General features: G+C 39.1%; 1 protein-coding gene across 1 annotated transcript; it reads right to left on the bottom strand.

Annotated features, from left to right (window-relative positions):
- Positions 1-4,011: 4,011 nt before the first annotated feature.
- On the bottom strand, positions 4,012-56,188 carry LOC131988101 (thrombospondin type-1 domain-containing protein 4-like). Its single transcript, XM_059353128.1, has 18 exons — positions 55,865-56,188; positions 55,224-55,278; positions 54,564-54,633; positions 52,937-53,262; positions 51,058-51,490; positions 49,810-49,912; positions 46,551-46,687; positions 17,121-17,325; positions 14,354-14,529; positions 14,051-14,147; positions 12,719-12,916; positions 12,060-12,189; positions 11,375-11,579; positions 9,536-9,709; positions 8,247-8,420; positions 7,906-8,085; positions 6,508-6,652; positions 4,012-5,770 (listed from the first exon to the last, which is right to left on the bottom strand). The coding sequence occupies exons 2-18, from the start codon at positions 55,250-55,252 to the stop codon at positions 5,628-5,630; spliced, it is 2,925 nt and encodes a 974-aa protein (XP_059209111.1). The 5' UTR covers positions 55,253-55,278; positions 55,865-56,188; the 3' UTR covers positions 4,012-5,627.
- Between the last annotated feature and the right edge of the window lie 2,328 nt (positions 56,189-58,516).

The following is a 58,516-nucleotide window of genomic DNA, read 5'->3' on the forward strand; positions in this document are numbered from 1 at the left end:
TATTCATGTATCATATGTGCCTCAAATCTTGTGTGCTGTGATGTAATTATCTTCTTATTCACACTATGTTCATTATTTCAAAATTTGCACCTTGACTGAAAGATTTTTATTTTAGGCCAGATAGTAAATAGAGCCATATTAGCTTTTGCTGTTGGACCTACAAACCCTAAAATGTCATTACACTAAAATAACCTGACTCTTGCTAAACTGTTAATGTCTCTGTCAATCTGCATGATTAAAAAAAAAAAGAAAAGAATGCCAACAGCAATGTTAAAGTTGTGTTTGGTAAACTTGTAGGCCTTGATTTCATATTTGTGCTTTCAGAGATGTGTTACTTTACTTTTTGTTTCTTTATGATTATGAAGATATAAATTACACCTATGGGCTATAGTCAGATTCAAATACACACACACACACTTACTTAATACAATAAAGCTATAGATTGATCTTGGTACAGTCAAGGCTGACTCATATGCTTTGTTTGTTATATAATTAAAGGCAAGAGACTTCGAATTGTAATGCCAACACAGAACTGAAAGCATCAGATAACCTCTGTGTTTGGTGTAGGAAATCTGCGGTGGAATTAAAGATAGGCTAAGGATGTGTGAATCCACTATGTACTGCCACATTGGTGCAGTTTAGTTTCTTTTGGCAACCAAATTCTCCATTGTAAACTGTAATCACAACATCTTCAGCTCAGCAAGTCAGAACATTCAACCTAATTCCCTACACCGCAGCTGCTATATATCTTTGTGGATATCAGATTTATTTTCAATGTGATTAATCATAATTGGTTTTGCCCATGAGTAAGGCTCCCTGAAAGCACTAAGATTTCAGAAAATAGTTGAAAGATGGTATGGTGAAATAAATGCTCTGTAGCCTTGAGCATGATATGGTACTGTTGATAACCCATTACAACAATCCTATCCTAGACCCAAACTCCCTATCGTCTGTTTCCCTGTTCTCTCAGACCTGTCTACTGGCTGGATAATCTGATGCATTTTTGAAGAAGAACAACTGTCCACCATTGTGCAAGGCAAGGGCAGAGTGATGCAAGAGTGAGAGCAGGAGCAGAGGTACCGCATTGACACTGGGCTACTTGTCAGACAGGTAGGACCTTTTTCATTCTGGGAGTTCATTTAATTTAGCAGAGACATGCTTTTCTTCGTCCATCCATCCGTTAATAACCCCAGGGCGGTTCCAGGCCAGCATCAAGTGTCCTCTCAGCATGTCATGAGTCCATCGACTCTCAGCTGTTTATGTCTGATCCCTGAATAAAAGCTCCCAGATGGACTCTGTGGAGGTGCCCAAAAACTCACCCTGCCTTTCCTAAAGTGTAGAAGTAGCTCTATATTCACCTCTGTAAACTGGTCTCACCAAGGACAACGTCATACTTTTCTTATGTAATATTCTGACCAGTAGTAACTTTCTCTTCTAGCTGACTATTCTAATCTCCCGCACTAATGCTCTGACTGATTCTTTTAATTCTGCAGGAGTCTTTCTTCCACTGGGCTTTTGGAGTAACCGAGCCTGACTGTTATGGAGCCATTGATGTGGACTCTGGGAAATCCATCCTTTTTGTTCCCAAACTGCCCGAGAGCTATGCTACTTGGATGGGAGAGTGAGTCACACTAATCTTCAAAGAGCGGTGTTCATGGCCAACAATCGTCACCAGCTGCTCCATAGCTGTGAGCGATATCTTGAAGAAAGGGTTGACAAATATTCAAGCCAGTATAGCTATAGATGGGTGTTTGCATTGAGTTTATCTTAAAAATGCAATAAAGGACTTAATGTTTATGTCATCAACCAGACCACCCCAGAGGGATCTTTTTGGAATAAACAAGAGTGACACCTTGTGAAAATGATAAGACATTATGTTTCATTACTCATCCCTAATGCTTCCAACAATTTTCAAACCCAGGGGATCAGAAATTTTAATCAACTTAACGGCCCGTTTCATTTTCATCAGAAACTGACTTTTTAAGATCTTTCTTAGATAGACGGAGCAACTGCAAGGGTGTCATCTAACTAAATGGGAAAGGAACAGAAAAAAAGTTCAAACCATTAAACTCTCAGTCTTCAAGATGTCAGGATCCTCTGAAACCGTTTAAATGCTATCGATTTTAACTTCATCCAGAAGCTTAGAGGACAGCAGATAAAGAGAGAAAGCCTTTGACCAATAAGCTGTATCTTTAATATATATTTTCTGTCACACAGTTTTTCAGTTACATGCCTTTCTGGAGGGGTGCAATCAGAACAGAAAACCAGCAAGTGCTTCATGTCTCTCTTATTGACTTTTTCAAGTGTTTATATACACCATGCTCCTCCCATATTAGTGATAAAAAGAGGATAGGAAGCCTAGAAACACTGTAAAGGAACTGAACTGAAATGGGCCGGCCTTGCTGTGCCCCTGGTTGCATTTCTTTGCATTATATGGACTTTAAACATAACTACCAGTATGTATAGGGTTTGAAATGTTATTACTCTGGTGCCATCATGTGGTAGTACAAAAAATGACACTGTAGTAGACAAGCATTGTATAAACAACTATAATTTAAAAGCAATTTAAATGTCTATTCAATAGTTTAGTAAATATTTGGTCCAGTTGTAGTAGAAGTAGCATAAGGAAGCTCCCTATATTTTTTCTCTGGAGATCAGTTGAAGCCTGGACAGAAAGAATAAGAAATGGAGAGGTAAATGGAACATTCTTATCAACTATCGATGTGTATACACCCATGTCCCTGCTGTTATTGTGTAAGACTAATCATGAAACGTAGGGCTGTCACCTTCCACAGCTTTGAAAAATGTTTGATGGTGTGAAGATTTAAGAACGAGTCCTGAATTCATTCTTAAAAAGCATGGGGTCAGGAAGACAGTGAAAGCTCTTCAGGTACTTGGTGTTTTATGTAACCTCTGCTGTTCCTTTCTTTGCAGCCTGCCCCAACACTACTGCAACACCAAAGGAGGGATACATCACTCCATGTACCTGAATCTGTTGAACATAAAGCATTCAGCTGTCAGCTAGAAGCATCTTTATGCATAAAGAATTTTGAGACATTGCAAATCATGCTTTGGCCTTTTGTATTAAAGGCCATGTGTTATTAGTACTGCCTGGGAATTAGTGGACAGTGGAGGCAGGCTATCTTTCAGAGGCTAAGTAGGCTCAGTTTTAAAGCTATTGGTACCAACTGTATTATATCTTGTCAGCAAGGGAGTGAAAAAACGCTCCAAATTCAGCATTGGAAAAACTGACAAGGTGTCCATTGAACTTAAGATATCTGAAAATAGGTTCTATGGGTAGCCACGAGTCTCCCCTTTAGATACATGCCAATTTCATGCCAATTCCATGCAGTTTAAGGCAAAACATTTTATATTTGCCTCTTGTATTTTAATATTTCTGCATTCTGGGGTTCCTAAACAGTGAAATTGCATAAATTGGATATCACTGAAAAGCTGAGACTCTTGTGGATTCAATGAGCCCAATTTTACTTTATATGTGATGATGTCACCCCCCACAGTAGCATTTCCTTGTATTGAGGGCATTGTTTGAAACATGACCTCACTGTGTAAAATTACCTGTTGTGACCTCTAGAATAAGCACAGCCTCATGAAACTTTACAACCACAAACTAGACACCTAAAGCATTCAGACAATGTATTGCTTTGCCAGCAATAAGGGTAGCAATTTTCAGAAGTGCTTACCATCCAATAGCCAAAAATTGCAGAAATCTCAAAAGTTTATGACACAAAATCACAGTATGAATTTTCCCTCAAGGTCTTGGTGTCTCGATGTGATATTTTAATACATTTGTAATAAATGACTGCATGTAGTCTGCCATCCCAGCTATCTTTTACACATATGTCAGCGTCCTTATTTTACAACTCTGTTACTATTTTTCTAACAGCTCAAAGGCGGAAACCAATCTGTCCCCCCTTCCACTTCATTTTAGACAGTGAGGAGCAATAATGCGCACTAACCCTCCTGGAACAGGTTGTGCTGAATTGGCTTGAATCAACTTCAATCAAGGAATGACACAAGGAAAGTATGTTGTAACATGTACAAATAATTAGTAATTTTGTTTATTTCTGAAAACACCCCTCATGAAAATCAACTGTTGAACAATAGAATTTTAAAATAAGGCAAATACAGATGTTTTATTAGTTGCAGTCATGTTAAATACTGAGGAATTGTGGTATTTTAGTTCCACTCTTCTTGATTGCTTTTAGGAAAATCGAGAATCATGGCAGCACATTTAGGATGTTTTTATTTGTTTATTCCCCCTTAGAGTTTGAATTAATTGCATACTTAAGTCATCCTGAACTTGAACACTGACACATGTACAGTACTTATGGATCAGAGGTAAGTTTATAGTTTGTGGAGGGAAATTATTGCATTAAATACATAAACAGTTGAGAGGTACTGTGTGCAGGTTGAGTATGAAAAAAAAAGTGATATGGCAAGAAAGGCTGGTTCATAAACAGATTTACTATCAATGTAAACCTCATATTTGCTGTAACAGATCTTCGTAACAATCAAATATTAATGTTATTTCTTGGCTAATTTAATGTATTTATTACTGGTGATTTATCTGGAATTGTATAATTGTGGAATGATCATCTCCCACAGTAAAAAAAAAATGTATCTTTGCAGTTTGTTTGGCCTCTCCAAAATGGTTAGGGTTTTTCTACCATCTGTTTCTACCATCCAGCAGGCTGTGGAATGCCTACACTCAGTTCAGAGGCTGTGATTGGTGAAGAGGCAGTGAAGGTTTTATCCCCACAGCCAAAAAGGGGCCACCGGTGGCTGATAAACCAGTAACCTCCCTGGGGAGCCACTCAAATAAATAAAGAGGGCCTTTTTCTCTTCAGTTGCTGGGAAGACTGTCTGAGAACCCTTAAAAAAGACCTTTATCATTCACTCTGTCATACATATACATATATACATACATTTTACATAGGCTGCATTTCACCTCATGGCTGTGTAGACAGGAAGAAAAGGTGGTTTTGCCATTACTTAGGCAATCAGTTGCATACAGGATACACCATCAGCACCAGTGGGGGTTTGATGAAATTACATATCTTTGGTCAACAAAGTGGGTGTTAAATAGTTGATTATAGGTGCATCGACTTCACATGACATCATGCCATAAATCTGAGCATTGAAGTGAAAAGAACCATATTAGAACATATATTTTCTATATATAGTCCAACTTAAACAGTTCACAGGAGTTCTCCGCTTCATATCATGTAATCCACGACAGCCATTATTGGTAAAAGACAGCTGCTCACCTTGAAACAGAAACAGATGGATTCTTTATATTAAACGTAGAGGTTGAAACCCATGAAGTGTTTTGCAGGTTCCTCAGTTTGCTACTGATCTCTGTCGCCCCTTCAGGGCTCTGTTCATCCAGTGAGTGGATTCCTGTCCTCCACTATTCTTAGGTATTCCTTTCTCCCCCACAGCTGACTCCAAATGAACAGAAATGTTCCTTCTTCAGTCCTTGGCAGTCAAAACAAGCGTCCATTTAAGCCAAGGTCTAGCTGGTCCACTCCCCTGGCTGGTCCAGGAACAGAGTGCCTGCAGCGGGTATTGAGTCTGGCCCAACATGGAGCTGAGGGTAGAGAGTGCTAGCTGCGACCCCGATGAATCGGCTGTCTGTTGGCCACTCGTGAACACGAAGCACAGCACGACGTCTTGTAGTAATCGTACACGCAAAGGCGAGCCTGGACCACCACGTTGCAGTTAAAGTATTTGTCTCTGCAATTCTCATCTGAAACAAAAAAGTTGATCTTATATTTCTATATAGCCCATATTTAACTAAGAACATGATGACAGACCCTGGGTAAAATGTCGAAGGGGGGGTGGGAGAACATTTATAGCTTCCTGGTGCTGTTCATCTTCTACTGTTGACTAAAATATGGGATTCAACGCCTTGCTCAAGGTGCAAGTAATCAGAAAGAACAGATTTACTCTTCCACTACTTATGTCGAGAGTTCCCCAGCTACAGTAACAATAAGGCTCCTATGCAGTGGCGGTTCTAGACTAATTTTTCTGTGGGGGCCAAGGAGGGGCCAGTGTTTAATCAGAGGGGCACATAAAAAAAACGGTAAAGATGATATTTAAGCATTCAAAACCCTTATTTTAGCGTATTTAAAAATCTCTTAATTTACAAATTAATTGATTCAAACAATGAGACTTACCAACAATAACATTAATTACAATTAAACTATTACACAATGTACACATTCTGGGTTCCTTTTGTGTACAATAACAAAAAATAGATAAGAATTGTTCTTATCTATCTAAGTCGTTCTTTGTTATAAATTGATTATTATGTATTATTAATTTGACACAGGGGCCACAGCAGGGGCCAAGGGCTTCTTCACAGGGGCAGGGGCCCCTGTAGGCCCCTGTGTAGAACCGCCACTGCTCCTATGCTCCTAAGGATGCTAAAATCATCAGGAAAAGTCAGTAGTATTCCAGATAACATGTGAGGAGATGACTGACCTATGGTAGGTATGCAGGGCTCTGGGTTGCAGTCCTCCTTCTGTGCTGGTTTCAGCTGCTCGTCGCAGCCCTCGCTGGGCAGCATGTCGTCAGACAGACAGCGCACCTCCCGCACACGGAAACCTCCCTCACATGTTTTTGAGCACTGGAGAGACAGACAGGGGTCAGTGACAGCAGTCAGTCCAACATTAATAAAACTCCACCTTAAAGTTGATCTACAGTACTGCTGACACAGCGGCGACTTTTCAAAAGTTCTTAATGTTGCGATCCGAACCTTTTATGGTCTGGAAACTTATTTGAAGGCCAGGAAAGTTATTTCACTTTTATTTTCATTAGCTTCTTACCATGAGTGATGAGATCCTACATTAAAGCTGTACTGTCTGCCAAAGTTAGTTTTGGTTATTTCACAGGAGATTGCTTTTTTCTTAGTACTCTTCCCAGTGGTTTGAAATGGGCAGAGCTCAGTTGGAAAAACGTCATGTACTTTAGTGCACCAATCAGAGTTTAGAAACATTTGAATTAAAACCTGATGACAGTTGGTGGGTTGTTTGATCACTGTCAGCAAAACTGATCAACTTACACAGTCCTGATGAGGGAGGTTATTACTGTTTTGCACTATGAATTAAAAGGGCACTTCAATATTTTTCAACCTGGACCCAGTTTTCCCATATTTTAGTATTTGAGTGACTCATGGGAACAAAATTTTTTTAGATTGTATTGAATGAGAGCCAAGCATTGTCAATGTACGTCCATTTAAGGTGCCTGTTTCTGCCACTGATAAGCTCAGATTTATTATTTTAAGTTTCTGATTATAACATTATGAAAAGATGGAGAAATTTTGTTCTGAATACTCACAAGAGGTGACTTGTTGTGGGTGCGTATTTCGGCATTGTGTCAAATAAATCTTTGTGCAGCTTTTATTGACAGCTTTTGTTGGATAAAGCACAGGCTGAAGTTGTGGTTAGTTTTGCTACAAATTGATCCTCACACCACGGTCCCTACTCTGCACCTGTAGTGAACATTTTGACTAGGATAACTTTTGCCCGCCAATTTCATTTATGCATAGTAAATATTAGACCAAAGTGAATGAAGGATCAATATTTCAAAACCATATTCCAGATAGAGTAGCACTCGTCACCAGAGTGGGATCAAGATGAAAATAATGCACGAGTTGAGATTTCAAAGAAAAAAATGACTTCAATGAGACCCTGAAAATAAGCACACTATTCTTGACCTACCGTAAAAATGAGCGAAACAGTGACTGACACTTTTGTCTTTAAACTCAATGTATATTACAACAACAATGTGGGCTACCCAGGCTATCAGCCTTGGTCATTAATCAGCAGGGCATCTACAGCTTTACCAGTAAGAGGGGAGAGGGTTTCATGTGTTACTCACAGCACTCCAGTCAGTGAAGTACCACTTTGCTCCGCAGGCCTTGAGGTTGCAGCTCTGCTGGCTGAGGGGCCGATCCAGGGAGGAGCACTCATACGGTGGCATGACGTTGAAACCTTCCTCTGACTTCACCAGACACACAACTGACCTCTGCTGGCTGCCTGGGCCACACTCTGCAGAGCACTGGTTCACATACAACAATAGCATATGGATTCACTTACACATAGTAGAAAATGAGACAGGAAAAAAACATGTCAGTGTAAAATCACTGTAAAATCCCATATAATTAGCTACTCCAGACAACTTCCCCTTGAACCCAGCGTGACCTAGTGGCGTCCTCATACCTGGCTCCAGGGGCCTGTGAACCACTCGATGCGATTCTCGCAGAGGCCGTTGTTGCAGACCTGAGAGTCGGGGGGCCGCTCACTGCCACACCCCTCCAGAGGAAGGCTGCTGATGTGATTGGTCAGGCAGAGGACTCCTCGAGTTCGTACACCCATCCCACATTCAGCTGAGCACTGAGGATTACACACTCGTTTTACAATTCAAGCCATTCACCGATAAGCAGCTGACTGGCAAAAATGATTAATCCATTCATAAAGTTATTATCGGTGGAAAACAAAGTGGGTCACCAGGGGGCGCGCGGACACTTTGATATATGTTTTTTAATAATTTTTTTTTAATATATGTGTTTTATAACAAAAGACACTGAATGTAATGAATAAATAGGCATAACAAAAGAGAAACATTCTAAAAGAATTACTGGTGACGCTTTATAATAAGGTCCTTAATAACCATTAATTAACAAGTAATAAGGCATTGTTCTCGCTTTAGATCCGGTAGCTGCAAAAAGCATAGTTAACTTATAGTTAACTTATAATAGATGAGCAATAAAGTATATTTTAATATCAATAAGCAAACAAAATAAGATTAATAAAGGCATGGCAAAGACATAATGGGTGGGTCATGGGTGTTTGTAATGCCATTATTAACACTTATACAAGCTTATAATCACACAATAATGTTAATAAGCATCTTGTAAGGACTTACAAGGGCATTATTACTTGTTAATTAATGGTTATTACAAGGACCTTAATATAAAGCGTTACCGAAATATGTTTACTGTTAATATTACTGTTGATTATTACGACAAACATGACAAGGAATGTTTATAACAGAAGAAAGACTGATTATTAATTATAGAAAAAAATAAGGAAAATACATTTTGAAGCTGTATGTTTGATTTGTGATATGTGCAATCATAATAACACATAAAAAAAAAGAATACTGGACGATAAACTGCCACATGTTAAAAAAAAGATAACTATAAAAAACTAAACTAATTTGGAGTTGACTTTGAACTAAAGTGGATTAGATTTTTTATTTCCCTTCTTTGTGTCCCATTGTATTGTTATAATGCAGTGCCGTTAAGTCGCTCATCCAATCTGCACTACTGTAAAAACAAAAAGATGTGCACACTCCATAGACTTTGTCAGAATCTACATTAAAAGATCTATGTATTATATGGATTTCAAACAGCTGTTGGATGCATAAGACAGATCTATACAATGGCTACCACTGTTACTGAAAATGAATGAAAGTCACTATGTCTCCCATTCACTTGAACACCTACCCGATTGCCCCACTCGGTGTGAAACCAGCTCTTGGCACAGGATCCCATGTCACAGTTCTCTACATTGACGGGCCGCAGATTCATGTTGCACTCCTCATCAGGAACAAAGTCGCCCACGTTGCTGACACAGCGGATCTCTCGTGACCTCTGACCCAGCCCACACGGCACCGAACACTATGGAGACACAGGGCACATGGTTAACACTGCACTGTGGAGTTAAGCACTGCTGGAGGGACTGGATTATGTTCAGCACCTGTGTGCACTAAATTATATTAATTCAAATTAACAGTGTTTTGGAGAATTACTGGTAACGCTTTATAATAAGGTCCTTAATAACCATTAATTAACAAGTAATAAGGCATTGTTTTCGCTTTAGATCCGGTAGTTGCAAAAAGCATAGTTAACTTATATTTAACTTATAATAGATGAGCAATAAAGTATATTTTAATATCAATAAGCAAACAAAATAAGATTAATAAAGGCATGGCAAAGACATAATGGGTGGGTCATGGGTGTTTGTAGTGCCATTATTAACACTTATATAAGCTTATAAACACACAATAATGTTAATAAGCATCTTGTAAGGACTTACAAGGGCCTTATTACTTGTTAATGAATGGTTATTACAAGGACCTTAATATAAAGCGTTACCAAGTGTTGTTTCAGGGGGTTTATATGCTAGAATATTTCTTGACCACGAGGTATCCAAGAGTCTTGTCATCGCGGTGAAGGTTTCGAGGAAACATGCTGAGTCCAGAGGTCACTGTGCCATGCCAAGAAATAGTTAGGCATATAACGCTCCTTAAATTAACACTCGTAACTGAAACACTCCAAAGTTGCACTTTTTACATTGTCTCCACCTTCGCATTGATATCCCAACATGTTGAGCTTTTCTTTGACATAAAACAAAAAAACTGTTAAAAAAGTGATGCCATGGATAAAATATAATACGCAGAATCGTCTTGTATTTCTTAAAGTTGCATGTCCTTAAAGATGATGTTGTACGCTAACTGGAAAGGCAGGTGGATATTAAGCTTCAAGTTTAATGTTATTCATTGACATATGCATAACAATTAAAGGAGGAGGAGTCATTGGCATTAAACATTTTCAATTAAAGATCTCTGGCTACCTCCAACAATGCTAATTAAATAGTTTTAAAAAAGAGTACAATATTATATAAAATAATATATGTTTGTGGTAGACAGCAATTGCAATATAAATGAACTAGTACAATCAGGAATAAGAATGTAATAAGAAGTATACGAAATATATATATATATATATCCATTATGGCATGCCGTTCAGGAAATTAATCTTTGAATATATTGAATGAAGCTTGAATATATGGAATGAAACTTGGAATATAATTATATATATTGAAGAATTTATTCAATATATTAAAATATTCATTCCATATATTCAAGCTTCATTCAATATATTCAAAGATTAATTTCCTGAACGGCATGCCATAATACATACACACACACATCATTCCATATATTCATACTCTCTTTTTATACATACACACACACATATATATATATATATATATATATATATATATATATATATATATATGTGTGTATGTATTATGGCATGCCGTTATATATATATATATATATATATATATATATATATATATATATATGTGTATGTATTATGGCATGCCGTTATATATATATATATATATATATATATATATATATATATATATATATATATGTGTGTGTGTGTGTGTATGTATAAAAAGAGAGAGAGAGATGTAAGCAGATGTCAAACATTAGTATATTGTACATTTTATAATGTAATGCTGTCACAAGATTGACATCTGCCACTCACAGGGGTCCACTCAGAGCGTATCTCCCACTCGCTGCAGATCTTCATCTGGCAGGTAGTAGCGATTTCAGGCCGCTCAAGGTGTCGACAGCGGCTCGTGTGGACGTTGAGGGTGCGGTTGGCGTAAATCTGGCGACACAGGATCTGCCTGTGCTGCATGCCCAGGCCACAGGTTTTACTGCATTCTGACCACTCTCCAATATCCCAGCTGCTCAGGAGAAAATCACAAGAGCTTTGTCTTAAAATGACATCAATGTATATGTTGTAAAAAAAAAAAAATAAATAAAAAAAAAAAAAATATATATATATATATATATAAAAGTTTTAAAAGGCAAATCCTGTAGTTGTACTTCATGTTTTAGAAGAACTATTTTGAATCATATCTGATTGAGGAAGCTTTATTTTCCGTGTATAAATCAAAATGTATATAAACAAAAAACAGTTGTAAACACACACTGCAGACTGCCCACTGCTGTGTGAGAACTTAACCAGGTACTAAGACAACATCTTCTCAGGTCAATCTTCAGCCAATCACAGAGCTTTTTATTTTCTTTACAATTTTCAAAATGTGCAGTTATCATTACATTACAGTAGTGTGTGTGCTGCTCTTTGATTGGAGAGCCTTTTTAACGCAGCAGTATTTAGCAGTGTGCACAGCATGTCATAACAGAACAGTGTGGTCTCTCACAAAGCTGGGCAGGGCTGCAGGTTGCAGGCCTCTTCCTGTGGAGTTGGTCTGCTGCTGCTGTCACACAAAGCCTCTGATACCTGGCCATGGTTCAGCCGGGAGACACAGTGAAAGATGGAGTATTTGAAACCTAAAATACATACAAAGCAGATATTCAAATAAAAAATGTATTCTAAATCTGCAGGAGAATGAATATATTCCATATAAAAAAATATTGCATGTGTAAGTGAAGTCATCATCTGCGTTTCTTATATATACAGTACAGGCCAAAAGTTTGGACACACACCTTCTCATTCAATGCATTTTCTTTATTTTCATGACTATTTACATTGTAAATTCTCACTGAAGGCATCAAAACTACGAATGAACACATATGGAATTATGTACTTAACAAAAAAGTGTGAAATAACTGAAAACATGTCTTGTATTTTAGATTCCTCAAAGTAACCACCCTTTGCTTACTAGAATATAAGACATGTTTTCAGTTATTTCACACTTTTTTGTTAAGTACATAATTCCACATGTGTTCATTAATAGTTTTGATGAATCTACAATGTAAATAGTCATGAAAATAAAGGAAACGCATTGAATGAGAAGGTGTGTCCAAACTGTTGGCCTGTACTGTATATCTCTACTAAATAATGAATAGCTTGATTGACCTTTGCCACAGGAGGCACTACACTCTGTAGCACCAGCCAGTTTCCAGTTGTACTCTCTCTCACGTCTGGGTGGCTGTACGGCTGGAACCTGGTTGTCAGGGAGGCGAGGCGGGTCCCAGCCCCCACCTACTGGATTGACGTTTTCTTGGTGAGTGTTGCTGTGATGGTCGTATCCACCCTGTCCATTCACAGTGTTCCCTAGGACACAGACACATGGTATGATACACTAAGACTTGGTTGGTTGGCTAGGTTTGTGGATAGATGGATATATGTGGAACTGTAACTAATGCTATTTTAATTTATTTATTGATTGATTGATTGATGGACTGATTGATGTACATGTCTTTTCTTTAAATAAACAAACCAACAAAAGAATAGTTCATAAGAAAACATTAAAATTACATGTTAAAAAGGAGTGGGAAGAAGTGTAAATGTATCTAATCTCAACCCCTCTCTATTCATCTTTAGCTAATGAATTAGAATAGGCTTCCTTATTTAATCCTAGTTTATGAATACACACATATATATTAATATGAAATATGTATATATAAATATACAAATATGCATAACTCATAACCAAATATATCCTGAAAAATATTATTCCATTTATCAACTATTTATCTTATCATATATTCTAATTTATATATAGTTTCTTTAGTCTTCTACTGAACAAGTACTACTCCTATAAATAACTATATTTGTAATAATAATTTAAATATGTATTCTCCAGCACCCACTTACCTCTTACTATATATAACTATATATTTACATGTATATACATACACATGTACTTACATTCATATCAAACAAAAAATAAATAAATAAATAAACTCGGTATAGTTGTATAGTATATGTATGTGTATAGCTGTATAGTTGGAATAATTTTGTGTTCAGACACAATCCTCTTTTAATTGTGTTTTCATTTTCATTGTGATATGTTTGGAAGAGATTGATTAATAAAGTTTTGAGAAGATATACACTTTATCTGTCAAGAATAAATCACAATCATTTAATGGAAATAGGCCAAAAATGTTATTCCAAATTTATGGGCGACCATGTATTTATAATCATACCAATAATCAGTTATTTCTTTGTGAGCTCTTTGTGACCAAAAATATACACATCAGAAGCTTTAAACTGTCTGATGATCAGCGAAACAGTCAAATCAATGAGTTATCTGTCAGTCTGCATAATTTAATCTTCTTGGTTCATTTGTAAAAGGTAATTGTGAACAGGAACCAGACCAGAACTAAAATACAAGACTGCATTTTTTTTTTTCATGGGTTGGGACCAAAAGGAACAAACTACAGGAGGTAAAGCACCCTCTTTTACCGTCTGGTCTGTGGTTTGGTTGCTGAGGGCCGACTGGTTTCTCAGAGGGGAGAATGTACTCGTAGTGAATACCCGGGTTCGGCTGCTGGAAGATCATCTGAGACAAAGAAGATGAGAGACAATTATAAAATCATACTCTTCATCTTCAAATATATGAAAAGCTGTACTTCTTAAATGATATATGCACTGAAAATTGATCATACTATGACAAACCTTAATATCTCAGGTGAAACTTAGAAATAAAATAAAAAAGCGTGATCATTATTCTAAATATCTGGAGGTCCAAGTTGATTTGATATTTACATAAACGTCCAGGATCTCATTGGTGGGCCCTTCAGCGAGGAAGGACTCCCCAGCTGTGCTTCTGATTTCGTTGGGTCGGCGGTAGGTGAACATGGTCCCCCCACCCTCGTACTTCCCTGGTCGGTCAATAGCCCAGTTTCCATTGATGATGGATCGCCCCGATCGGCTTCGGAGAGCTGGAAGAGACAGACAGAACAACCACACAATCATCACTTACAGTCCTGAGCTCAAACTAAAAGGAAAATACTGCCACAACCGCTTCCACATAATTATTGTTTAATGTAAAACCATTTAGGTATAACAAGAACCGTAAAAAAAATAAAAATAAAGGCTCCGACACCGACTTTCTCCACCCAAAAAGGTAATTATAGCTAACAGAATAAATGCTCTCACGTGCACTTTCAAGGAAATGTCCTTTATGAACGTGACAATCTGTTTGTGCTGGCAAATCTTCCATGCAAATCCTGTAACAAAATCTCCCAAAATGTTTTCCACTGATTTCATGGATTAAGTGGAATAGGCCATTAGAAAAGCATTAGAGGTGTAACATTAGACAGGCTTATAAAAGAGTGTTTGGACAACTAAAAGCACATTAGAGATGCACAGTGTAGAGCTGAGGCCTGCTGAGGGAAAATCAGGATACAGTGGCTGGCTCCTGCTGGACTCCTTCCCTTGTCTCATATTCTTGTTTGCATTTTAAAACCTACATATCCATTTTGGGTAAAATGCTGCTGGCTGGAATGTTGTACCCTCCTCAAGAGCAAAGAAAAGGATTTGAAGATGACTTGTTTCTTTTACACAAGGACGTTTCACGGTTTCTTTAATCATTGGAATGAAGGAACATAACTGTGTGTATATACAAATGGTCAGCTCAAATTTAAGAAAGCACGACACACTTGGCATCCAAGTAGTTGGGATTTGAAAGGTAGGCACTAAATCCATCCTTAGAGTGTTTTTTACAGAGTGGTGAAATTCCTCACCTTAATTAAAAAGGATGGTGAGGCTTGAGGGGTAAGATCCTCAAATGAAAGCGTGTTTATGCACTTTACTCGAGGGAAGCAGGCCGTGGAAGGGGGGACCGGGGCCGTTTCCCTCTTCCTCCGAACCTCCCGCTGAGCTGGGTCATGGCTCTCATTAAACAATGTTCGACATTCCAACAGTCACTTCTGAAAATAACCCACTAGTGTTTCCCCACTGTTGCACCTCTATAAAGATGCCAATTACCTGTGTAGTGCGTTTCACTCAGAGGTTTCAATAAAAAGCTACAGCACAGTGGTGGGTGGTAATATAGAATATAAGCTACTGCTGCCTACACAGCTGGAACAAGTAGAATTGTCAAATGTCAACTTCTTGCATACATTTATCATTTAATTATTATTTCTACCATGACCGTCCATGCACTGTTTTTTCTCAATTATGTCATACTTTAAATCTGTAAAAAAAAAAAAAATTCATGCTGTAGACAGAGATTCCTGTTCTTTTAACATGTGTTTTGAGCTGGAATGAAGGCAGAGCTCTGTAACAGACTGCAATGGATAAAACTGTAAATCTGGATAGAAACTGAAACACTCTATTCGCCAAGAGGGAGTAAAACTAGCTGGAACAAAACATCCCCCACAAACACTGACAAGAGTCATATATTATAAAAAGGTAAGATTTTAACACGGTTACATTTTGCTATGAAACTATCTGTGTTGGATTTCCCCCCCAAATGTAGTTCACTCAGCAAGTATACATGGAAAAGATTATTATGAAAATCTAAAATATGTAATGCATTGATATTTGCAATCTCTTTTGTTGTGTTTATGTGTTTTAGGACACGTTTATACATAGCAGGGTATTTAGAGAACCCCCCCCCCCCCCGTTTTCAAAAATAACATTGTGCACACAACATTGTGTTCAAAAAAGTTGTCATTTACATCAACCTGCATAAATACGCTGTAGAGCACCATTATAACTATGCCAAACCTATTATATAGCCAATCAGAATCCTCAGAATCAACAAAAACGAATAACACGAGCGACTTCCTGTCCCTTTCAAAACAACTAATATGGCGCGAGGTTCGTTCGTGTGGACGGACAGCGGCGCAAAGAATGAGCGTGAGAACTTAATACCCTGTTTCTCCCGGTTGACACAACAACACATAACCTGAGTTTTCCAAATTCTCCACTTTGCCCGGAGTTCTTAGAAATAATCGTTGTCTGTGATAAAAAAAAAAGTGTAAATGAGAGGCCAAACCACATGGAAATATCTGCGTTTTCCCTTCGTGTAAACGGGGCATTAGTCCGGAACCTCAAGGTTTACTTTTGATTTCCAAGAGGTGTTATCAATGACCAATCAAGCCCAACTAGCCTCTGGATACACCCCCAACAAATTGGAGTGTGACACATCCAATTGGGGGTGGTGCTTGGTCAGTTTTCAAGCAGGAAAAACATATTCAAATTACCCAATTTCAATAGGGAAATAGGCCGCCAGTAACATAATTTTGATTAATGTTTGATCAGCGATGCCTAGTTTGACAGTTTGAATCTGAGTTTTGTGACTTGTGCTGGATACCAGTCATCTGAAATAACATGACAAATGAAATGTTTGTTACTGCAGTGAGGTGGGGCTTTTGAAATGCTATATGAACGGCAGCAGTACAAACAGCATGTGGGGACAGAGCTTTCAGGTGATTAATGTGGCAGATCACTAGCATCTTAAGTGCACAAGTATAATGTGTTCAATATATGTTGCAGTTTTTTGTGATGAGTGTTTTTTCCCCACCTAGGTAGTTTCTGCTCTTCACCATTTCTGTGATGTTGATCTTAGTGGCTCCCTCTGGGATCTCCACTATCTTGTGGTAGCCGATCTTGGTTAAACTGTGTTTAAACACTCCAGAGACCAGCTTGCAAGTTGTGTTGTCGCCTCCACACACACCGCACTTGTCCATCACCTTTCCTGATCCGAGATAGTCATCGCAGCCGAGACTCTGTGAGGCAGAGGAGGAAAATCAGTTTAAATGAAGAGGTGTGGAGTGACAAGCATTACAGAGTGAAACAGCTGACCGTAATGAAGTTAAATAGTAAATATCGGTTTAAGATAAAAAGAATGTATGCATATACGTACATAAGCTATTCCTGGTCAAATAAAAAAAGAGCTAACAAGAAAAGTAGAGTGCAAATCTCCACCAAGTGTTTTTCCTTTTCTCGCCCAAACAAAGAAGGGTTGAATCTCACTCATTTGTACCTCCCAGCTTCCTTACAGTCAATATACAGGCAAAATATACACTGTAATAAATTATTCTGTAGTCATTTCATTTTACTTAATATATTTGATAAAATGAGATTAAATATATTAAATATTAAATATTAAACCTTAATATAAAAATGTTTGAGATAGAATCTACTTATTTTGATCACATTAAATATAATCTTTAATTCTAAATCAATGAATCCAACACAATAGAATTAGTCAGTTTTTAATTGATAGGCACTTCCTGTTAAGTTGTTATTAACTCAACTTGTAACATAGTTAGATTTAATAAATAATATTGCGTGCAATCTGTTGCCTCAATTTTATTAAGTAGCTATTGTTTATCTTTTTTACAGTGTAGGGATTTACTTATCTTGTATTGTGCCTAACTTTCATGGATCATAAAGTATTATGAAAGGAATTAATCAGATGCTCCAGTTCAGAATGAGACCAATGAGCCTAGCCGAGTCCCAGAAATGTCTTTTGCTACTGTATACAGCTAAATGACATTGTAGAATTGTAGTAGAATATATAAATAAAAGATTTTACTTACAGAGCTATGCCACGTTGCAGCTGCAAATTAAACTCCATAAACTCACAGCATAACTACAATAATAGAATAACTAATTAGAAGGCCCGTCTTGTTACTTGTTAGGCTACTTGTTACTTCAGAAGGCATTACTTTGGGGTTACTGCCTTTGAAATAATCCCATAATTTCTTTCCTGAATCTTAACGGTGTGAGTTTTCTGTGTCTCTTTGGTGGTAATACATTACAGGAAACCTGGGCACAGTAAAAATAGAACAGTTAACATCAGCAGTCCATAAATTCCCCCAAACCAGCAGTAAAAGCAACTCACTGTGCAAACAGGTGCTGGAGCAGCCAAAACTGGCCCCAGTGAGCTACCTTACACTCAAACGCAGTGGGCTGCGGCGGTTATTGCAGTGCCAGGGTAAGTCCCAAAGAGACCACCAATAAGGAAACCAACAGAGTGGGCATCATGTGGAGGGGCGGCCTTAAACACACAAAGGCTTTCTTGGATTGGACAGCAGCCAATCTCTAGTCAGTTTGCAGCTTTCACATGGCTTCCATGTGTATTCCCTGATTAAAGCTGACAGAATTTCTTGCTCTGTCTTATCATGCAAGCAAATTCCCCTCGAAGCTGCTTTTGGGTCCCACTATTTGTACAAAAACATGTTAAATATGGCAACATCCTCAACAATGTAGACCAGCGGCAGGCTGCTGAGCTTTACAAGTAGTCATTAGGTACCAACCCTAACTCTAAAGATGAATGACATAAACTAATTTACCGGAAATGTATAACAAGTCATAAAGAATTGTGGTCATCTCCATGGGTTTAGCTGAAGTATAGCAGCTGTCAGTCGGCTGCAGGTCAATGGAAAGACGGATAGAGGGATGGACAGAGAGCAAGGAGAGGAAAAGGAGATGGAGAAAGGTAAAGTAAAGGGATGAAAAGCAGGATAGAGGGAGGTATAGCAGGCGAGATGGAGGGGAAAATGGTGGCCATGGGTGGACTGTGGCAGCTGGGGTGAACTCAAAAGGAGAGTCTGGCACTCCCTCACCCGTAGCAGCTCACTATGTTCTGGGCCAAAACACCGACTGGGCCAAAACAAACATGAAATGCCTCCTTCCACACAGGAAATAAGTGATGAGAGAAAAGAACAGCAAACTAAGAGAGCTGGAAAAAAATGAAATAAAACTGCCAAAACGCCTCTGCGGTCAGTGTGGAATGATGTTGCAGTACAGCATGGGGCTGAATAAAGCCGGACTAAAAATCATTAAACATAACGCGATAACGTTCAGGAGAAAAACTGCTGCGCTTCAAAATCTTACTTCACAGATCGGTGAATATAAAGCAAATCAACAGGTCAGAAATCAAATGATACATTATGCATGGTAAAAAAAAACACATATTTTGGGACATTTCGACAAGATTCACTAAGTCCACAGTGGAAAACAAATAAAAATGCAGTCAGGGAGGACTGTCAGTGACATGACTACCAATGAATATCTCCTCTGCATCTCCATTTTCACCATAAATCCCTTCAAACTAAAACAACACCATTATAGCAGCTAGGCGGCTTTGACTGAAAAAGGGAAAAATGTTCCTCTCATAAAACAGATGCTGACACGCGGAGAGGTTATCTGTGGCCATTTGGATCGGAAAATGTCTGAATCAAAACACATCAATGTAGGAGTGGAGAATAAACAGTGACATTTATTGAGCCCAAATCTGAATTTTCAATATAATATCATATGACTGTGGATTTAAAAACACACTGGGTTCTGGGACAATGGAAGAGCAAAGAGGTTTTACGCCTACAACACAGAAAGCATTAGAGCACTAGAGTGTTCCACTTCAAGTCAAGCTCAACACACATTACACTAATGTCACTACATTATCCCCCAAAGTGCCACATGTGTCCTCTAGGCTTTCTCTGACAAATGTGACCTTAACCGTGTACCCGTCAAAATGACGTGTCAATGGTGAACGCAGGTTGGCAAAAGCCTTGACAACTCTTCCAAGAAATCTCATGGTTGATTAATGAGGCGGCAGGTTTGAAGTCTCGGTTTCTTCCCTCTTAAAGCCTTTTTCACCTTCTCTCTGTGGGTGGCTTGTGCCATCTGTTGAGGAAAATCGCCATGTTTTCAGTGGAATTATAACAGGATTTTTAAAAAGGCGCTAAAGCCCACCTTCATCTGGAAATGGTTACATGTGTCAGGACGGTATAAGTCGACTCACAGTCAACTCGCGAACACTGAAAACAACATAATCTTAAAGTAAATCCTGATGGTATTGTCCCATTTGATGCAGCTGGGTTAAACTCATCATATTGCAGAGTTTATGTAACAAAGTGAACTCACACAGCCAAAGGCGCATGTCACTGGAGATTTCTTCTTCTCACAGAAAACACAAGATATTCAGAATTAAACACAGACATCCTGAGAGGTGACTTTCAGTTTCTTTCTTACTGAACGACAATGTTTACCCCCACGGGCCCTCAGATCAATGATGGCAGAATTTCCACTCTTACTTTGTAGCTTTAATGTTCTAAAACTGAAAATAAACAGGGGCAGAGACTGTAAAGCTCGGGGTCACAGTGGTCAGCATTATAGTTATTAGTCACCAAGTGAACCGTGACTTGTAGGATAAATGTTAACACATACATTGCTGGGACCTAAAATGAATAAAAAACAAGTCATTTCTGGGGTCATGTGAATTTGGAGACCTTAAAATAGAAGGAAGGGGCTTTCACTCTTATTCTGCTTAACCTCTTAAACCCAAGGCTCTTTTTCACTTCCTGTATTTTAACACTCATGGCATTCAGGACAGTTTAAGTTACTCTTATTTTGGAAAAATAAAAATAGTATATTAACGCAGTATTAAATTATTTGTGAGCAACATTAATACTGATAGGAGAGTCTTATTTCAGACAACCTGACAAATTGAAATGCAATTCTCACTCTCCTTTTAGCTCTGGTTTTGTCTCCACCAACTCCAGAGGGAAATATCTGTTTCTTTAGCTGAAAAAAAGTTCCATCATGCTCCACTGGTTAGTTGCTAACTTTACCAATCTGCCATTTTGTTTTGGCCAGCTTTGGGTTTATGAGAGCTTTTTCACTGAAGCTCAGAAAAGAGTAGACATAAGACTGAAAAAACACAAATATGGTGAGGTGAAATGTCAAGAGGACAAAGCTAGTTCCAAAATAAGAGTAAATCGTTGGTTTTCTTTTCACTTTCATTACGCAGGGGAAGAGGCCAAGTTTAAATGTCGTGTTTTCAAACAGTAAGCTGTGTTTATTGCATAGTATGCCTTTAACATTGTGAGTGACATCGTCCTTCTAGTTCTCTGTGTTCTTTATTATGAGCAACAGCTTTCACATTAAAATTAATAATTTGGTCATTTGTTACTGTAAAGATATTTATTAATGCAGTTTTAAAAGAGTTAAACTGACGGGCACAACCCAATACCAACCTAATACTTCATATTTTCATATTGTAGCCCAGAAACAAGTAATGATTTTCACAGGCCACTTGAATTATCTGTTAGAGCGTACTGGCAAGAAATAATTTGCTGTTTCACTTGCAGAGGCGCCTCTTCTCCGAAATAAAGATTTATAGGCAGCGAATTACTGTCTGAACTATTATCAGAGAGCTGGGGCAAATATCAGACATTTGTATCATTCCTACACACAAAACATGCATAAAGTCGAAATATACGGTTGCACAAGCACTAAATCCCTTCCCGACAGCTCTGGCATAATGTTACAGTTGCCTTGCAATAATAGTGCTTTTATCCATGTAGGAGGCATGGTTTGTGGCTCCAAACTAGGAATTCAAATCCGAATAAATCACTTATGTTCATGATGATATCATGCTTAATTAACATCAGGGGTAGAAGCATACATACATGCAGGCTTTTAACTTCTCTTCTGTAGTAAATTAAGTTAGAGATCTGGTGGAAAACAGGCGCTACTTGGAGCAGGAATGTCGAGCAGAAGAGTGTGTTTGTGTACCTCAGATGAACTCTGTTAGTTTTGCAGTGGTTCAAATGTTTCGTGAGGTTTTGTCACGGTTATTAGTGTCCTCACAGGGTGAAGTGGGATATCATGTCATCAGGCATCACAGCTCTTTGTCACACTGGCCTGAAGCATCATTTGAGATATTTTATGCGGTTTATTCTGTGACCAAGATACTTCTATTTAGACTGGTTATTCATAAAGCCCTTTTAGCATTATTTTGTCTGCTCAAATTACATTAATGCTGCTTGGTACCAGACTTATAAACAGCAGCAGTCTGGTGTTTTCTGAAACAACTGTAGCCATATGAGACCAGAGTTACAGGATGAGATCGAATATTAATTTTAAAATTACAAAGCAGAGTGTTTGGAAAGTGAAGGAACCAGTTTCTGTGTCTAACAGGTGAACAAATGAGACTGTTTTGGGCCATATACAAAAACTATACCCACTAGAACAGAAGCTGTGAACATTAAATACTCTCACTCTAAGTCTCAACGTGTATCCCACTGTCACCTTTCTGTCCCTGTCCTCTGAAACTGTCTGTGTGATGCATTTTATTAAGTATTGGAATTCAGTATAACTCAAATGTGCCTGGTTATATAACCCTGATTCCAAAAAAGTTGGGACGCATTATAAAATCTGATTAAGAATGACTGCATATATTTACAAAAAACAAAAGTTTTCCAGTTTGAGCATTGTCTCTCTTTTCTTTGCACTGTATTCAATTGAATGTAGATCTCAAACATCATTGCAATCAGATTTTATTCGATTTCACGGTGTCCCAACTGGGGGGTTGTAAAGTAAATCTAACAGATATCTCAGATGTTAACTTTATACATCTCCCGTTTAGCAAATTAACTACTTTTCAACACCTCAAGAGAGCATACAAACATTTATGCACATTTTCTAAAGTTTTATTAAATTTTGGTGTTTTCATCAAGTTTTATTTATGCAAATCTTCAAAATGCGCATAGAAATTCATTGATGGAAACGCGACTAGTGTCATGTTGTTTATAGAAGTTTTGACCGATACCGCTCAACGCAAAAAAAGTTTATGCGACTTGCTGCCTCTTTCCCATGTTAAGAACAATGTGTCAGGCTTCAGTCCTCCTCACCAGAGCTTCCCTCCAAACTTGCTGCATGATATATAGTTTCGGCATGAATCTGCCCACCTGAGATGTGCACATGCTTAATAGCCTCATCGCAGGACATATGATCTGATGCAACAACTTTTTTGATTGAATAGGAAAACTCGCAATCTTTATAAGGTTACCAGCCAACCCTTCTCCTTTAAGAGTCTTGGGGGTTTCGTTTATATGACATAGTCGGGCAGGGTTTGGTATGGGAAGTGAGACTCTCCTGTGTTTGCGTATGCAGAAAATACTAATGGGCAGGTGCCACAGACACAGTAAAGGATATGCTTTTCCATGGGCAGTGAAGCTATAGCAGTCAGCAGAAAGCTTTAGTTCCAGTATTATTGCTGTAAAAAGGTGCTGTGTTTTGTGTTCACTGCACAGAAGAAATAAAACACTTGTTTAATGCAACATTATCACAACATTTTCCAACCCATCTTTCCTGTAGAGTTGCCGAACCGTAATAGCTAGTTACCAGTTCAAGCCAGGCTAAAGCTAATCTGATACCAGAGGTCTCCCAACTACAATAATCTACAAGAGAAGTGTGTCCGACATAACTTACTTTGATTTAAGGGTTCTTGGATGAATAGAGTTTGTTGCTGATTGACATGCAGGCTCTGCAAGTACAGCGAACCACCAATTACGATGATTCCTGATCAATTAATTTAACAACCAAACCCTGCTAGTCGTCAACCAACTAACCTGAAAATGAGCCCCCTAATTTTAGATTAATATGGAAAGTTATTATCATGAGATCACTGACTTTATCCTGGATTAAGTTTTATAGAAAAATTATAGTGTCACAAGAGTCAACCAGTGTATTGAACTACTTCATTTCCCCCTCCAAAGTCACATCAGAAGAGTAGTCACAGCCCTCATCCGCTTTTGATTTTGTTGCGTGGAAACTAATTGTATAGCAATAAATTTCAAGAAAGGATGGTTCACATTATAAAGCAACAAGCTCCGGAGTAAAAGGCAATGGAATGGGGGACGTAATGAATACAAGGATTTTTTCTTAGTCTGGAGATGGTGCAGTGGTTAAGCCCCCCCAAGTCTGAATCCCCATGAATCCATGTTGGCTGAGGTTCAGATCCCACCAGAACCTTTTAACCTGTGTCTTAGCAGTTTTTCTCCCAGCTTTCATACAGAGAGCAAAAGCAAAATAAAAAAAACATTGAGATATGTACTGCTGTCTCCTTCAAAACATGTTTCCACTACCTTCAAATCTACCGTATCAATTAGACTTCTGTGAAGAAAGAGGACTAATGAGTTCCATTAAAAGATTGAAGGCTTTTATCTCATTCTTGTCAACAGACAGTGTACTTCCTGTCTGGCAAAGCTAGTAGAATATTAGCAAAGCTTCTCATGGTAAACCTCTGGGAATAAAGGAATGCGATGATCTGTACTCCTACTGTAAAAATGGTAGTGCAGTATTTTAAAACATATTTATGAGCGTGGGGTTAAAGGAGCCTGTTTGGTGAACACGTTGGGAATTTCTACAGCTCTTCACACATAGAAGAGTTGTAATGTTGTTTGGCAAACAGCCAATGAAGTTATCATGACTTAGTCAGCTGTGACACGCCAGCTCATCTGGAAATGCAATTAAGTCCTAACTTGGCTTCCAGGTTGAGAATGCAGAGGCAACATCATCTGAATGACAAAGAATTTATAGTGGAAGTGACCTCAAGACACGATGCAGAGTCTGGAAATGACATTACTGAGATCTTACAGACATCTCGTAGACATAAAAAAATAATTAGATTATGATGAAATAAGGTTTTAAAATTTTACATTTACATTTGGATGAAATAAGATTATGGTATGATAATACATCCCCTTTATTTCATACGAGGTGCACATTGCAGTTGTCACAGCGAGCAACATCTGCCTCCCACATGCTGGGATAGTGTGGATCTTTAACTGGATTTAATGAGCGGGTGAAGGCAACACTGCTTTTACTTCAGTCAGCACTTCAAACACATCTGTATCTGTGGAAACCACACTGTCATCAGGTTCACAGTCTGACATTCTCACTAATAAGCTGACTGAACCACCAACTATTCCCAGTTTACTGCTGCATTCTGTATCATACTCTGAATCTTAATAAAATACATGTATGGTATGACCTTAGAAAATGTATTTCTTCTTCATTGGGTTATTAAGGACTTGACCGTTCACTAAGCCCTCCCCCAAACAGTGACTGCCCAATCATAGCTTAACAACCATAACTAGTCTGTCTGTCTAATCTAACTATGAAGAAAGGAATCTGTTTGTGTGTCTTTCGCATATCTTGAGAACCATTTATTACACTTGGCAAGTCTTTTACTCAGGACCCAAGGTAGTGCTAAGTCTAAAGAGCAGTTTCCTGGGGCAAGGAAAGGAACCTCAAATGTTTTATTGTTTCTTTGGGGCCAGGCAATTGCCCCGCTCCAAAAAGGCACACGTTACGAATGACCAAGACTTAAACAGGTGTCTGTATGTGAATGCAATATATGCAGGCAATGGTACAATGTTTAGGTAGTGTTGACCAATGATGTTTGAGTGGGCTTTGGTTGCATGCAACATGTGAAGCCTAACAGAACTGCCAAAATATAATCATGAAACCCATTGGTTATTGTCTGATGACAATTTAGCTTTTATATAACTTAAAATTTGTTCGTCACTCAACTTTAACTCCATTCTCGAGTCACAAGTTGCTAATCCAATTGTAAACAATGACCAGCGCACAGAAGAGGAATTCTTGGCCAGGATATTAGTTTTCCATTATCTCGATATCTATTAGCTGCACCACAACCTCAGAAATATTGGCCCTTTAACAGTGAGTTTATTTACTTTTCCTTTAGCTGCAATACTTTGCTTAGTACCTACAGTGGTAACAGAGCGATACTTTCAAGAGCAATGAGCGCCTTAATTATTTACGTGACCACAGGTTACCTTTAAAAATCCATTATTAACTAGCACTCATGAATGTTTTCAGAGTTCAGAGTAATGTTAGCAACTCAGTCCTGTTCTTTATTGGATTATAACATGGTCAACATTTGAGATAAACAGTTGAAATAAAAATAAGTCTGCTCTTATATGTTTCTTTATCTTATTTACAAGATCAGGACTATCTATCTGTACACTTTTTAAACAAGATCAATGCTTTCTTATCAACTGCAGAGATTTTTTGCCTTGGCTTCAGTCTTGTACTACAATATCATGGACATATCCATCAAGTGCATATTTAAGACCCCTAAAACAAGTTCACTGGAAACAGGAGTAATCAAGCTCAGATTCTTGCCCCATTATGAATGTACAACATGGAAGATGTGACTTCATCAATAGCTCAGAAGTTGCAGATTTATTCAATTTGTTTCTTTCCATCAGATTTCACTTCTGGCTCTGGTATAAGGGGAACACTAACTAGAAGACTAACCGTGGTTTGTAACCACAAACAGAAACACAAGTTCTGGTGCTCTGGATGGTAATCACTCTGCTTTCCACTCTCCACAACATAGCATTTCATGAAACCAATAGCAACATGTGTCAAACCAAAATGGGAACACAGACAAGCTGGGTTTATTTACTGTAACTCAGGAAGAGACAAAACAAGTGGCGGTTGTGGTTCCTATAGTTTTACAAATTGCGTTACATCTGTTTGTTTGTGCCTTTTTAAATTGGTAATAAGCAAGTTTCGCAAATTTACTTTAGTGTAGTATAAATCCTTTTTGCAAGTCTAAGGGCCTCAAAATTTACATCAGGTTATCATATCTGCAGGATATCTAACAAGCTGCGAGCATCTGTCGCAATGTGGTGGAGAGAGATGTCGGCATGAGTGGCGAGACCTTTGATCCCAAGAGGCCTCGTCTACACCACAAGTGCCCTCACAGCCTGGGGCGAAGGGCAGAGCATCTTCCTTAAAGGCTCCCATGCTTGTAAAACACTCAGAAATAGCACTGAGCACGGTGAATATACAGCCGTAAAAATGTACAGGGTCTCTCCTGACATCACTCCTCTGGTTTGGACGCACTGTTTTGGGAACAGAATGACCAAATGGTCTCAGCTGGTCATTAACACTGTGAGTTAAGGGGTTTGATTCCCACTGGGAACACTCACAAAAAGACACAGAGGACGGGGTGAAAAGAGGACTTTCAACATTTTCTGTAGTTAAACCAAGTTTCAATTTATGTCACTAAGTGTGGTTCTGATAAAATTTTGTGATATGTGCTTGACATACAATCCCAATGCTCTGTGATGGATCCCCCCAGGCCCTTTTCAATCCATTTGTGCCCCCAAATGGAAATTTCCAAAGTGTTTATATTGTTTTTTTAAAGAAATTTTCAAAATCGGTGAAAGAGTGATTTTTGCCTATCATACCATATCTATTCTTTGGGCACATGGGACACCTTATACTTCACAAATTGTATTAATTTAACTGGAATTTGTAAACAAATATGATTTTGAACTGGCGATGCACTACAGCAATGACAATTTACTTCTGTTTAGTGTCTCAAACACCCTAGCTGTAAAACATGGTTAAATACTATGGGTTTATAGTCACTGGTTGACTGGTGTTGACAGTACCTTGCCAGCACTTCTATCTCAAATGAGTCAATATTGATTTCTGGCATTTGTTTGGTTTGATTGACCCAAAACATAAATTGCTTATGTCAGTCTGAGAATGAATTTCTAGTAGGGCTGCAACTGAAAATGATTTTTATTATTGATTCATCTGCCAGTTAAAAGTTAAAAATGTCTACACTGGTTAATCAAAGTCCAAGAGGTTATGTCTCTAAATATCTTGTTCTTGTCAGTTCAAAACTCAAAGAAATACTGTTTAATATACTTTAAACAGAAAAAAGCAGAACATTTGAGAACGTTGAAAACAGCATTTTCTGCCATTTTCCCAAGAAAAACAACTCTAACAATTCAACAAAATCATCAAAATAGTTGATGAATATTTTTCTGTTGATCGACTGATCATTGTAACTTTACTTTCTGGCAAATAAAATGAATATATTATTGCTTCCTGAATAGGTTCTATAACATAAAACCTATAATATTTCCTTTTACGTATCGTAAAAAGAAAATATTTTGGCTCACTTCTGTATTCTGTCATCTTCAGCAAATATGCAAACTTTTACTCTAATACTTTTCTAAACATTGGGTTTTAATTATACAGGAAAAGATATATTATACAGGCAAACTTTTTTCCAAGTATTATTATAATTATTATAATTATATTTAATTAATAGTTTTACACATACAGCAATGCAGCTGCCTGGATTTCTTCAAAAACATGCCCACTCTTATTCGAGCTGCTTTTTTTTCCGACATCCATGCAGATGCTCACACAAAATATCACCAAAGTAACTGAACTCGACAGACTCCAACATTTACATGAAATTGATTGCTATATAGTTTAGGTTTCATATATATATATATATATATATATATATATATATATGTATGCATGGCGCAGGCATCCTCATCAAGACCTTGGCACTTCATAAGTTTGCATTAAAGACCTCAGGCACCTCATGCCGGCCTCATCAATCATCAGCAAACACAGGTGAGCTAAAACCAGCTGAGCTGCGCCACAGGCAGCGACAGGCTAATTCAGGCTTGCAGTCTATCCCTAATAGAGTTCCAAGTATACATCTTTATAGTCCCAGGACAGGCCTGACTCACCGAGTCTTCCACAAGGAGGGAAATCTAATCCCACAAGTAGCCCGTGAATGTGCTGTGGAAAAATAAACCGCTCACAGAGCAAGCAGAGCCACAGTAAAAACAGCCATACTGTAAATACTTCCACTCAGTAGATGGACCACAGGATCACGGGGCCGCACTGACACTCCAAGTAATGGAGTGACACTGTCCAGTGCTAAAAACTGGAGTTAAATAAGTACCAGGCTTACTTACTTCTACATCAGTGAATTTAGATGTCTTAATCAAATCTACTTTTATCACCTAGTCCAAAAATTGCAAAATAATTTCTCTTTGTGACATGCATGCAGCAGCAAATCAACCACTTCCACAACATCACTGCAAGGAGTCTAAAATAAACTTACACTGAGAAATGCATCCTGCAGTGCAACTCTTAAAGCATCATTGGGAATCCCCACTGTCTCCCAGGTTCCTCCAGGACCCAACAGAGGTGAAGCGGGTCCTACCTGTGACCGTGGCTTCCCCTGCACACGCATGTGGAGGCAGACGAGCAGCAGAAGAGCCAGTCCTGACAGCATTCTCTCATGTGGCCACAGAAAATGTTCGACCAGTCACTCAGGCTTCTACGCGAATCCAGTGGCTGCTCCCGTCAGGCTCTTCCTTGCCTTTGTAGCTCTGAGAATGCCAAAAAAAACCCTCTCACTACAGAGCTGATCTCTACGAGCTCCCCTTGTAAACTGAGCTGGGGGAGGTGCAGCTGGGGGAGGTAAGGGGGGGGGGGACTTTTTTAGAGGAGGGAGAGTGTGAGGTAGAAAATGAATAGGAGGGAGAGAGAGGCGGGAGGAAAAGGAGGCAGAGAGGAGAGTGTGGCAGCTACCGCTGACAGTAAATTGGAACCCGCAGAGGAAGCATTGGGGAATATTTTCATTGTGACAGAAAAAGTAAGAGAGGAAGGAAATTCTTGTGTAAGCAAAACCACTATGGTTTAAATTGTGTGGAAATAATTGGCAGGTGGGCATGCCATCTTCTAGGGATGCCAACCAATAGGAAATACAGAACTACACACTTAAGTAGGACATCGCCTTCATGCTCGTTCTTAATACTTCAACACACTGATAACAAGAAGATTCCACGTCCTAATGAGCATCCTGGCTTGGATATAACCCCTGATTTTCTGCTCACTCTCAAGATACAGACACAAAAGCTTAAAGACAATAACATCCTTTTGCCCTCTTTGAGCCCCACAACCACCGAAAGCTCCATCGCGAGCCACGTTGCAACACTAGAAGCACAACTGCTGCAGCCAAAAAGACCCGACTCATCATATGGTTTTCCTATTGCACCACTATTGTTTCCACGACATTAAACCCTAATTGAGCAGGACTTAGTGAGGTAAGGAGTACACTATTCATCCTTCTATCTGATCAAATGATACCAGCAGAGCGAGCGCATCAGGGACATTGTGGCTGGACCTGTTTCTACACAAAGGGACTTCTGGAATGAGCATGAGATAATTGAAAACTTTCCTGTTTTGAAGTGGCACACGGAGACCAAAACAGGCTGCCGCAGAGTCTATTGTACACACTGAAAGGCTGTGTCTCAGATGCCTGAGCACCAGGGCACACATGGTGGGAAGACCAGGAGAGTAGAGGGAGGGACAAGATGACACAATAGAAAAAATATAAAGAAGTGATAAAAAAGATAAATTACTTTAATACGTGAGACTTTTGGGATGGGTATAAATATGATGATACCAGCACCGTGAAATACCAATGGAATGCATAATTTGACAGCTTCTGCTTGATAGTTGTTCATTGGATACTATGTAGTAATGTGTTGTAGTTAAGTAAATCTGTGTTTTTTAATAAAAAATAAAAAAACACAACACATTTATTTTGTAAGATCTTAAATTAGTAGTAATACTTGATATTACTCAATAATATTCATATACAATCAGAGTTTTATGTAGTTTTGCCAATTTACAGAATCAACATTGCTGGAGAAAGATAGTTAATTGTCGAGTCTCTTTCCAACAAATGTCGACACTTTGGGTTCAACAATCAACTATCCATCATGCTAAACCTTTATTTATAGCTAAAGCGAACTAAATTTGCTGTTGACAACTGCTATGCTGATACAATTAAAATTACAGTTCCTGTGATTAATAAATTGTACAGTTTCGGATTGCATTACTTGTTCAATAAAAGATAATTAACCCTTCATCAGGCGAAGAACTATATTTGGTAACTTCAGTGGATATACAAGATTTAAAGTGGTGAATCTGTGAGAAAAGTAGCTTTTTTCCCCACTTCTTTCTCATAAATCTGTGACTTTTTTCCACGCAGATTTGCTACTTTAAATCTCTTAAATCTGCAACTTTTTTTCATGTAGATCTGCCACTTTAATCTAGTAAATTTGCAACTTTTTTCTCAAAAATGTTTAGTTTTTATTTTGGATATCCGCTGAAGTTACCAAATACGGTTCTTCGCCTGATAAAGGGTTAAGGTAATAAGCATACTGTTTTTACCTGTGCATGCAAAATTAGTAAAAGTATGGAAAGATATGTGAAAATGCTCCCGGTACAGTCCTTTAGGAGGATGCAAATGTGCAATGTTGTAAACACCAGCTCACAGTAATATATCGCCATTAAAATGAACTGCTATGCGGCTTGGGACTGTAGATTTATGTGTGCACTCACACGAATAACACATAAGCTGAACAGATTGCCAAATATTAGCTTAGGAATGATATGCATGTTGGCACTATACTTAATAAATCACACCCTGCCACCTTTCCTAATACTCAGTAAAGCTGTTTCACAGAGCAACTAGAGGCACTGAGTTCAAGGAAGTGTAGTAAGAAATAAAAATCTCCACACCTGCAACTGAGTCACAGATCCTATCTGGCCGAGTTCATCCTTTTCTCAAAACAGAACAGTAGTAAAGTGAAATTGTGAATGGCTTATTTAATCAGCTTTGTTTTCATAGTTAAATCCCTCATCCTCCACCCGAGCGTGTAAAGTATGCACAGTAAGCTGTCAAAACAGCACAGCTGCAGACGTGTAAGAGGGGGACGGCTCTTTTCAGGAGTCCGTCGGTCGTGATGAACCAACGCACATCGTCTCCTGCTCCCCGATCTGCTTCTCATCTGGACAGATCTCATTATGGAGACATAGCGCCCAGAGGTCGGGCGGGGCCAGACTGACTCTCCGCTACACCCTGGGGTCTTTGTTTCTTTCAACAACTGGGTCAGCCCTGAAGCAACCTCGGCACCAGGCGCCTGATTCCTCCAGTCTCCAACCCACACACATCAGAGTCATGCTCTACAGCAGGTGGGCTCAAAATTACTGTACACTGTCAGGGTCCGGCTGACACACGCTCATACAATTGCTGGATTCTGCTCCTGTTCTTATTCTCTGTCATGTTTCCAGCCTGTTTTGGCGTTCCTCCATTCAGAGGACGTTTAAATCAAAAGCTCATTAGCAGAACCATGCCTGCAAACATTTTCAGCAGGTGTGGCCTCAGTGGGAAACCCTGTACCTGGCAGCTGCAGTGCCTCTGTCATTCATTTGGCTTACATCATGCTTCATACATGCTCTCAGTGAAGGATGAGGAAAGAAAACACACGGCCCAACAGCAGCGCTCATATATTTTCACGTCAGCAGCCATATGCAAAATCTCTAACAAATCTCTATGGCGTTTAATCGTATTTAAACATCTCCATTCATTTTAACCACATCTTCTAAACAGTAAACTAGAACAGAAACAGAAAAGTCAGAAAGGTGGAAGCCAAAACACATGAATTTTGTGCATCTGGGATACATATTAGTCAGCAAAACCAAGCATGTAGGTCCCACGATTGTTTCCTTTGAGCAATGTATTTGACTGAAAAATGCAGTACAGTGGAGGGAGGGTGGGTTAATGAATAAAGCAGGCTGAGAGGGGATTTGGGCTGGGAGCGGCAAGGTGTGGCTGAGGGAAGCCGCTATTTCCATTTGTCCCCTGCTTCTATCAAGCCCCATAAGCCCCAGTTAGGCAGAGACATGAGCTGATGCAGAATTGTGATGAGGAAATGTTTGTATCTTTTATACTTTATATCTTATACATAATATAACTAATATAACATAAATGTGCTGGTTTCTCCTCAGAGTAAACAAATATTCCCCGAAACTGTTGAGGGGCAATGTATAAAAAAAATAACCATAAATCAACATAACTGTGCAATGTAAATTAAATAATTGCTCTTCGCAGCCAATGCCAAACTTGTTGACCATCTATAGATCTTGTATAGACTCAGTCTGTACAGTTATAGGACTTTCATACATCTTTTCAACCAAATTAGCTCTGGTTCCATTGAGTCACATTTATGTGTGAAAAATATATGCTGGTGGAAAAGTTGCTTGTTGGTCAGGTTGCTGACAGTGAAGGTCCGGGTAGACTTGTAACACCTGGACTTATAGGGCTGATAGGTGAATGTTAACCCTTAATAGGGCACTCATTGAAATACTTGCAAATTCCAAATTTCAACCCTAGAGAATATTGGAGGATATTACATACTGCCAGAATGTGTAAAAAAAAACATACAGACCCGGGGGAGGGGGGTTATATTTTGAGAAATAAATTTACGAGATTAAAGTGGCAAATCTACGAGAAAAAATATGCAGTTTTATGAGATTTCAAGTGGTGAATCTGCGAGAAAAAAGCTCTTTTTCTCGTAATTCTGTGACTTTTTTCCGCACAGATTTGCCACTTTAAATCTCTTAAATCAGCGATTTTTTTTCTTGTAGATTTGTCACTTTAATCAAGTACATTTGAAATTTTTTTCACTAAATATTTTTAATTTTGGATATTCGCTGAAGTTACCAAATACGGTTCTTTGCCCGATAAAGGGTTAAAGGTGAAATTTTCAAAAACCCAAGCACACAATTTCAAAATATGTGGTATTGTCTTTGACATTGTCCTTCCTCTTCAAATATGTTTCCAGCATAATGGGGCAAAGGCTTAAAAAGTCAGCAAAACACTCGCAGACACAGACCTGTTCCCTACTCAATCATCTTGACCTCAACAAGAAGCTTTTGTGAAGCACAAACGTGTGACTGACTGACAAGACAATGGACTAACAGACCAGATAAACTCATTTGTTTCGGTGTTTAATGTCTTTATACACCTGCTCGAGGCCATTTGTTAATAAAGCTGTTAGACGCCATCAGATAAGCCTTATTTACAACAGGGTTTGACCCTGAGAGACAGGGAACCTCTCACACTCTGTTACGCACTCTTAGTAACAGATTTATACATTTACAAGCACACTCACAAACACTTGCTGACATAGAAAGGGAAAGGTATAAATAGGCATTTAAAATGAATTAAGACTGTGCACACATACACAGATGTAGTGTCACATAATATTCAAACCCAAACACATACCGTGAGTGCAACACCCAGTGACACACTCACACTTACACTTCTTATCTATCTCAAATGACCCTAAATCCCCGGCACCCAGCGAGCCGTTGACCACACATTGAGCGCTCCGGATCTCTGACATTCCAAACAAACCCGTGAGCCACACAATGTGCTAAACTGTCTCTTCAATTGACAGCCACCCAGATAGCAGCCAATCACTGTCAACAGCCGTCTGTCTGAGGAAGACCAGAGTGAACGTCTAGTGCTAAAAATACAACCTTGTATCCGTATAGTATACCCCCATAAATCAGTCTCAGAGACCGGACACTGGGACTCCCTGCTCTCTGCCCTTGAAACACGCTCCACTGCAGAGCTCAGCCAACCACTATGCATCAACTTGTCCCCAAATCACCATCATCCATCCATTTTATCAGCAATCTATCTATGTAGCTGACATCTGCCCACCTGTTTAGTCCCTACACATATTGAACACATCATCATGACATCAGGTGTCAGCATGCTGCGAGGAGATGCATACTGATCGTGGCTGGGCTGAAGAGTGGCACACTGTTAGAATGGAAATGCATCACAGAAAAATAGCTCAGTGGATATAGCAGAACAAAATAAGCTCATGAAAAGAAATCTTCAACACCAGAGTCAACTTTTGCTACATTTGTGCATAAGCATCCTTCATCTGCGCATAATTTAGTGTAGGAATTTTGAGAAAAAAATGTATTGTGTATATTTTTTTATATTGTTTCTATCACGGTATTAGAAAAAAAAAGCAACGGAACTGTGTCAGGGGAATATTTATATATTTCTAATATTTACAGCAGTATTTACAAACCCTTACATTCTGATCCTTGTCATGGGAGCAACCATAGGGTATCCAATACACAAAAATATGCTTTAATAATTTCATTCAGAATATTTATTGGATTACTGTAAAACATTCTATATAGCAATTTACATCATCAGATTTTGGGCATGTTGCCCAGCCCTAGAAAAGTGTATGAATCTGTTTGTGCAAATGCTTTCTTTATTTCTGCTGACACCAAAAAAGTGCTAGCCCAGCTGTTGTTGTGCTGAACTGCAGAACACAACCAGGAAATGGAAGTTCAACTCAGAGCTGAACACTGGCTGTCTTTTACTCTTCCTGCAGTGCCCTCTAGTCCCTTGTGGTACCATGAAAGTATAACCCAGCCAATGTACCAGAAAAGCCTGAAAGTAATGACTGTCCCTCAAACAAACATACACTGAAACTAGTTCACATTTTTGTATATCAGCGAACAGGACTAACAGAGAATAAAGGCAGGACAGAGGAGAAATGGACTCGGAGGAAATTAACAGAGCAAACGAAAAAGACAGGATATAAACAAGGAACAAGGAACCAGCAGTGTGTTGGAAACACATCAAATGGAGATCCCATCAAGTGCAGACACTTTGCTTTTTCACAGCTTGAATGAGGCCCCACTCACAAGGTTAAACACTCCCCTGTCTCCTGAAGAAAGACTTTATGAGCTGTAGCAGAGCCCAGCGGAGGTGTGGTGGTGCAGAACAAGTGTCTGACCCTCGAACCCAGAGCGCTCGAGGCTACTGGAGCTGCACAGGTCACAAAGAGACAGTGAGGGCCGACGTGGGCCAGTGAAAGCCAGTAGGGGGACCGCAGGGTCCATCAAGATCCAGGAAGTTTGGGCCAAACTAAGACATCAATCTGTCATCGCCTTCACATGTTAACTTCTCAAACATTTGTCTTAACTGTCCTCCGACTGGAATTCTCATATTCAAGCCCTCTTGACAGCGACAAGTGCTCTAACAAGTGTCATTTAGCAGGATCCTGTATCTCTGCTAGCTGTAGGACTGCAGCTCTATAGCTGAACCTGACCTTTGACCCACTGTGGAGGGGAGCTAGAAGAAACAGTTGCTGTATCCCAAAGTCAAGGATCCTTCCTTGGTAGGATCCTTCCTTCGCAGTCGGGTCCTCCAGAGGCAAGGCCAGAGTCCTCCCTATCACGGGTATAATGCAAGTATATGACTTTGGCATCAGCACTGTTCCACATATTTGTGGAAATGGAAGAAGAAGATGCTTTAAAGTTGAATCTCCATACAATTAAGCAAGTAAAAGCCACAAAGTGGATTAAGCCTGGATATTTCACTGATCCTGGCTGAATTTGGCCGCTACTCAGTTTCATAAAAGCAGCAGCGCATAACTCACCATGGAGATGTGTTCTGTGATGTGTTTTTTTAATTTTACAGTACAGTACAATAACAGTTATTTATAAACAACAACAGCAGACTGTTGGTCGCTGTTAATATCAGAATAAACAAATGTATAACTTTCTGAATGGCATAGCTAGGTATACTTTGCACATAGAACATCATCCTGTATATATGAATTAATCTGAAGCCGGTAATAACTTTAGCCGACTAAGACGGCATCAGTTAACTTAATTGGCAATGTATCAAGATGATGTTTATTATCTATTAGCTAAATATAGTGGCATTTGTTTGTGCATAAGTTTTTGCTTGACTTTGAACACAAGTTTTGTAAGTTATGTATTTTAAATACTCAGATTTTTATATAATTTGATTCATATTGCGCCGCTGGCATCACCGCTTCTTTGCTCGCCATTTTAAAATCTCCCAGTAGACAGTTGTGCGCAAGGCTTTATGGGTGCGCGGGGTTCACAGAGGATACACACAAGCATCCTTGGAATTTCGGCAAAAGAAGACTCCACCTCCGGAGGATCCTAGACACTGGGGCAGTCCTTGAGACAGTGGATGTCAATGACGTAGGTTCCTTCAAATTCAGCCGTTCAAGGATCCTTCCTTGACTTTGGGATACAGCAAGTATCTTTATTCAAGAACTAAATCAAGCATCACAAATATAGATTTTTGTTAATTTATATTTCCTTTTCTTAACATACAGACAAATAAATCATACACCACCTCTTGGCTGGCAGTTGTAAGACTTTCTTTTTGTTCTATTGTGTAACATATGTGCACAACCTGTAGAAATGTAATTTGAAAATTCCAAATGATTGCAGTCATGCTAGCAGCCTTTGCAGTGCAGCAGTGTATTAAGCTCAATGTTAATGGTATCATACCCACAATGACAATGCTCGCAAAGCAGTTTTCTACATGTATAATGTTTATCATCTTAATCTCCGTATAGCATGTTGGCAATATAACTAACATCTGCTACACAAAGTACAGCTGAGGCTGTCTTACATATCAAATTGACAAACCCAGGGACCTATATCACAAGTACTAATTGTACAGACAGCAATCTCAGAACCCATACGCTATCGGTCTGAAGACCGATATATATTATAGAATATATAGAATATTTCTGGTTTCTGGTCAGTACTACAAGTGCTTGAAATGGAAACAAGAATGCTTTTGATCCCAAAATATAATCTTGTTGCCTACAGAGTCTGCATTGACATGAAGATATCTGTTCAGATAGAGTAAAAAGACAGAATCTTTCCCCAGCAAATACCTGTCATAACTGTTACTGCATATGTCCAGTGACTGACGACAGGCTCTGCTGACATGAATCCATAACCATCTGCAGTGGGTAATGGTGGGGAACACCTTGTGAGCATGCAGCTGGGGCTTGTCGTGACAGAGATGGGATTGAGGTATCTCCACCAGTCTTCACCAAGCAGGCTGTATATCAGAGCACTCATCCCCCTTTTAACAAGTCTGTCTGTCCACCACAGCAGGCAATGCATAAAACAGATGCAGCTGTTGAGTGAGGAGTGGCCTCGGATGTTGTTTGATGAGTTTGGGCCTGAGCCACGCTCTGCTGGGAAACATGCCAGTCAGAGGGGAAGGCTGTGGCTGAGACCACGACACTGCACTGGTTCGGACTCATCTTTATTGAGAATAATAAGTTAAAGTATATGCTGAAATCTGTCAGCTCAATGCTGCACAGTAAGCATTAACACTACTAGAACACTGCAAGAAAGCCAACTTGTATTTTTTGGCCTTAAACAGTGATTTGAGGTGGTAAAACTTGGAAATATAAATTATTGACATTTAGGGCAATAATATAAGTTAGCACAACAAAGGAAGCCAGTTGTCTGCTCAAAAACAAGTTTGTGAGTTGTTGTTACTTATATCTTTAAGTTGGGGTTCGCAACAAGTACAATAGTTCTGCTAACTCTTATTTATTTGTTGTGAAATGCGGGAAAGCGGTGCTAACTCAAAATTGTGGTCGCAACATTAGCTGACATTTCATAGCAGCGTTACAATCGTGCCAATTCAGCACATTGCCGAAGTTAGCAGAAGCAAGGATTAAAAGTTATTACAATGTAAAATTATAAGTTAGTACAACTTACAGTTGAGCTGACAAAAATCTGAATTCAGAGTTGAGCAAACTCAAAATATTCAAAAACTTAAATTGTTCAGTTAAATTGTCCAACTTAAAATTTTATCGAAGTTTGTTGCCTTGAAATTTTGAGTTCACCCAACTTTTCTTTTGCAGTGTGCTGCACAGTAAGCATTAACACTACTAGAACCTGAATTCAAACAAGTCATGCCATATATTTGAACTTGAGCTTTCACCTTTCTTTTATCATTGTCTCCCACCTTACTGTGAAGAACAGGAGGAAATAGTGCAAACCCATTTCTGATTCTAGACTAGTGCAAGCTTCATAGATTTTTACCCTGAGCTGGGCCCTCTACCGCCAGCAGAGAAGTGTGTGGTCAGTGATCGGCCTTTAAAAATACACACACCCTTCTCAAATACCCTTCCTTGGTATAAAGAGAGAGAGAAGTCGCAGCTGAATGGAATTCCCACCATAAAGGGATCTTTCTTTCTCCGTTCATCTGAAATAAGTAACCACATTCACAGGGGGTTTCAGTGCCTCAGAGCTGGCTTTTTTTGACATGTTCATATACATGTGATTCATGACAAGCGTTTCCACTTATAAAAGACAAATGCTGGGCCTAAAAAAGTTATCAAAGGATATCAAATGTATGAGACATAACTCTCAAAAATCATGGTCGCTCAATAGTCCTATAAATTAACTAAAATGACGTAATACTTTCCTCCTCGGGGATTTAATGCAGTAAAAATATCATAAATCATAACATTTAGAGTTCAGGCTCAAAATCACGTCATATTGCAGTAAGCATTGGCACTGTGGTTTGAGGCAGAATAGTTAGTTATGTATTGTGTCAGATGAATGGGATTTGACATTTGCCTGGCCAGATAATACTGTGCTGGATGTTCTGATATTAAAAGGATCACTCCCTAACTTTGTTTGTAGAGATAAATAAACTACTGTACAGAAAACAAAAATCTAACTTCATCCAGCATAAAGGGGCTGAAGCTTTAAAGATGTAATGAATTTTGTCCAACACTCAGTTTATAGCCGAGACAATCTTTCTCAAAAAAATTGTTTTGTTTTCCATACAAAATGGACAGTTTAAGACAATATAATGTCTGTCCAAGACCATTTATTATATTCCTGGTTTTGGACAGACATTGGGTTGGGTATGCTGAAACACCCAATCAAGAGTGCAGTGCTACTCAGCAGTTTTGAAGCAGTTTCTTGGAGCCATCTGAGGCAGGACAAATGATGAAGGAAAGCAAAGTCCCAGCAGCACAGACAAAGAGCGCTGGGTGTCCTGAACAGTGAGCAACTGTTTGGCTTGCCTACACTCAGGATGTCGACAGTCTGTGAATATAAGCACAGGAACTAAAAAGTAATTAAATACATTGGCAGGTCATTGAAGTCTGTGTGGGAACTCTGTATATCAGCATGGACAAAAGAAATCTTTGACTATACTTTCTAGACATTTTGATGGGCAAAAGCACTGAAACCTTTGCTTTGAGTTTGTCAGACTACAAGCAGTCATGTCACTAAACCCTTGCTCCATCCCATCTCAGCAGACAATTAAGGCTAGGTGCCAATGCATGTGATAAAAGCTGCAGCACTGCTACATAAAACTACAGGGTACCTTAAAAGAGATTGATTTGCCTCATTAGTTAGACAGACATGCGTCTCTCTAACAGGCCAATTTGAGGGTGTCACTGCATCAGATTGAGAAATCTGAGACGGACACCTGCAGTGGCACCAGGAGCCAAATGTCAAATGGACAGAGCTGGGTTGTTATTCATGCAGCATGAATGGTGACAGGGAGAAGTATCAGGGACCACACAAACTGTGGGCTGTGTGGCAGGAGACAGTGTTTCCTGTGTAATCAGCAGCAGTGCGTCACCTCAACAAGCAGGTTTGGTTTGTATGGAAACTTAAAATAACAACATAATTGAGCCATATTTCCCTCTAAAAAAGAGAACAGTCCAAATGTTTTGAATTACTTTTTCATTATCATGATTAAGTATCTAAAAAACGATATATTGCCACAACCTGCAGCAGAGAACCGCAATGGGACCGATATGGAAGCCAAAACTAAAATTACCTCCAGACAGTCCAGACAAAGTAAAATAACGCACAAAGGAAACAGTGAGCTGCTGTATTGTGTGAGTATGATATAGCTTCAACCTTAGCTCATGACATTGCTCCTTTTCCCTTAAATTGATACACGCCTTTTTCTAAAATCACTGATGAAAAAGAGTCACACATGTGTTGGTACAGTATGCATCTGCATGAAGGTGTAGAAACACGGTCAAACCATTACATAAATATTCATGCAATACATGCTCAATCTGCAATGGTTTTACAATAATACCCTTACAAACAAATGCTCACTCACACAAACAAACACATAATCATATATACATACTCAGTGCATGTAGCTCCTCACCTTTAAATAAACACAGCTCTAAAGAGAGACTTCTGACAGAAAACAGGTTATAGGCCTTGTAGAACCTGATAATGTAATAAATTCCCGATAATGTAATAAAAAATCTGCACTTGAGTCCATTGAAAACGTAATAAAACCTGATAATGTAATAACCTCCCATTAATGTTATACTTTATTACATTATTGGTAAAAGTGTATTACATTATTGGAAAATGCATTTTATTACATTATCGGGAAGTTATTACATTATCAGGTTTTACTACATTTTCAATGGACTCAAGTGCAGATTTTTATTACATTATCGGGAATGTATTACGTTATCAGGTTCTACAGGCCTGGTTAAAAATAAACTACAAGCAAATACTATAATCTCCACTCTTGCACAGTAATATCCCATAAATTGAAGGCTTAAAATATACAATACGTGATCCTGACAGTCGAAATTTCAAATTAAGGACCCTAAGGGGTTTGGTGCCTTGCTCAGCAGGAAGGAAAACTGGCAAATCTGCAGAAAAGTCTGTACAGTCTTTAAATCCCTTTGAGACAAATCTGTGAGTTGTGATTCTGGGCTATATAAATAAAATATGTGTCCTAATATATTTTGCAAGAGTATTTTCAATCCCTGTGCAACAGTAGGTGTTGATGATGAATGCTTTTAATGCTCTATTTGAATAAGAAAATATACACCTATATGTAAAAAAGCAAACTTTCAACATATTTTTCTGCTAGAAAAATGCACAGTTGAGCAGCTTATTCTTTACAATGTCATTAATGTGTTTTGGGTTTCCAGTAATATGTAATTCAGTATCACTATGGTATGCGAGGACAGGCTCTGACGTGCTGGATCCCCTCTGTTTGAATAATTAGATAGAAATGATTGTGTTTTTAGTTTGCTGGGTTAGGATTTATATACCCAAGTGCTTATTTAGTTTATTGCACTTTAGTTTTACATCACTTTAGTTTTAACCTCATTGCTCTTACTGGTCTGGAAAATACCCAACAAAAATAGTTTGAGGCAAAAGAACACATACAGTTTTTGTAGAGAGAGACCAGTGAGAACTGGACTTTTAAAAACCAGAGCAGTACTGTGGAGTATTGCTATAACAACCATACAAACAGGAATCAAACTTCAACAGCCTGGTTTCCACTACAACTGCTCACCATAGAGAAATTACTGAAAACAGCAGGCTTATGTTATGGATTTGTAAAACATGTTATAAAATACAATCTGGTATATGTTTGAAGAGTGACCCAAAATTCACGTATGCACCTCGACTCTCAGCAGACAATCCAGCATATGAGCTCACGCACGATGCATTAAGCACATCTTTTTAAAAATACTGATGACATGATATTCCTGCAATTCCAATGCAAGAGACCATCAAACAGTTTGCATATTAAACTGCTCTCTGCTGTACTCCATTCTCATTCACTGAGTACAGCAGCTGGTTGGCTCCTGGGCAGAGCTGGAAGCCACAAAGGCCAAACAAAATGGTTGTAAAATGTGACCAAAATTGTTAATATAAAATCTGTTTATCTAGCAATTATACATTATAGGGTGTAAGTTAAATAACCACCTTCTTTAGATTGTCATGAGTTATTACAGTCGTCTATATTATTTAGTCATAACTATGTCATTATTAGCAAGCCTTTAGTATAAACATGCACTGACGAATCATAAATCTCAACAGATTATTGGTCATGCCCTGACCACTGTCATTCACATTTTTAAATTTAGCCTGTAATAAGTAGGATGTATTTGTCATATTTTTGGGTAATGTACCAACACTAAGGCCATACATTCCGTCAATTTAAAAATTGCGACACTCCTACTGCAGATTTGCCAGTTTGCCTCACGGGCAAGCCCTCAATTTATGGGATATTACAGTGCAAGAGTTGAGATTATTGTCTTGGCTTGTAGTTTGTTTTTAACCAGACCTGTAGCCTGGTTTCTGTCATATAGTCTGTAATCTATGGTCTTAAATAATGCTAGCAGCATATTGTATTTAGGTTAGGCAGTTCTTTGAGCGAAAGGCAAATGTCAGAATGATAACATGCTCAATGAAAGCAGGTATAATGTTAACCATTTTAGCATGCTAACATTGCTAACAGGCAATAGCTATTACAAAGAACAGTTGAGGCTGTTAGAAAGGTCTTTAGTTTCACAGCTACTGGTGGCGTTTCAGAAGAAATTAGGGGTTCACTTAAGTAGAATCTTCTATCTTAATATCTTAAATACATTTTACAGTATTCCATCCAACAGGTGCCAAGACATTTACCTCTAAAACACAAAGATCAACGACATGGTGGCACTAGAGCAAAACTAAGAGGGTCACCTTGGTTCACACTACACAACTTTTAAAGTCGTCAGATCACTGTACTGTTTACATTGTACAACTTGCTGTCTAACTGGGAGTCTTGAAGTTGTTTTCATGGTTCTCACACATCAGTACATGACTGACCAGTGACAGGAAATCCACCCAAAGGGCAATGGTGTTAGTATGGCCCGAAATACATTCGCTTATAAAGTTGTGTGAAAATCTCATGTTACTCTTTATTATTTTATTGTGAATTTATTTTAAGTGTGTTGCATTAAAAGTTTCATTAAATTTTGATCCATCAGTACTTTGATAAATTATAAAGTGTCATGTAAGGTCAAGCAGAGTGCACCGAACCAGCTGACCGTCAGCTGATTCAAACATGCACTTATGATGAATGACACTTCAAACAATCTGCTCAAGCAGCCAACTCCTCATTCTTTCCTGTGGTTCCTTCCTGCTTCATGCTGCTGATGCTGCCTCTGAAGAATAGCTGCAGCTTAAGGTTTTGTTTTTCCCCCAATGACATCTCCGACTTTGAGCATTGTGTTCAGTGTGTAATCCACATGTCATGGTGTGTATCTGTTGGGTTCTCCTACTGTTGCCCCACTAACTTCAATGATGAGAGTGGTTCTGATTTAAATTAAATTATCCAGATGTTTAAACAGTATTGCTTGGCTTGTAGCTCGGGGGATCTCCTGTTAGAATTGGCTGCAGCAGCTGAGAAAATCCCAGTGGGCAGGGTGATGAGAAAAAATATCCATGAAAAACTGCTGATGAGTTTGAATCCAAAAATACAGTAATCAAATAGTGGTCCGAGGCAAGAAATTAAATTATGAACACTTGCAGATCAATACCTTTGTACAATTTTTTTGATTTAGACTCATAAATCACAGTTTGGTTTCAGTTATTTAAAGTAATTTGCCCCTTCCCACGCAAAGGATCACCATGTCGTGTGTTAACAGTGGAAATGTGATCAAGGCCAAAAAGAGAGATCAGAGGGCTTTCTATCTTGATTAAATCTTAATGTTGCCAAGATTGTCGCTGGATTACAGCGCATGGGAAACACACGGGGTTAACGGAGCGAGGTCAGCATAACCAACTGGAAATGAACTCTTTCATTTTTTCTCTAGTTAAACCCTGATCAAAAGAATGTTAAAGTAAATCCAGCACAATGAATACATAGCCAGCCATTAGTGGGCCCACCCAGTGCCTTACAGTATGTTTCTGGCTCTGTGCTCACAGGTGTGTTATCATGGTGTGTATTAAATACGAGGTCAGAAGTACAAATATGTCATGCAGTGAGATCCCAGGTCTTCTGCTGTAGCCTAAGGGGTTAGAAACCTCCTCCTGACCTCCACTTCACTCCTAAACGCCACATATGAAGACCACTCACTCTGATGTCATGCTGCCCTCTGCTGGTCACAACCATTACTGCAGTAGATCTACTTCTTCAAGTATAATTCATTTTGGTCAAACTAGATATTATTTGCTGAGTTCAAATTAAGGGTATGATCACTAGTTAATAGAGATATATATAATGGACAACAACTAATTGTTAAATATAAACCGTATTCCAAGATTGCAGCATGAAATATCCAAATAAAGTGTTGACCAAAATGTTTGTATGACCTGCTCATTCATGATGCTATGATTCATGATGATTTGAGTGAACTAAGTGATCCCCTATTGGTTTAGACAGTTTTACAAGTTAAATCAACTACAAGGAGTTTAAAACTGGTTAGAAAACGGTCTTAATTCAATACTGATGCCTCCATATGACCGACTGGACATAAGCAAACAAGAAAAAAGATATTTCTATATTGGAGTGGTCTGTGTACTGTAGTAGTCAAAATACATGTCTTCCAATTCCCTGCAAAATCAGCCAACATGAATAACAGATCGCAGACCAGTAGAACAATAGCCTGTTTTAATTTTCTCATGCAAGATTTGGCAGGGAGTAGTACATTAGACAGGTAATAGGAAGCAGGGAAAGACTTTAAGGAAATTTCATTTTTGCTATGATAGTTTGTGGTTATGGCTGATACATGGCAGGACCGTCCATCCTTTTATCTTCTGCTTATCCATGACCAAGTTGCAGGGGAAACAGGCTAAGCAACGTATTCTACACGTCCCTTGTGCCCCGCAAAGTTTTTCAGCTCTTCCTGGGGAACCCCGAGGTGTGCCTCTAACAGGAGGTATCCTGATCAGATACCCGAACCACGTGCAGCCAGATCAAACTCTTTTCAACACAGGGGGTGGACAAGGACACATTAGTGCTTTTGTCCACATGGGCTGCCAAAATCAACACAAAATCAAAGTTCTTGTAGTTGAATATAACTGTCAGGGTGATGAGATATGGGGCACAGTTGCAGACTAAGGGTATCTTAAAGTTGTCCCAGAGGGAGAACCACAAAAACTGCAAGCAATTGGATATGAGAGGGGGAAACGTCTAAATAAGGCAATAAGAAAATAAATAACAAGCTTTTTTAAATAACAAGGCTTGGATAAGGAGGAGGGAGAAACTAAACCACCACTGCCGAGCAGCTTACTTAAAAAAAACTAATTCAGGGAACATAAGATAGCCCTAATAAACAAAACCAAATGGCTGTCAAGGAAGCCTTTAAATAACAAGGATGTGGGTTTAATAATGACCCAGGGCAAGGAACCAACACACTAGAAGTCACAAGATACCACCAGGAACACTACTAAGTGCAGGAAATGAGAGAGGAGATGCTCTCTGCCTCTGAAGGTGAGACCATGAGTCAGCACAGAACACAGAACCAGCTACATATATCGGCCTCCCACACCTGGTCCAAATCAGGGGCAATCAGTGACACACACACCTGACACTAACTGAGCTGATCACTGATCTACACTCACTAACTTTGGCCTCCTAGTACAGTGAACATTCGGGATGTTTATAGGCCTACATTCCTCTTAGTAATTGTACTTTGAACGGCAGATATCAAAATGTAAAAAAACTGAAAAACAGCTAAATGTATTATTTTCCACTACACATTTTCACAAGAAACACGGCTCTGGAAGTAATGGTCATAGCATAAAGGAAGCAAAGACGCTGGCTTGTGACGAAAAGGTTTAACTTTTTAAAAAGGAGTTTAATGAAGTAGCCTACCGAACACTTTCCTGCAACGCAGAGAGACGTTTCATTCAGCCCACATGGTGTCCCATCAATCACCCTCTCTGACTGTCGCACGTAGAACCTGAAGCCTATGGCCCGGCAGTTGAGTTCACAGTGTTGATCCCCAGGAACTGAAAGGAGATTAAGGAAAATTTTACAAATCCAGAAATGTTCATAACATATTATTTGGGATAAAAGTGGATAAAAGACAATGAAACCCATGTGATCAATTAGAAACAGAAATCAATCTGCATCTATACTTTCATCATGTTTCTCACAACTTATTCAATTCAATGCTTAATACATTTAGTATATGAAATGGATTCGTAGAGCACAGTGAATGCCAATTCCAAGGATGAGAATTATAAATATATATCTGAATCTTTTTTGCAGCATTAAAATATTCAAGCACAGGATCCGAAATACTTCCAGTCCCAAAAGGTTAGAGGTCAGTGGAAAATCACATTATGCAGGGCACAGGGCAACATTTTGTCATTTACCTTTTCTAAAATGGTGCATTTGAATATTTCTACATACTGGGGTCCCTAAACAGACTTAGAATACTGGATATATATACATATACTGGATATGACTTGAAAATTGAAACTTTTGTGAATTAATTGAGCCCAATGTTGATGTGTGATGATGTCATTCCCCAACGTAGCCACTTTATTGTAGTGAGAGCATTTTAAACTTGCACTAAAACAGTATTTGATTGGGCAAGAAAATTACAATATTTATGCTTGCTTTGGGCCTTGACCACTGCTTTAAAACTGTAACTAATGCCAATATAGTAACAGTTTAAAAATGATATTTGTTAAAGTGCCCTAAAGTAGCAGATTAGTGGGGTTTACGAATTCAGAGTGATTCAGAAAGTGTCTGATAAGTTATCAATGACTTCAAAGTACAAAATCAGAATATCCGAGAGCATCAAACGCTAGCACAATACTTATAATAAATGAAACAAACAATATATATATATCTTTGAAACAAGCTCTATGATTTCAACTAAAGATTCCCTGTTTTATTTGATCACAAAATAAAAATCAGCAGTGAGTGACCACAAAGGATCCTGATCCCCATTCTTAACATTTTGTTCAGGTGCTTTATCAATTAGATATATTATAAGCCTAAAAGCAAGGTATTTCTAAAACAGATGTACAAGAGCATACTTAAGCACTGTTCAAGATGGGTGTCAAATAATCCAGATTCAACCTCATACGTTTACCTGAGGTTATTTAATCTTTACATCTGCGTTATCCGTCAGTCAAGGTCTGCAGCACAAAGACGAGATCTCAAAATACACATGTGTTTGACAGGATATTAATCTGGAGACTGTTATTTTCATTAGTGTTCTCCGAGAAATTACATTTCAGGAGGTGTTTTGACTGTTGCCTGGATACTTCAGGTCAGTGAGGTCACAGAGTCTGTATGGATGAACATTTATCAGTGAGCGTACAGACAGGTGACATACTGCAGCGCTTACATCACAGTACACCTTAGTTCATTTAGGTCAAAGGTCAGGCAGCTGAAGATGTAACTGACAGAGAAAATGAGATTAATTGTGAAAAGTGTGGCCTTAAGATGTAAAGTGCTTGTTGGGTCAGGATCCTGACTATCTCGTACATCTAAGCCCCCATAGTTACACATTTTCAGTGACTTTGTGAAAACATTTTCAAAGGAAGACTGTGTGGTTTCACTTGTTTTTTTAACCACTTTGAAACATATGTATGAGATTTTTTACGCCATGCTAGTGCTGTGTCAGTCCATAACTTTAGTCCATGCCATGGGAATTTGTTCATTCATGGTGCCTAAAGGACGAAGCTTATACTAGACTTTAACTGTAACACCAACATGAGTTTGACTTTTGTGGTTCTGGATTAAGTTTCTGTTGGATTACACACATTGTTATAACTTTGGTGACAATAACCATCAACAGGTCAACATGTCCAGTACATTCACATGTCCAGTAGTGACATTCCTGTTAGCCTACTCTGTATTTTGTTTCTAGTGCTAATAAGCGAATATTAGCATGATAGCAACCTAAACATAGATGGTAAACCTAGTCAAAGTTACCTTCTAAGCATTAGCATATTAATATTTAATTGTTCAGGTGAGAATTAGGGACACAGATACATTTGTTTTCACAGCTAGCATGCTAATATTAACATTTTATATTAGCTCAAAGCAACATTGTATTTCAGCCTCACCAAGCAGCTAGCATGGCTGTAGATTAGCTGTGTCAATTTCTATTATTTATTTAGATAATGTTATATATCGCCACCCTGTTAAAATAATCGGCTAACTCATTTTTTCAAGTTTTGCAGGAAACACAAAAAACTTAACGAAAAGTGTAACATATGACATTTATTGATCATTTCACTCAAAAAAGGTGTAACAAAGGATGGCTATTGATATAGTAATAACACTGTGTGTAAATTATGTAACTTAAGAGAAATAAATGACTTAGGCAGTTTTTTTGAACATGCCTGACTTAAGCAAGATACGGTAACACTTTGAAGGTGTCTACATAAGAGTCACGCAAGCCTGTCAGAAACATGACATGACAAGTATCATGAGCATTAATGTTACTTCAAAGTGTCATTTATGTTCATGACACATCCCATGTCATGTTATGACATGCTCATGTCACTCTTAGGTAGACACCTTCAAAATAAAGTGTTATCTTGCTTAAGTCACAAAGGCATGTTCAAAAAATTGCCTAAGTCACATTTTATTTTGACTTAGGCATAATAAATTCAATTAAGTCTCACACTTGACATAGGCCATTATCTTAAAGGGGTAAAATCACATGATCTAATCAACTGAGGATGTAGGCGATTTTACCATAGGTGGCTGGCGTCATGAGGAGATGATTTAAGCAAAAAAACAATTTTGACAAAAAATGACTTAGGCGATTATTTTAACAGTGACGATATGGTTATCAAAACAGTCACTATTTACCAGAGTTTTTCAATACAATGTTTAGCCTATATTTATTTGTTTTTTATTACGACAATGTAATTTTTTGCCTTTTTGTCACATTTTTGAGTCTCCATGAGCTGACACCAGCAAACTGTTAACTTAGATAACAGTACTCTTACTGGGTCCACAGGGAAAAACACTAAAGCCATTTTATTTAACGTTACTTATGTTCCTTAGTCGAAACACAATAATATTGCATACATATTAATATGCACACACTACAGCATTAATAAACATATACATATATACATAAATGCATTGAACCTACCCTCATTGAAAGGTTCCCACTCGTACAGTCTGCCCATGAAAGGTTTGTTGTTGTATGACGAACACTGAACAGCCCTGATGTGTCTGCTGGATGGAGGACAGGTCTGAGGATGGACCAGACACACACACACACACACACACACACACACACACACACACACACACATTTATTTTCCACAAAGACAGAGTCAAACAGGTAAATCCTTTTGTAACTGCAGCAAGCTCAAACCTCTCATTGTCACACTCTGTAGACTTCTCTGTAGAACATTTTTAACGCTGTGCTTGTAGCTCACTCTTTCTTGCCAAAAGAAGTTAGATTTCAACATTCACCAGTGTAACTCAACCTCCCCGACATCCCCCCATATCTCCTTTGTCTAAACAAAGGAGTCCATCTGCTTTACTTTGCTTGAATATCTGTGTCATCACACACCAGAGACAATATACAGAACCAGACACTGTTTGAATTTACTTTAATGCACAGGATGGATTCCATAACCTTGGATCTAATACGCAAAACACATCCACACACTAGTATTAGTAGACCACTGGACAATAATATGTGTTAAGTATTAAATAGCTTTGAATTCTAAACATATTTTTGCTTTGGGAAGTTTTATGACAAAAATGGAGTTCCATGCAACAGTGGAATAATGGTGAAGTTCCACAGGGTGCTAATAAATGTCGTGCACCACCTACACTATATGTGCTTGTCACAGTAGATGTGCCAACACTCGTAAGTTAGCCATTGCTTTATATATTGTGAAAATAAACCACTTGCATATTATTCTAAAATGTATATGATGTTGTGCAAAGCAGCCCTTCATATTTCTTTTATATCTGTAATTCTTGGTAATGATGTCCCACCACTGCTTTTTTATTCTTGGTTTTTTAAAGCAAAATACTGCATAGCTGAAGGCAAGTTTCAGCCTCACTTTAATTTTTACTTAAAAAGGAGAAATGCAGAAACACAGGCATAGGATCAATATTTTGCTATACTGATCATTTGGGGAAAATAAAAATGAGAGCCCAGACGAAAACCAACAACTAATTTTAAGTGTCACAAATTTGTCAAGTGATTGTAGGATTATGACATTTTTTGCCATTACTGATCAAACATCGTACATCAAGGATGAAAAAAATACCTCAAAAACCAATACATACACTTTTTTTCTACCCACTGATTTATCAACAAAAAAATGAAAGCATTGTGCTGATGCTAACAGTAATAAAAAGGTGCATATTTGCATACATTACTATTGCAGATCCTGTAGTGAGCTTGCTCTCCTGTGCAGAAGGAACTAGGAAGGGGGTTGTAGGGTCTCTCTTGGTGCTGCTGGGGTTCAGACGTCTGGCTGCTTGATTGTGGCTCCTGCTGGACCGGATCCTGGTTGACTGAACCCGGCCTGTAGAGGGGGGCCCAGACTTGGTTATTTTTGGGCTGCTGTGCCCTGGGCTGCGTGTAGGGTCTGCTGTAGTGATGGAGATGGTTGGAGGGGTCCAGGTTGTGTGACCTGTGGCCACCGTGGCCTCTAATGGCGGGTTGGTGGGCATCAGCTGCAGGAGAGCGTCTCTGTCTGTGGGGTCGAGCTGTCCCAGAGCTGTGGCCTGCGCCCGTCTGCAATGGAGCAACATAAGGAGCTCTCCCGTAGCCATACCTCCCTGGGATGATGTGGGTGACCCTCCTGCAGAAACAAACATAAAGAGATCAACAACCAAACCAATAACTGTAAAGGTCAAGGTCAAGGTAACGTTTATTTCTAGAGCACCTTTTATACAACCAAGGTTGACCAAAGTGCTTTACATAACTGAATAACAACAACAACAAAATCCAATCCAATACAAGATACATAATTGAATAACAACAAACTCACAAATAACAATAAAAGACAATTTGATCTAATAATATATTACATGAGATGTAATATACAACACACAGAAACAACTGTCTTCTCACACAGGTTCGAAAGCCTGGGAGAAAAAATTAGTCTTAAGAGATGATTTAAAATTGTCCAAAGTTTTTGATGACCGGATATGCAGCGGTAAACTGTTCCACAACTTCGGGGCAGCCACTGCAAAAGAGCGATCGCCTTTTGTTTTTAGCATTTAGGCACATCGAGGTTTGACTCATTTGCAGACCTCAGAGCTCTGGTCGGTCTGTGAACCTGTATGAGTTCCGTCAAATAAACTGGAGCCAATCCGTTTAAAACTGTGTAGTAGTTGCCACCACCACCTCTAAAACCTACACAGCTGCTTTCCAGCACAGAATTTAATCCAGTTACATACCATCTTTCAAACTACAGAAAATATAATCTACTCGCTCCTAAAGCCAACTAGAGTTTTTTACAACAGAAGCTATGAAGCATATTTGGATCAACAACTTCTTTTATTTTAATCTTTTATCTGAATTTCTTCTTTTGATGAGGAACCTGTCACGGTTCTTCATCCAAAAAGCACAACTTTTGAGAAGCATTCAGATCCCAGTGGCAGAATTATGGGAGCTTTTGTCATTATTTGGCCCTTTAGATTCCAACTCAAACAACACCCCATTACTCAGCTGTCAGCGCTATTTGTTTAAAGGCAAGCACAACAGGAAGGAGGTCACAAAGCTGCCAAGCACAAGCCGAGCCTTTGACTACATCCATAAAAGACTTGCTTTCCACTGGAGGGCAGTCAGATGGCCCACAGTGATGGCTCCAAAGAGTCACTTTTAAAGCAGGCTGCTCAGCATGCAGCACAGACGTTTAGGCTTTTAGGGACTTGCAGATTTTGACAAAGACAAGTGCTGCAATGCTTCATTGAACATCAAGATATTCAAATCAAAATGTTTTGAATTATTCCAATAGATGTTGACTGGTTTTTCCTCACAGTACTTCTTTAGTGCTTTCTGTGTAACACTTTAGTAAATTATTCTGAAGGCTGCACAATTTGGAAACAATATTTTATTGTGACTGTTTGACTGCAATTGCCGTATGATTCACGATATTAAAAGAATGCTTGTTTTGGTATCATTCATTTTCATTAGAAAAAAATGAAAAAGATATCTTAAAGTGGTCATGGTTTGTTTTGTGTCATAGTCTGTTTTGTTGCTCTAAGTCAGTCTGATCACCCCGTGCAGGGTGATACAGTACCTCCGTCCACCAGGCCGGGTCTCCTTCTCCCCCCTCTGATTTCCACGACTGCTGCTGTTGGAGGACCTGACTGCGCTGCGGTGCAGAGGAACTGTTGGCCGCAGCGCTGAGATGATGTGAGTTGCTGGTTGCTGGGGCTGGACACCAGTTCTTCTGGAAGGGTGCTGGGATGGAGTGTAAACAGGGAGGCAGGGCCTGCTCTGCTCTTGTACTCCTCTTCCACAGGTTTGGGAGCATGCTGACCAGGGCCCCCAGGCACCCCAGGAGCCCTGAATTTCTCCATGCTCTGCCCTGAACTCTTGTTGGGGCTCTGCCCTCTCAGTAACCTGTATGGAGATAAAACAACCAAAATTAGCAACACCACAGAGTACAAAAAAAGCAAGATAGTGCCACAGAAAGTGAATGCCAAGGATGGATGGAAAGCCTCCATCAACAAGACTTTAATCTCCTGAGATCATGGCCTCATAACAAGGCTCAAGTCAGTGACCTCATCTCATCAACATGACTATCCGGCCCCTCCTCCTCCCACCACTGTCCATGAAACAGACCTCTGTTCACGGCTATAAAGCTCTGATTTGGCTGATTAGTGGGTGTCTGTTCGTGAATTATCCCCTATTGGCTACCTGCATTTCTCACTGTTGACTCTCTCCCTCTGTGCAACTTTGCCAGGGACGTATTAGCAGTGATCACTGCACTCTCTGTTTGAGGAACCTGCCAGGAGAAAGCCTGTGCCAAGTCGGCTTTATCCGTGGAGCTGCGTGGAAATCCTGCTCTTTAAGGAGCACTTTGTCTCCATTCACAGCAACCTCTCTGGGCACACACATGGCCGTAGTAAAAGCTCAGCTGCCTTTGACTTTCAGTGAATGGAAAGAGAATACAGAAGCACTAGGGAGAGTTGGCAGGAAGTTCTTCTCCTGTCAATCAGCCTGTGCAGCTATTCAGAGAGACCTCAGACCCGCTCACACACACACACACACACACACACACACACACACATACACACACACACCTCTTCCACACTGCTTCAGCCTTGTAACTGAACGCCACTGTCATCTCCCGGGTCAGCCATAGGTCACACAGCTGGGCTCCCGGTGGAAACACATGGAGCCAACTTGCACCGACCCCCGCTAACCTGACTGGATGGTGGATCTGTCAGTCAGTTTCATCAATGAGGTGCATCCACTAGTTTCTTCCATGTGGTTCCTGTGGCTCCGGAGGTCAAGAGGTGGTTTGCTGACAGCTGACATAAGTCCTCTCTGTTTCACTGCAATTAACAGAGCTTTTCACTCAAGCTCTCATTACAAGTTAACAGATTAGCACCACGGTCAGGTTCCTCCTGGGAATTCTCTCACTGTTTACACATACTGGGACAGAAGAGGCAGGAATGAAAGTCTATAACTTAGGGTGGCATTTGGCTTTGCCAACAAGGCACAATCATGCATGCCATCTCCCACTAGAGAGCACTCCAATAGCCTGTGCCAACCATGTGATTTGACTGTCAGATAAAACATCAAATTTCCTGGAATTATTCAAGGTAGGTCTACCATTCAGTGCAAGAGGGTGTCAAATGGTTCAAGCTAGAACACAGATTTATTTTTTCCAGCAGCAACACACGACTGCTGCTCACCTTCCTGTGGTCTGTGGTGTGTTGGGAGTCCAGGAGGTCTGGCCAAAGAGACATCAGGAGGACAGAAGCTCTACAGGAAACAAACTGGTTACTGGTTACTAAAGTGATTACTGGTGATACTGGTTTTATTATTTATTTATAAAGTGGCACTGTACGTTTACAGTCAAGAATATACATAGCATTTTGATGCTTAGAAATATTGCTTAATTGTAATGCTGCAGCTAACGTTAATTTCCCATCATTCTGTGGATTATTTTCTCAATTAATCGATTAGTTGTTTGGTCTATAAAATGTTAAAGAAATAGAGAAAAATCCCAAATGTCCGAATGACATCCTCAAGATATTCAGTTTGCTGTCATAGAAAGGTAGAAAAATAACACAATTTTCATATTTAAGAAGCTTGATTTGAGTAATTTTGAATTTTTTTCTCTCAAAAAATGACTCCAATTAATTGTTAAAATATCTGCTGATAAATTAAATAGTTATAGAAAAATAAAATAATTTCTGAAACTGTACTAAATTGAGAGATTAATAGGTAATCAGAGAAAGACAAAGTTACATACAAATACAGATACTCATCTACATTTAAATACAAATGGACACAAAACAAAAACCTTTAAAGAAATAAATAATTCATACATTGAATCACTCTGACATTACCTGGCAATCCAGACACAGGCTGCTTGCATAGCTCCTTGATTCTTAAAGTTGGACACTTAAGTGAAAATAGAGAAGAAGTTTACATTAGCATTCACCTGAGATGCACTGACATTTCCAACACAAATGTCTGTCTGTGTGGCCGTGGAGCTGAGGCACTGGAGGGTCAAAACCCAAAGGATAGCTGTGCCTGTGTGCCGTAAATATCCCACAAATGTCAACATCCTGCCACTACATCTCTCTGCCTGACAGTGCCTCAAAACACTGACTCAGGGAAAAATAAACGACTTCTATCCACTTGACCATGTGGGTTGACCTTTCTGACCATTGACTCCTAATGAGGGAGTCCCCCTGCTGAAAACCGCCTACCCTATTAGACAGCAGGTCTCAGGTCTAGCTAGGGAAGTACTTTCACCCCTCACCCCGGACCATATAACTCAGCCCTGCTTTACTCACGTCTAAATTAAGTTCAATGAACAAGAGAGGATGGTTAAAAAGTCCTAAACAGCCGTCCAAACCAGGAGAAAAACATACAGAATGCACAGTATACAATTGCGGTAATGCAGAAAAATCCCCACAATGATCCAGCAAGTAATTAATTAATAATCAACATTAACAGCACAGATATCATCATGCAGACTTACCTGATGCGGTTTGGCGAAGTATTTGCTACTTCACAGTACTTTCTAACCAGTGTATCCCAGTGCAGCTGCAGCGCTCACGGAATAATTTCCAAACGCAGGTATCCTCATGGTCGAAACATTAATCCAGGTGGAAATTCAGGGTTCCCTTCGGACTTTGTATTAAGCCATTTAAGTCAGTAAATCCTTGTCCAGAGTTGTGAATCAAATCCTGGCGCAGCAGAAAGTCCGGACCTTGGTCATCATGGTGAATCAGGCGGTTCTACTTTTACGCACAAAGACACAGAATGACAGAAAGCTGGAAACAGACACTGCAGAAAGAAAACAACCTCTGCTGCGCCCTCTGCCGCAACAGCCACTCTGTCTAGGTGTGTGTGTGTGTGTGTGTGTGTGTGTGCCATGTAAATATGAAGGTGTGTGTCTCCTCCTTTCACTCCGTGAGTGGCGCGCTTGGCTGTGTTTGTGTGTTGAAGAACGAGAGAGGCTTTTTTCCCCCAAAACACTTCAAACACACACTTTCTGACACTCATCTGTTCCACTCTGAAATGCTCATATTGGAGCCACAGGTAGGTAAATGATCTCATTCATCCACTGAAGTGAAACCAAAGCCCAAAGCAGCACCTGGCAACTCTGTTGGTGGACAGAAAGGGGACATATAAATGAATTATTAGCATAAAAAAAGAGGCCAGTAAACTTAGTTATTCTTTATTAACATTGCCATTAACATCTGCCTGGTGTTACCTTTGATCTAACAAGCTCCACCATGGATAGATAACAGAATGGGGGATAATAATGGCCCAGGGGTCCAAAGTGTCAGGATGCCCTGTGACTTCACCTGTAAACTGTTACCCCAAGAGACCCCGAAGAGATGCTAAATGGCCAGAAACAGGAACAAAATATACCACATTAACGAGTGCAGAGACACAAAACAACCACAGTGAGACACAAAATAACCCAGAGACACAAGACTACCAAAAATGATTCCAGATGTGCAGGACAACTACAAAGAAACACAAAACAAATACAAAGACGGCCAAAGAAATAACACAAAATTACTTAAAAGCAACATAAAACCACCAAATTAATACAAAGAGATACTATGCAGAAGAAAACATACTGACCACTTTAGTCAAGTCCAAAATGTCCTCCAAGTGCATAGGAGAAAATAATTCCTTGAAGCAGCCTGGAGGACAGACATCAAACCTTTTGTTTGCTGTCGGCTAACAACAGCTGTATTGTTTTCTCAAGGGGAGAAAAACTACCAACAAGATGGAGTGACATGTCGAGTGTTCCATATAGTGATTTATAATCCTGAAATGATTGTCAACAAAATCATCACAAACATTAATTCAAGCATGTCACCCAGGGTCAGCAATGATTTGTTGTCCAAATGTAATAATGTCCAAATTTTGAGAAAACTAACCAACTTTTAATCTAAAAGAAAAATGGGATGTTTCACATAAAAGCCTCCTAATTTATGAGGCTGGTCCCAAAGTGTTGCACACCAACAAAAGCCTATAGAAGGGGAGTGCAGTGAAACTTTTCTCCACTGACTTTCACTTTTTCATATTCATAAACTGAAAGGACTCTGTGTACTGTTCTCTTTAGCCTGTTTGTTAATTTGACAGACAGAACAAAACAGAGCTATGCATGGTTCAGTGGTTTACACCACACAGTGCGATGACATACAGTTTGCATCTCATTACAGCTATTGTCTGTTAACATGCTGGCTTGACAATGGCTTCATTATAGCCAAACATAATCTGTAAATATTGTGAAATATATCAGTTTGTGCATATATCTGCAAAAGTAAGCCTGTACCTACAAATCCATCTGCTCATCCATGTGCCACTGCACCGTATTGAAGTATATTTTATCTGCAGGGGAGCTGGTCCTGTTGTTGTACCCACTGACCGTCCTCTCTGGTGCGTAGATGTTTGCCTTTAATCCCAATGTTTCCAAAGCCTTCACAGGCAAACAAGCCTCTAATTAAAGCATCGTTAATGAACTCCCGTTCCGGATGACCCATTGAAGGCCTCTCCAGACGAGGTTTGGAGAGGGGGGGTCAGTGTTGTCTGACACTGGACACAAATATGCATTGACTTGACACTGGACACACGCTACGCTGAAAAAAGAAAAGAATGTTTGAGTATAAAACAGAATAATACCTTACACAATACTTCATTATTTATTTTACAAATAAGAAAGACAGAAAAAAATGTGGTTAATTTAGAAATAAGGTAAATATGTTGCTCATTTGTTATCAGAGTTTATGTTTCTTTAAGCCTTCAAACAAAGTGATGTTACAGTTCCCGATGGTTATTTTTTGCAGTGTATGGATAACAATAAACAATGCACTCGGTTCATTCCAGGAGAAACTAATAGTTGGTGCTATGAGGTGGAACGAATTGGCAGCCACGTCTACAGACTAGACAAAAGTCTATCAGAGGGTCGAGCACATCAACACACTGCAGCCTCCAAACCAGCACTTAGCTTTATTGCTTGTAATTCACCCGGACACAAATTGTGAGGATAATATTGCATGACCCGAGTCTTTTGGTAGCTCCATATTCTCCTCTGTGTACCAGCAGAGCTAAGGCCTATGATGCTGTTGTGACAAAAAAAAAATTAGCCACAGCCTCTAGTGGCTGTATC

This window comes from Centropristis striata, chromosome 2, assembly GCF_030273125.1.
Source record: "Centropristis striata isolate RG_2023a ecotype Rhode Island chromosome 2, C.striata_1.0, whole genome shotgun sequence".
Taxonomy (NCBI): Eukaryota; Metazoa; Chordata; class Actinopteri; order Perciformes; family Serranidae; genus Centropristis; species Centropristis striata.

Coding starts and splice junctions, on each gene's coding strand:
- LOC131988101 (XM_059353128.1), bottom strand. CDS start 55,252: ATGCAAGCAGCCTGTGTCTGGATTGCCAG. Junction 53,263..54,563: donor ACACCACAGACCACAGGAAG/GTGAGCAGCAGT, acceptor ATCTCCATACAG/GTTACTGAGAGGGCAGAGCC. Junction 11,580..12,059: donor CTGCAGCCCTGCCCAGCTTT/GTGAGAGACCAC, acceptor TCTCCTGAGCAG/CTGGGATATTGGAGAGTGGT.